This window comes from Peromyscus californicus, unplaced genomic scaffold, assembly GCF_007827085.1.
Source record: "Peromyscus californicus insignis strain IS unplaced genomic scaffold, ASM782708v3 Scaffold_16__1_contigs__length_79575227, whole genome shotgun sequence".
Taxonomy (NCBI): domain Eukaryota; kingdom Metazoa; phylum Chordata; class Mammalia; order Rodentia; family Cricetidae; genus Peromyscus; species Peromyscus californicus.
This window is the reverse complement of record NW_026294458.1, coordinates 41,716,540-41,788,628: the sequence shown is the minus strand read 5'-3', so window position 1 is coordinate 41,788,628 and position 72,089 is coordinate 41,716,540. Positions and strand designations below refer to the sequence as shown.

Sequence of the window (72,089 nt, the reverse complement as noted above, 5' to 3'; positions counted from 1 at the left end):
GTGCCTACACCACTGGCTACAGTGACTTTCCCCAGTGGCCCCCAACTGCCACCAATTCTCCTGGGCAAAGTATCATGAACCTTATCCCTACTTGTGGCTGAATTTTCACATTCTCAGTTTTTTGCAGACTCTATCAGACAATCAAGCTTCTGTGACTTCACAAGTAACATGTCTATGTCATGTCCATTAGACAGTTCCATGGCCCTTCTCCCATTGTTCAGCTCATACATTCTTTCCACTCCTCTTTCTGTGATGTTTTCTGAGTCTTGGAAGGGTTAGTATAGGCTTAAAGATGATATAAGGAGTAATTTAAAGATAATTGCTCGACAGTCATTTGTTCTCAGCTCCTTGAACAGCCATAAATTGTGGAAACCTTTGTACAAAAGCTATGAATTTACTGTGAAGTATGGACAGGGCAAGTGCAGAATATTCTTCCCACAAGGTATCCTTCTAGAAAGAATTGCATAAAGTATAAGTGAATGACTTGAAAGCAAAGATATAAAGGGAATGCCCTGGCATGTCCACAGTATTTCTGTGGCAAAGACAAAGGCCTGGCAGGAATATTCTTGGATCTTTACACATGACCAAAGATAAGACATAATACCAGGTATGTTCATTCTTTCAATGTATTTGCATTTGCTTAAGCTAATTCATATTTTCCTTGCTTTGGTAATAGAAACAAGTAGTGCTTTGTTTGCACAATGCTTGATCTCAAACACCTGAAGTTCCCTGGTTACCCACTTATTTTTGGTATTTTCCTTCTATCTGTGGACACAGACCTCTCTGACCAGGATAAATTGACAATGAGTCTGTGTCCTGATCAGTTATCGCAAAGAGAAACTTCTTTGATCAATTCTTAGTACATAAATTGCATGGGAATAAATTTAAATATTTAGGATGCAGTTTGACCATGTAACCATTTAACAAAACTAATGAGTTCACCAATAGTGTCTATGACCACTCACTGGCCTTTGAACAGATCCATAGTACTGGGCATGAACCCTCTCCAACAAGCAAGCCTCAGACCTAATCATAAAGCAGTTAGCTGTCGTAATCACAGCCTGGTCACTATTGCAACAGTAAATGCATCTTGTTTGGCAATTTGGTATTATAGCACGAAAGGTCCAAAGCTCAGAAAAACTATTTTTGCTTATTTCTAGCCACCAGCTGCCTGTATAATAAGTTCTGAGACTGTGAAAACTAGACAGCTGGGGAAAACTTCTGGCATGGTTTCCCTGTGTTCTGCAACCAGGTGTTTCTATCTATGCAGTTCAGTAGAACAACCAAGGGCCACAGCCATAACTGTGCAGCTTAGTGGAGCCTCTGGGGCTAACTTAGGAGTACACTTCCACAGCAAACAGCTATCCTAGCAACTATAACTACCAAGATTCATTGGCTCCCAGGCACTGAGCTGATTAAAGTAGGTGAAACACTGAGTTGAAACGAATTAACCTGTTTCTGCATATTGCTACTGTTTTTCTACCAAGAAAGATTTAACACTTTGAAGCTCAGGAGTTTTATGAAATTATATTGTGATTCTGAGATGTGCTTGATTAAGAAAACCCAAATTAAAACCAGTTAAGATCTTTTCTCCAGTTAAGATCATTAGTACCTAATTTGTTTAATTTGTTAAGATCCCTAAGCTAAACTACGTACTTATACATACAATCCACATATATATATATATATATATATATATATATATATATATATAATTACATAGAAATGCTATATATATACATATATTTTATACATCTTGTAAAACATTTTACATTCTGAATTTTATGATGTTTCCTCATGATTTGATTAAAGTTAAATTTTCTATAGGGCCAGAAATGTAGTTTTCCAAATATCATAAGACCTATTTATCTTGTTAGAGGAAATGTTTTTATTTAGCCTACTTAAAGCACTGTTCACTGGATATTCACATTCTAAAATGACTTGTTTTCTGGATAACCTGAATCTAGTCTACAAGGTGATGTGTTGAAACTGAATTCTCTGGTTTCCAAAGCTTTTCATCTGTGGTAATAATATACATTTAGAAACCTTGTATTAAGTAAATATCAAGTTTGGAAGTGGAAAATGGTCATTGTGCTCCAAATTATCTGGATTCTTTCTAAAAAAGAACAACTTTAACTCACACCCAGTATTTAAAAATGTTTTCAAAATTAAATTCTCCAAGAGAATTCATACTGATTTCTTCCATGCTATTAACATCTTTCTAATCACACTAATACATGCGGTATAAGGATGCAGTGTTATGTTCTGGAGTCTGTACTTGTGGATTTCCATAGTTTGTGCCTAATATTCTCCTCCTCCATAATCTCATCATTGAAACCATTCTATATCAAGTCAAGATGTCATTTTGACTTCTCCTGACAACAACTAGTTATCAGGTATCCTGTGGTGGTATTGTGTTCCCCAAAATATTGTGTACCTTAATAAACTTATCTAGGGTCAGAGAACAGAAAAGCCACAAGATACTTAGGCTAGAAAACGTTAGCACATGCCTTTAATCCTTGCACTCCAGAGGGAGAAATCCCTCTGTATCTCTGTGAGTTTAAGGCCACATTGGAAACAGCCAGGCATGGTGACTCACGCCTTTAATCCCAGAAAGCAGCCTTTAATCCCAGGGAGTGGTGGTAGAAAGCAGAAAGGTTTATAAGGCGTGAGGACCAGAAACTAGAAGCATTTGGCTGGTTAGGAGGCATTTGCCTGGTTAAGCATTTGCCTGGTTAAACATTTGGCTGGTTAAGCATCCAGGCTTCTAGCAGCAGTTCAGCTGAGAGCCATTGGGATGGGGACACAGAAGCTTCCAGTCTGAGGAAACAGGACCAACTGAGGAATTGGCAAGGTGAGATAGCTGTGGCTTGTTCTGTCTCTCTGATCATCCAGTGTTCACCCCAATAACTGGCTTCAGGTTTGATTTTATTAATAAGACTCTCTAAGATTCATGCTACATCATCCCATACCAAGTCAGTCATGTTTCTATCAGTCAGACAAATACCTAAAAAGAAAAAACAAAACAATTTACAAAGGGCCTTGAGAGATTGCTCAGTAGTTAAGAACATCTATGGTTCTTCCAAGGGACCTGAGCTAAGTTTCCTGCACCCATGTCAGAAGGCGGACAACTGTCTATAACTCTAGTTCCAGGGTTACCCAAAGCTCCTGTCATCCAGGGAACCTGTACTCATGTGCCCATACCCACACACAGACACACATGTGCACACAATTAAAAATAAATCTTAAAAATGAAAAACATACCAAAGAAAAACAAAGTTATTTTGTGTCCAATCCATAGCCAGCTAACCCAATTTGCTTTAGTGTAGTCAAGATGCAATGCATCATGGATAAAATATATAATTCAAAAGAAAGCTTCTTATACGGTAGCCAGGGAACAGAAAGAAGAAAAGAGGCCAGAAATCTCAATATTCCTTTCAAGGCCTTATGCAATGACCTCATTTCCTCTCACTGGATCTCCTAAATGTTTGCCAGTCTCGTCACATTACCAGAAATTAAACACCAAGTCTTTAGCAGGTGACTTTTGAGTGACAGTAAACATTCACATCACAAAAATATTTTTGTGGTCTTGAAATATTTTTTATTATTTTATTTTACAATATAATTTAATTCTACATATCAGCCACGGATTCCCTTGTTCTCCCCCCCCCCCCCGTCACCCTCCCCTTCCCCCAGTCTATCCCCCATTCCCATCTCCTCTAGGGCAAAGACTCCCCCGAGGATTGAGATCAACCTGGTAGACTCAGTCCAGGCAGGTCCAGTCCCCTCCTCCCAGGCTGAGCCAAGCGTCCCTGTATAAGCCCCAGGTTTCAAACAGCCAACTCATGCACTGAGCACAGGACCCTGTCCCACTGCCTGGATGCCTCCCAAACAGATCAAGCCAATCAACTGTCTCAACTATTCAGAGGGCTTGATCCAGTTGGGGGCCCCTCAGCCATTGGTTCATTGTTCATGTGTTTCCATTCATAGGAAATAGATATATTTCCTATACTATAATTTCCTGATTATTACATTACAGATTTTGGGGTTGAAAGACTATGGAGTAAATTTCCATTTTATTCACTATATATCAACAGTAAATACTATCAACTCTTCTCTCCTGTTACTGAGGATCCCTCTTTCTGTTGTTGAGGGATTGTGCTTTTTCAAGTATGATTGTGTGCCTGTTTTTTTCAATTTCAGCTTTTGAATGTTTACTAGTATCAAGGATACTACTTCCCTGGGGAAGAGTTGATGGTTCTGTGATGGAAAGGAAACTGTTTTTGCGGTGTTGTTTTGTTATGCTTTCTTCTAGAAGTCCAGATAATCATGAGCCCATTGACTTTCTCCTTACATAAATGTATCTGCACCAATGGGAACCTGATTTATGTAGTTAAGTTTTGAAGAATAGTCTAACTGCTTCAATCACAAAGCCATAAATTCCCATTGTATAGCTTCTGAGGTTTTCTTGTAGGGAAGGGATGCTGTTTTCAAAAGACTCAATGTTTTGCATTTAACAATTAACCATTAGTTGGCACAAATCTTGTGGACATAGTCATCTGATGTCTGACTGGATTTAAGACCTACTCCATAAATCCACAAGTTGGAATCCATACCTGACACTGATGGAATGACCAAAACCGGAAACCAGATAGACCAGAGACACAGGGTGAAACCATATACTATTTTATTGGTGAAATTATTAAAGCCACTCCACGTAGTTAAAAGGGAGGTTTATTTTGTGGGGTAACTTACAAATGAATGGATAGTTTACAGAGTCTGGGAAAGGTGTGGCGCAGTCTGGCGGTGTTCTCTGGAGAACTCTGCTCGGTCTACCTCCAGCGTCCAGGGTCCAGGAACCAAAAGAGCCCCTGCATCCAGAACTCAGGTCTTCAGCATCCTCTCTCAGCCCTGTCTTGTAGGTGTGACCATTACCGAAGCCTCAATGGGGGTTGGGACTTCCAGGTCAAAGCTGGAATGGCTACCCACTATACTATTGATCTAAAGAAAAGTAGCAATAAAATGACTCCTAATCATATCATGCTATACTCATAGGTCAGTCCCTTATTTATCCATCTTCAGAGAAGTTTTTGCCTGCAGCAAATGGGAACAAATAGAGAGACCCACAGCCAAGCATAACACAGATAGAGACAGACCTTGGAACACAAGGCTCTAAATGGGATGTTTCCATAAGATACCTCCCCTTGGAACTCAGAGAACTCCACTGGAAGAGGAGGTGAAAAGAGTGTAAGCCCCAGAGGGAATGAAGGACACCAGGAGAACAAGGCCTTCTAAATCAAATGAGCAAAACTCATATGAACTCACAGAGACTGAAGCAGCATGCACAGAGCCTACATTGGTCTGCACCAGGTCTCCTGCACATATTTTACAAGTTTCAATTTAGTATTTTTATAGGACCCCTGTATGTGAAAGACTGGGTCTCTGATTCTTGTGCCTTCTCTTGGGAGCTCTTTTCCTTCTGTTGGTTTGCCTTGTCCAACTTCAATGTGATAGTTTTTGTTTTATCATTATATTTTACTTTTTAAAAAAAAAATGGTTCTAAAGAAATAAAATAGTTTTGAAAGAAAAAAACTACCATTATTATTCAGTTGTTACAGCCTTGGCTCTCAGCACATTTACAAAGCACCTGGCCAGAGCAGGAGCTGTCTGTGAAGTCTCTTCCAGCCCTATACGCTTTTCCTGCCGTAGAATATCATTCTGTATGCTGTGAATGTGTGCTGCTCTGATTGGTTAATAAATAACATACTGATTGGCCAGTAACCAGGCAGGAAGTATAGGTGGGATAAGCAGACAAGGAGAATTCTGGGAAGAGGGAGGCTGAGTCAGGAGTCGCCAGCCAGACACAGAGGAAGCAAGATGACAAGGCAGAACTGAGAAACGGTACCAAGCCACGTGGCTAAAATTAGATAAGAATTATGGGTTAATTTAAGTGTAAGAGCTAGTCAATAATAAGCCTGAGCTAATGACCATACAGTTCATAATTTATATAAGCCTCTGTGTGTTTACTTGGGGACCAGCAGGTGAGAGATTTTGTCCTGACCACAGGCCAGACGGGACACAGGAAAACTTACAGCTAGCTACAAATGGCACAAAATGTGGGGAAAGAGTTTCCACCTAAAACCCGAGAAAGATTTTTTTAAAAAAATTCTAAAACGGAACTAAAAACAGCTTCCTAGTTGTATTTCTCATGCCAGCCACAGCCTGTGGGCTTGAGGTATTCTATGGTGGGTTTGCGGTGTGTGGGATTGACCTGCAGCTGGCAGAGTCCCGCCAAGATGCACAGAGGCATCTCCAAGCCACACATTATGCTGTGTGGTGGATTTAGCCTTTGCTAGTACAGACCAAAAAAAAGGAAATTTCTGGGCTACACACTGCTTTGATAGAAGCAGAGACACCCTGCCTCCCAGAGTCAGAGGACAGCATGGCTCCCAGAGCTGGCAGTGATTTATCTCCACCATGTTGAAAAGTTGAGATATGTGGAGTCAACAGTCAAGGCTGCCACTTCAGTACTAACCACTGCAGTTTAAAGCAATAGATTCACAATAGGGCAGATTCAGATGGAATAGGACTTTAAATGGTTTACAGTGTGTGTAAAAATGTACATAGGCTTGGAAGAGAGAAGAAAATGAATATAGACAGGTATATAAAGAAATAGTTTTAAAAAATAAAGTCTTTAGGAGACAATAAAGGTAATATAAAATATAAGCCACATGAAGATGGATATTACACAGAGAATCTGGATTATATATTCTTTGGGATTTTTAACTGCAGAGAGATATTTGATTGTAAAGGCTGCTGAGTTAAAACAATATGTATATTTTAAAGGTACCTTGACTTCAAAATTTGGATCTAAGAATATGCTGCTTTGGAAGGGAAGGTTTGCTTTTGTTTCCACAGGAAGCAAGAGGCTATGGATTTGTTCCAGGTTGAGCTACATCAGGTTTGATAAGCCAAGACCCCCTGAAAGGTGTCTGATGACCCAAGGCCCAGATCATCCAACATCCAAAACAGCTTCAAAGCAACTGGCTCAGAAAATACAGCCTCAAAGACTATTCCAGTCAGGACTTGACCATAATTCTTAATTTTCTCGGGATCCCCATACAAATATAGCACCCTCTATCAGCAGGAAATAGCCTATAAAACTATGCCCACATTCCCAAACAATGGATTATGGATGTTTGTCTTTGTTTAGGTTTTTGGTTAAAAATTGTTATTGGGCATGGTCAATCTCTTTCTAAAAAAAAGAAAGGGGGATATGATATAGAAGTATAGGATATAGATATGATAGGATAAAAGGGTGGATTATTGAATCTGCTTTTAAAGAGCAACAATTTGCTTAAAATATTTTACATTGCTATGGATTTTAGTTTATTGATACAAATTTAAAGTTAATTTTGTTATACTTTATGTATATTTCCACTATTCTTTAAGGTATTATGTTTGTACAGCTCATTTAAAATTGTAATGTACAATTAAGAAACACAGATTATTAGTCATCCATGAAAATCAAACTTATAGTCATATTAATTAAGTCATCTTTGTATACATAGATATATTTCAGATAGATAGGTAATCTTCAAACACTTCACAGACCTACAGAATATGGCACTTACAATGTTTTAAAAACTTAGACTTTCTGGAGAGTGAGACACATCTGCTCCTGGCAGCACCAATTTACTTCAAAGAGAAAGATGGGCATCAAAGACACTCTATAGGAAATTTATCTTCTTCTTGGCAAAAGTAGCCATTTGGGCAAGAAAATGTTCTTAACAAAATGTTGTATTGACTAGACATGCAGGACCATAGGAAGGTGACCGCTGAACTTCGTAAGACAAAATAGTCCTTCAGGTTTCTGCTTTGCAGAAGATACTGACTGACATTCTTCAGAACACAGAAAAAAATGACTGAGAGACTAGGCCTATGGGCTGAAAATGAATTCCCAAATGTTACAGAAGAACTTTGGGTGACTGTCCAGGTAGCCTGACATCATTGTCATTCTAGATTTTTGGAAGTTGCTTACAATGCTATTACTGTTTACTTAGGTAATAGTATATCCTTCTGAGGTCTTTGATGATGCTGAAGAATAGATCATTATAATTATGGTTTTCCTTAGTTACGATAAGAGATAAGGTAAATATGAAACCTTAGACTTACAAATATAGGATAAATAAAATATTTTCTTTGAATTTGCCAATTATAAGTGGACTGGCTATTGTAACTGTGATTCTTGCTTGATAACTGTTCTATGATATGTCATTTTACTGTGTTAAAGTTAAAACCTTCCTTTTGTTTAGACAAAAAAGGGGAAGTGATGGGAAAATGTCTTTCTGTATGCTGTGAAAATAGGTTGCTCTGATTGGTTAAGAAAAGTTGTTTGGCCTATAGCAAGGCAGCTTAGAGGCAGGCGGGAAATCCAAACAGATAGACAGAAAAAGAAAGGAGAGGCAATGAGTTGCCAGCCAGACACACAGGAAGCAATATGTGAAGGCAGAACTGAGAAAAGGTACCAAGCCACGTGGCTAAACATAGATAAGAATGATGGGTTAATTTAAGTGTAAGAGCTAGTCAGCAATAAGCCTAAACTATTGACCAAGCAGGTATAAATAATATAAGACTCTGTGTGTTCATTTGGGTCTGAGTGGCTACAGGACCACAGGCCAGAGGAGCCAAGTAGAAAAAGGAAAACTTCAGCTACAAATTGCTCTGTAATTCTCTTTTTCTGTTGGGTATTAATCCTGCATGTTTAACATTCTTGGTTTCTCTAGCACTTATCTGAATACAAATACCTTCATGTTGCCAACAAGCACTTAGGGTGATTCTATAACTTATTTTGAATAGTGTCACAATCAATATGGCTTTTAAATTGTGAATGGAAGACAAAATCATATGCTAGTGATAAAAGAAATGATCTTGAAAGGGGCAGTGATTAAAAAACTGTAAAGTAGATAGAAATAAGCCACACTAATTCTTCTTCCTCTTTGCTCTAGGCAATGTCAGAAGCACCAGATATATCACCTCTATTAATATACCTCCTGAATGGTAATTCTATCTATAGTCAAAGTCCTGAGATATGTTAGCATCACTCCTCTTTATAGAATATTAATACAACCTCTAGTCTCTGAGTTGCTTTGATTGACTTCTTGATTTTCCAAACTATTGCAACTATTTTCTTTAAACAGCTAACAAATACAGTTCTTGAGAGTGGACTTCATACAATTACTATGTAAAATGGAAAGCTTCTAAATACTTTAAAAAAAAAACAGAGTATTTGTACCACCTAAGCATTTGTACCACCAGCTGTGGAGTTGGACTTCCCATCTCAGTTAACCTAATCAAGATAATCTTTCAAACATATTTCTAAAGGATTATCTTCCAGGTGATTCTTGATATCACCAAGACTGCAATTTAAATTAACCATCACTAAGAGAAACCATGGAAAAATACACAAACCCATGGAAATTAAACAATACATTTTTAATGAAAAACTGGAATACTATAGAAATCCATAAGAAAATAATGTAAAATTCCTAGGATAGAATAAAAAATAAAACACAACTTTATTAGTTTCTTCCCTCACTGCTATGAAAAAAATATCAAACACGAAATGACTTACTGAAGATTGGGTTTGCTTTGGCTGGCAGTTGGAGAGGATAAGGCATGGTAGCAAGAGTGGGGACTGGCTGGCTACATTTTTTATCTGTCATCAGGAAGCAGATGATAAACAAGAAGTGAGTTTAGGTGAAAAAACCAAGGCCTTCCCCTCATGACTCACTTCCTTCAGGAAAGCTCTTCATCTTAAAGATTATATATACAACCTTCTCAAGCCACAAAGTGGTGGTCAATGTTCAGACACATGAGCCTATGGGGGTAGTTCACGTGCAAGTCATAATATTCCTTCCTACATTCTATAGGCTTCATGGTCATCTCTTGATGCAAAATGTATTCATTGTAATAGTAAAAAGTCTCCATTGTCTTTAATATCAACATTTTTCAAAGCCTCATCCAAATTTCTTCTGAGATTCCAGGACCAATATAATGTTTAATTACATACTTTCAACATACTGTGACAAAGAATGAATTATTCCAAAAGGGAGAAGTAGGGACAAAGTAGAAAAGATCAAACCAAAGTAGACTGAAACCCAGCAGGCAAACATAAAATCCTTCAGTTTAGTGTCAGGCACCTGAATTATGTGATAGAATCATATAGGTTTAATGGGCTTGAAAACCCTGTTGCTCCAGCTCCATTGCCTGAAAAACACACAGCCACTCTCTTAGATAAGTTTCATTCCATGTGTGCAGCTTTCTACAGTGGATGTCCGATGAGCCTGGAACTTCCAACATCCTCAGGTATAAATTGCTGCTCAATGTTCATCTTCAAAGTTTCCAAAGATGGCCTCTCAAGGTTCACTGCAGGGACTCTAGCTCTGCAACACATTATCCTGCCAAAACAACTCTTTGAAACTAATGGAGAAAGACCCTATGCCTTCATGAAATGTGAAGCCATGTGGATGACTCTGTCTATTGTGTTACCAATTCAAGGGTACTCCTAGTTCTCTTGGACCAAAGATGAATAAGCATCTGATGAATAAGCATCTTCAAAGCTGGCTTTGAAGAAAGGCATGACTAGACAATTGTTTTAGAGCAGGGGATTCTTTCAGTGGAATTTTTAGTTTAGGCTCTCTCTCTCTCTCTCTCTCTCTCTCTCTCTCTCTCTCTCTCTCTCTCTCTCTATCTGTATCTCTCTCTGTCTCTCTATCTATCTACATATATATATATATATATATATATATATATATATATATATATATATATATATGACTTTACCCTCAAGGTGTAGCCTTTATTACTACAACAAGTTTAAACACTCTCAATGCCTTTCCCAGTCACACTTTAAACTTCACATTCTTCCTGTATTACTGCTCTCTTAATACAGGACTGATTAAGAGCTGAGAGCAATAAGTCATTCCACAGCCTCAATATTAGACTGCCTTAAAATTTCCACTTAACAAGTTATTTTATTGTTTTAAGTCAGTCTCTCATAAGTTTTTAAGACATGAGCAGGATGCAAACAAGTTCTTGCTAGAATGCAGCATGAATGACCTCAGCACCATGCCTAACAGAATCCACTACCCACATCTGAAACCTCATGAAAAAAATGTAAGATTTTAAGAAGTGGAAACGTGTTGTAGAATAACATGGACCTTTCCCTCTTGAACTTGCAGAATCTATGACTACCTATACAAGATCTACAAAAGATGAGGCGGGAAGAGGGGATCATAGGATCCCACACTTTCCTGAGGATTTGTAAGCAGTAAATACTTGCAAGGGGAGGGAAAGACATTTTCTTCAGTAGTGTATCCACTGGTAAGGGGACCATGTAAATGTATACAACCCCTCACAAATGTTCCTGTAAGCAATTCCAACTCATTGGGTCACCAAAAGGGGGAGAAGGCATGAAAGTCAAACAGGTACCAGATAGGAAAAGGACATGGATCAGTCAGAGTGAGATGGTACTAGGGAGTAAATGTGATCAAAATACATCATCTCCTGATTCATACAGCATTGTAGCAAAAAAATATTTAAAATACATCCATAATTAGATCAAAATATTTCAAGATATTGGATGGGAAAATGAAAGTATTGTGGTAGATGCTAATAAGTAGCTTTTTATAATAAAGGAAAATGAAATGAAATTATATGTTCAACTAAGGAAAATAAGCTAAAATAGTAGTACAAAACTGATTACATGAAAAGATAGTCTTAGTTTAACTCACTGATATGGATTCTGCACTATGTTGGTGATTTAACAATGATTTCACTTTTCTAAAGGAGTATAAGAAAAAAGTTGGAAAAGATATATAAAAATGCTAAGATAAATTTTTAGGTAGCCATCAAAATGTTTTTAAATCTTAATAAATTTTCTGTTAATACATTTATGCTTTATGTGTTTCCTCATGCTTTGTTTTCCTATGAATATTTGAAAATGATTATTTTATAGTAAAAAAAATTTTTTTTGAGTAAGTCATATGCTCAGTGAACAGTAGATATTGGCATTATTTGTTCTGTCCATAAATTCACATTCACTGTTTTTTTTTCCAATATCAGATTCAGATAGGAGATTCACATGTACAGACCAGTACTGGCATGTTACATCACCCAAATTTTCCATCCCTATTTGAAAGTCAAATGGGTTCACTGTGTGAGGCAGTGTGTTATGCATGTGATAAATGATGGACTGCATCATTTCCCAAAATGTGGGTTGGGCATGGCCAATTGGAGCCATTTCATTTCATCCAGATGTGCTTTGATCCCTGGTCCTGGGCAGCAAGAACTGTATGAAGTGATAGTGTGGTTGAATAACGAGGTATATACTGAGTCAGTAAATTCTAGGTACACCTATGCCAGTGAAATTGAGACTTACTAGGAGAACAAAAAGGTGAGGAATGTGTGCTAAGTAATGAGAGACGGGAAGACAAGAAAATGTGCAGTGACTGGGATACTTTTTTAAATAAGCGATTAATCTTCTTTCCCTTTATTCTGTTCTGTTTAAGAAATACAGACTGGTGAGTACCCTTCCTTGCCCCAGACCCCATCCCTGGGCACCAGCCACTCCAGGGAAGACCTGCCCAACTTGGCCCCAGGTTCTGGCCACTGGGCAGGTTCCCTGCTAGCCTCACCGGGAAGGATCCCCTTCTCCAAGACCCCTGGCAGACCCTGCAGTCTCCACGCCCTGCCCCCACGCCCATCCGCCTGAGCCCCAAGCCTCTTCTTGAGACTTAGAGGCCGGCCCCCAGCTCCCATCTTGCTCCGGACTTCCCTTTTACAACACTGGTGAGTGCCCGTCCTTGCCCCAGACCCCATCCCTGGGCACCAGCCTCTCCAGGGAAGACCTGCCCAACTCGGCCCCAGGTTCTGGCCACCAGGCAGGTTCCCTGCTAGCCCCACCGGGAAGGATCCCCTTCTCCAAGACCCCTGGCAGACCCTACAGTCTCCACGCCCTGCCCCCACGCCCATCCGCCTGAGCCCCAAGCCTCTTCCTGAGACTCAGAGGCCGGCCCCCAGCTCCCATCTTGCTCCAGACTTCCCTTTTACAACACTGGTGAGTGCCAGTCCAGGGAAGACCTGCCCAACTTGGCCCCAGGTTTTGGAACACTGACTTCCCTTTTGGAACACTGGTCTGTCTGAACCAAGTGTGCGGATAAGGCCAAGAACGAACCACAAGGAGATGGGCAGACATCAAGGCAGAAACATATACAACAAAATGAATAGCAATACAGCATCACCAGGCCCTAGCCCTCCTCCAACACCTAGACCTGAACATCAGAAATTGGAAGAAGCAGAAGAAAACAGCCTTATGAATGACATCATGAAGAAGCTAGAGGCTTGTGTAGAGGAAAAGACAAAAAAATGTGAAGAACGCTGTAAACAACTAGAGGAAAGGGCAAACAAATTAGAAGAAATTAATAAAGTCCTGGAAGAAAACAATAAAATACTGAGAGAAAATCAAGAAAAATCAATGAAACAAATGAAGGAAACAGTCCAAGACCTGAAAAGGGAAATAGAAAAAATGAAGAAGACACAAACAGAGGGAATGCTGGAAATAGAAAATCTGAGAAAACGATTGGGAACTTCAGATGCAAGTATAATCAACAGAATGCAAGAGATGGAAGAGAGGATCTCTAGCGTTGAAGATACAGTAGAAGAAATACATTCATCAGTCAAAGAAAACACTAAAGCCAACAAAGTCATGAACCAAAATGTCCAAGAAATTTGGGACACCATGAAAAGACCAAACCTAAGAATAATAGGGGTCGAAGAAGGAGAAGAATACCAACTCAAGGGCACAGAAAATATATTCAACAAGATCATAGAAGAAAACTTTCCCAACTTAAAGAAGGAAATGCCTATGAAGATACAAGAAGCTTATAGAAAAAAAATAAAATAAAATAAAAAAAAAAATTTTGCCGGGCGGTGGTGGCGCACGCCTTTAATCCCAGCACTTGGGAGGCAGAGCCAGGTGGATCTCTGTGAGTTCGAGGCCAGCCTGGGCTACCAAGTGAGTTCCAGGAAAGGCGCAAAGCTACACAGAGAAACACTGTCTCCAAAAACCAAAAAAAAAAAAAAAAAAAAAAAAAGAAGCTTATAGAACACCAAACAGACTAGACCCCCAAAAAAAGTCCCCTCGCCACATAATAGTTAAACAACTAAACGTACAGAATAAAGAAAGAATATTAAGAGCAGCAAAGGAAAAAGGCCAAGTGACATATAAAGGCAAACCCATCAGAATAACACCCGATTTCTCAATGGAGACTTTGAAAGCCAGAAGAACCTGGACAGATGTAATGCAGACACTAAGAGACCATGGATGTCAACCTAGACTAATATACCCAGCAAAACTTTCAATCACCATAGATGGAGTGAACAAGACATTCCATGACAAAGCCAGATTTAAACAATACTTATCCACAAACCCAGCCCTACAGAAAGCACTAGAAGGAAAATTCCAATCTAAGGAAGTCAGATACACCCTCGAAAACACAGGCAACAGATAAAGCCACAGCAGTAAACCCCAACGTATAGAAGTACCCACACATCACCACCAAAAAATAACAGGAATGAACAATCACTGGTCATTAATTTCCCTCAATATCAATGGACTTAATTCACCTATAAAAAGACATAGGCTTACAGAATGGATACGAAAGCAGGACCCATCTTTCTGCTGCATACAAGAAACACATCTCAAATTCAAAGATAGACACTACCTAAAAATAAAAGGCTGGGAAAAGACTTTCCAATCAAACGGTCTTAAGAAACAAGCGGGTGTAGCCATCCTGATATCCAGCAAAATAGACTTCAAACTAAAATCAATCAAAAGAGATCAAGAAGGGCATTACATACTCATCACAGGAAAGATCCACCAAGATGAAGTCTCAATTCTGAATATTTATGCCCCAAACACAAGGGCACCCACATATGTAAAAGAAACATTACTAAAGCTTAAATCACATATAAAACCCCACACGTTAATAGTGGGAGACCTCAACACCCCACTTTCACCACTGGACAGATCTCCCAAATTGAAACTTAACAGAGAAATAAAGGACTTAACTGATGTCATGACTCAAATGGACTTAATCGATATATACAGAACATTCCATCCTAACAAAAAAGAATATACCTTCTTCTCAGCACCCCATGGAACCTTCTCTAAAATTGACCACATACTTGGCCACAAAACAAATCTAAACAGATACAAAACAATTGGAATAACCTCCTGTGTTCTATCAGACCACCATGGTCTAAAGTTGGATTTCAACAACAACAAAAACTACAGAAAACCTGCAATCTCATGGAAACTGAATAATACCCTACTGAATCACCAATGGGTTAAGGAAGAAATAAAGAAAGAAATTAAAGACTTCCTAGAGATCAATGAAAATGAAGACACCACATATCCAAATTTATGGGACACTATGAAAGCAGTACTAAGAGGGAAATTCATAGCACTAAATGCCCACATAAATAAGTTGGAGAAATCTCACACTAGAGACTTAACAGCATACCTGAAAGCTCTAGAACAAGAAGAAGCACAGTCTCCCAGGAAAAATAGACGCCAGGAAATTATCAAAGTGAGAGCTGAAATCAATAAAATAGAAACAAAGAGAACAATACAAAAAATTAATGAAACAAAGAGTTGGTTCTTTGAGAAAATCAACAAGATAGACAAGCCCTTATCCAAACTAACCAAAAGACAGAGAGAGAGCATCCAAATCAACAAAATCAGAAATGAAAAGGGGGACATAACAACAGACATTGAGGAAATCCAGAGAATCATCAGGTCATACTTCAAAAACCTCTATTCGACAAAACTGGAAAACCTAAAAGAAATGGATAACTTTCTGGATAGGTACCACATACCTAAGTTAAATCAAGACCAGATAAACTATTTAAATAGTCCAATAACCCCTAACGAAATAGAAACAGTCATTAAAAGTCTCCCAACCAAAAAAAGCCCAGGACCAGATGGTTTCAGCGCAGAATTCTACCAGATCTTCAAAGAAGAGTTAATACCAATACTCTCTAAATTGTTCCACACAATAGAAACAGAAGGAACATTACCAAACTCCTTCTACGAGGCTACAATTACCCTAATTCCTAAACCAAACAAGGATACAACAAAGAAAGAGAACTACAGACCGATCTCCCTCATGAACATTGATGCAAAAATACTCAATAAAATACTGGCAAACAGACTCCAAGAACACATCAAAGCAATTATCCACCATGATCAAGTAGGATTCATTCCAGGGATGCAAGGGTGGTTCAACATACGAAAGTCCGTCAATGTAATACACCATATAAACAAACTCAAAGAAAAAAACCATATGATCATCTCACTGGATGCAGAAAAGGCATTTGACAAAATCCAACACCCCTTCATGATAAAGGTATTGGAGCGATCAGGAATACAGGGAACATACCTAAACATAATAAAGGCAATTTACAGCAAGCCAACAGCCAACATCAAATTAAATGGAGAGAAACTCAAAGCAATTCCACTAAAATCAGGAACGAGGCAAGGCTGTCCACTCTCCCCATACTTATTCAATATAGTACTTGAAGTTCTAGCCAGAGCAATAAGACAACATAAGGAGATTAAGGGGATACAAATTGGAAAGGAAGAAGTCAAGCTTTCCCTATTTGCAGATGACATGATAGTATACTTGAGCGACCCCAAAGATTCCACCAAGGAACTGATACAGCTTATAAACACCTTCAGCAACATAGCAGGATACAAGATCAACTCAAAAAAATCAGTAGCCCTCCTATATACAATGGACAAAGAAGCGGAGAAGGAAATCAGAGATACATCACCCTTTACTATAGCCACAAACGACATAAAATACCTTGGGGTAACACTAACCAAGCAAGTGAAGGACCTATATGACAAGAACTTTAAGTCCCTGAAAAAAGAAATTGAAGAAGATGTCAGAAAATGGAAAGATCTCCCATGCTCATGGATAGGCAGGACTAACATAGTAAAAATGGCAATCTTACCAAAAGCAATCTACAGATTCAATGCAATCCCCATCAAAATACCAACACAATTCTTCACAGACCTGGAAAAAATAATACTCAACTTCATATGGAAAAACAAAAAACCCAGGATAGCCAAAGGAATCCTGTACAATAACACAACTTCTGGAGGCATCACGATCCCTGACTTCAAGCTCTACTATAGAGCTACAGTAATAAAAACAGCTTGGTACTGGCATAAAAACCGACATGTGGACCAATGGAATCGAATTGAAGACCCTGACATTAATCCGCACACCTATGAACATATAATTTTTGACAAAGAAGCCAAAAGCGCACAATGGAAAAAAGAAAGCATCTTCAACAAATGGTGCTGGCAAAACTGGATATCAACATGTAGAAGGCTGCAAATAGATCCATATCTATCACCGTGCACAAAACTTAAGTCCAAGTGGATCAAGGACCTCAACATAAATCCAGCTACTCTGAACCTGCTAGAAGAGAAAGTAGGAAGTAGTCTTGAACGCATTGGCATAGGAGACTACTTCCTAAATAGAACACCAGTAGCACAGACTCTGAGACAAACAATCAATCAATGGGACCTCTTGAAACTGAGAAGCTTTTGTAGAGCAAAGGATACGGTCAACAAGGCAAAGCGACAGCCTACAGAATGGGAAAAGATCTTCACCAACCCCACATCTGACAGAGGACTGATATCCAGAATATATAGGGAACTCAAGAAATTAGACATCAAAATGCCCAACAGTCCAATTAAGAAATGGGCTATAGAACTAAACAGAGAATTCTCAACAGAGGAAACTCAAATGGCCGAAAGACATTTAAGGAACTGCTCAACATCCCTAATCATCAGGGAAATGCAAATCAAAACAACTCTGAGATACCACCTTACGCCTGTCAGAATGGCTAAGATCAAAAACACTGAAGACACCTTATGCTGGAGAGGATGTGGAGCTAGGGGAACTCTCCTCCACTGCTGGTGGGAATGCAAGCTTGTACAACCACTTTGGAAATCAATATGGCGCTTTCTTAGAAAATTGGGAATCAATCTCCCCCAAGATCCAGCTATACCACTCTTGGGCATATACCCAAGAAATGCTCAACCACACCATAAGAGCACTTGTTCAGTTATGTTCATATCAGCATTGTTTGTAATAGCCAGAACATGGAAACAACCCAGATGCCCTTCAACTGAAGAATGGATAAACAAAATGTGGTACATATACACAATGGAATACTACTCAGCAGAGAAAAACAATGGCATCATGAGGTTTGCAGACAAATGGATGGATCTAGAAAAAATCATCCTGAGTGAGGTAACCCAGACTCAGAAAGACAAACATGGTATGTACTCACTCATAGCAGGATACTAGACATGAAACAAGGATGACTTGTCTGCTACTCACATCACCAGGGAGGCTACCTGGAAAACAGGACCCCAAGAAAGACACAGGGATCACCCAATGACAGAGAAATGGAATGAGATCTACATGAACAGCCTGGACATGAGTGGGGGTAATGAAAGGCGAGGGTTGAGGGAAAGAGAGCTTGGGGGAGCGGGAGATCCCAGCTGGATCAACAACAGAGAGGGAGAACAAGGAATAGGAGACCATGGTAAATAAAGACCACATGAGAATAGGAAGAAGCAAAGTGCTAGAGAGGCCCACAGAAATCCACAAAGATACCCACACAACAGACTGCTGGCAGAGGTCGAGAGACAGCCTGAACTGACCTACTCTGGTGATGGGATGGCCAAACACCCTAATTGTTGTGCTAGAAACCCCATCCAACTACTGAGGGATCTGGATGCAGAGATCCATGACTAGGCCCCGGGTGGATCTCTGGGAGTCCAATTAGCGAGAATGAGGAGGGTTTATATGAGCGAGAGTTGTTGAGACCAAGGTTGGATAAAGCACAGGGACAAATGGCCAAATGAATGGAAACACATGAACTATGAACCAATGGCTGAGGGGTCCCCACTGGATCAGGCCCTCTGAATGGATGAGACAGTTGATTGGCTTGATCTGTTTGGGAGGCACCCAGGCAGTGGGACCAGATCTTGTGCTCATTGCATGAGTTGGCTGTTTGAAACCTGGGGCCTATGCAGGATTGTTTGGCTCGGCCTGGGAGGAGGGGACTAGACCTACCTGGACTGAGTCTACCAGGTTGACCTCAGTCTGTGGGGAAGGCTTTGCCCTGGAGGAGATAGGAATGGGGGGGGGGGTGTTGAGGGGAAGGTGAGGGGGACGGGAGGGGGGAGAACAAGGGAATCCGTGGCTGATATGTAGAACTGAATTGTATTGCAAAATAAATTAATAAAAAAAAAAAAAAAGAAATGAAAGTTAGTAGTTAGACATTACAATAGAAGTTGTAGTCATATTAGATATGTTTTAAAAATTGAGCAGATATATTTTAGACAGGTCATCTTCAAACCCTTCAGAGATCTACAGAATATGGCATTTAAAATGTTTTAATAACTTAGAAAATTTTTCTTTTTTGTTATGATTATGAGACATGTCGGCTCCTGGCAGTACCAATCTACTTCAGAGAAAATATGGGCATTGAAGAAACTGCATATGGAGTTAACTTTCATTGTGGCAAAAGTTAGCCACTGGACAACAAAGTATCCTTGAATCAACTGCTGACAAAATGGACAGACAGGACATGAAACAAAGGACTACTGATTCTTGCCAAAACGAGTGTGGTTATGGCTTTATCAAAAGGCATCTTCTGAGGCCAGGACAATATGGCACCATCCCTGAAGTGGCCTTCGCAATTTGGAAAAGGTACAGTGCCCTTTTCTTCGAAGGCAGCTGAATAGGCAGTGGGCCGATGGCTTCTGATGTGCAATGGAACAGCAGCTGAAACAGTTATTCTTGAAGAGTAACTAAGCTCACGCCTCGCAATAGTAAACTGGCATTTGACAGAGGGATGTGGAGAAGAACGGGATGTTAAGATGAAGCCATATATACACAGCCAAGAATGGACAGCTGAATTAAAAAATCAACAACAATTTCCAGAATTTAAAATCCTGAATCATGACATGACACTAGTGGAATTCAGGTGTTTCTGGTACATGGACTGCTCTCACCCAATGTGAGGTTGAACTGTCGACCTTGTGTACATCCTACTTCACAAATGAGTCTGTCAGATATGCTAAGCCTATAGGCTGAAGATGATGCCCCAACACTGTGGAGAAACCTCAGGTGACTGTCCAGGCAGCTGGCTGTTTCTGTCAACTCACAAATTTTTTGGAAGTTGCTTGCATGCACTTTCTGTTTTTATTTTTGTTAGCTAATATTATTTCCTTCTTGGGTCTCTGAGGGAGTTGAAGATTAGTTAGTTATAGTTGAAGGTTAGTTAGTTATAGTTGAAGATTAATTAGGATAGAAAGTGAATTAGATACATTTTGGACTTAACAAAATAGGATAGATAATGAAATTATTTTCTCTGAATTTGTCAAATACAAATGGACTAGACATTGTTTAGACATTTATTACTTGTATATATTGTATATAGTCATTGTACTTTTGTATATAGTTTTTCTTTTGTTAGTTATAACCTTTTTCTTTTTTTTCCTTTTTATTAAAATAGAAAAGGGGAAAAAAAAAAAAAAAAAAAAAGAAACAACACAAATGGGGGGGGGCGTTGGGGGGAAGGTGAGGGGGACGGGAGGGGGGAGAACAAGGGAATCCGTGACCAATATGTAGAACTGAATTGTATTGCAAAATAAATTAAAATAAATTAAAAAAAAAAAAAAAAAGTGCACAATGGAAAAAAGAAAGCATCTTCAACAAATGGTGCTGGCAAAACTGGATATCAACATGTAGAAGGCTGCAAATAGATCCATATCTATCACCGTGCACAAAACTTAAGTCCAAGTGGATCAAGGACCTCAACATAAATCCAGCTACTCTGAACCTGCTAGAAGAGAAAGTAGGAAGTAGTCTTGAACGCATTGGCATAGGAGACTACTTCCTAAATAGAACACCAGTAGCACAGACTCTGAGACAAACAATCAATCAATGGGACCTCTTGAAACTGAGAAGCTTTTGTAGAGCAAAGGATACGGTCAACAAGGCAAAGCGACAGCCTACAGAATGGGAAAAGATCTTCACCAACCCCACATCTGACAGAGGACTGATATCCAGAATATATAAGGAATTCAAGAAATTAGACATCAAAATGCCCAACAGTCCAATTAAGAAATGGGCTATAGAACTAAACAGAGAATTCTCAACAGAGGAAACTCAAATGGCCGAAAGACATTTAAGGAACTGCTCAACATCCCTAATCATCAGGGAAATGCAAATCAAAACAACTCTGAGATACCACCTTACGCCTGTCAGAATGGCTAAGATCAAAAACACTGAAGACACCTTATGCTGGAGAGGATGTGGAGCTAGGGGAACTCTCCTCCACTGCTGGTGGGAATGCAAGCTTGTACAACCACTTTGGAAATCAATATGGCGCTTTCTTAGAAAATTGGGAATCAATCTCCCCCAAGATCCAGCTATACCACTCTTGGGCATATACCCAAGAAATGCTCAACCACACCATAAGAGCACTTGTTCAGTTATGTTCATATCAGCATTGTTTGTAATAGCCAGAACATGGAAACAACCCAGATGCCCTTCAACTGAAGAATGGATAAACAAAATGTGGTACATATACACAATGGAATACTACTCAGCAGAGAAAAACAATGGCATCATGAGGTTTGCAGACAAATGGATGGATCTAGAAAAAATCATCCTGAGTGAGGTAACCCAGACTCAGAAAGACAAACATGGTATGTACTCACTCATAGCAGGATACTAGACATGAAACAAGGATGAATTGTCTGCTACTCACATCACCAGGGAGGCTACCTGGAAAACAGGACCCCAAGAAAGACACAGGGATCACCCAATGACAGAGAAATGGAATGAGATCTACATGAACAGCCTGGACATGAGTGGGGGTAATGAAAGGCGAGGGTTGAGGGAAAGAGAGCTTGGGGGAGCGGGAGATCCCAGCTGGATCAACAACAGAGAGGGAGAACAAGGAATAGGAGACCATGGTAAATAAAGACCACATGAGAATAGGAAGAAGCAAAGTGCTAGAGAGGCCCACAGAAATCCACAAAGATACCCACACAACAGACTGCTGGCAGTGGTCGAGAGACAGCCCGAACTGACCTACTCTGGTGATGGGATGGCCAAACACCCTAATTGTTGTGCTAGAAACCTCATCCAACTACTGAGGGATCTGGATGCAGAGATCCATGACTAGGCCCCGGGTGGATCTCTGGGAGTCCAATTAGCGAGAATGAGGAGGGTTTATATGAGCGAGAATTGTTGAGACCAAGGTTGGATAAATCACAGGGACAAATAGCCAAATGAATGGAAACACATGAACTATGAACCAATGGCTGAGGGGTCCCCACTGGATCAGGCCCTCTGAATGGATGAGACAGTTGATTGGCTTGATCTGTTTGGGAGGCACCCAGGCAGTGGGACCAGATCTTGTGCTCATTGCATGAGTTGGCTGTTTGAAACCTGGGGCCTATGCAGGATTGTTTGGCTCAGCCTGGGAGGAGGGGACTAGACCTACCTGGACTGAGTCTACCAGGTTGACCTCAGTCTGTGGGGAAGGCTTTGCCCTGGAGGAGATGGGAATGGGGGGGGGGAAGGTGAGGGGGACGGGAGGGGGAGAACAAGGGAATCCGTGGCTGATATGTAGAACTGAATTGTATTGCAAAATAAATTAATAAAAAAAAAAAAAAAAGAAATACAGACAGGTGTAAGTTCAAGGAGTGGATGACTCCACGGACACAGCATCTTCCAGAAACAACAGTACTGGTGCACATGTGAGCTCACAGGGTGCTGCATGGCTGCAGGCAGAAGATCTGCACAGGCTCAAACCAGACAAAATCCCCAGACTGAGAAGGGGACGGGAACACCAAGTCCCACTCCTAACCGAGAATCTACTTGTAGTTAATACCTGCTGGAAAGAAAAAAAAATCAGTTCTCTCTCTTATGGAGTACATTTTTACATTACACATACTGTTTGATATTTTATGCATACATTTGTGAAATAAATTATAAAAATCAAGTCAGTTACAGATCTACAATATGATCTTCAAACAAACTTGGCCAAAAGTCCTTTGCTTTGACACCCATAACTCACAGGATATTGTTAAGTGCTACCAAGTGATTTGTATGATTTAAGGGATAATATCTCAGGGGAATGGTCTGCAGCACAAGGAAATTCCTTTAGGATTTTTTCAAACCCTTTAAGTGTGCTGTGTGAACATAAGTAGCACAGATCTTAGATCATCTCTGAATTATTTTTCTCTGAACACAACAAGATACTGACTAGCCATAAATTCTCAGACCTCCACCATAATGCCAGGGCTTCACTATGAAAAACTCCTAGGTATTGAAGGTAAGAGAGATATTCTAACACTTTTACTAAAGGATATTTTTATAATAAAAACAGACTTACTTCTCTGAAATTTTATCATTTTTATGCTCTAGATTTCAACTCCTCCATAATAGTCTTAGCTCTTCACATACCTGAATGGTATCTGAAAGAGGAATGAGGCCTAGAACAATAATTATTCTTACTTTCCAATAGGATAGCTTCAGCTTCTACAGGAAAGATCACAAAATAGTCTATAATCACACAGGTACATACATTGAAAGTTATTTCTGCTTCACTAAGTAGATGAGTTGTCTTTAGTTATTACAGCATGAAATTTCTCATGATTCCCTCTTGATTCTATGGTTAGGGAAAAACAAACCTGTTTTGACCATCAAGTTAGTATGAGTAGTCAATAAGTTCGAGTGAAACAGAGTTTTAAACCAAAATAAAATTTATTTGCTGAATTTACCTGAGAATTTATTTTTTTCTAAGTATTAAAAATGAAGTTTAATGACAAGTTCATTTTATTAGCTTATTTGCCAGAAAAAACTATATGTTTTGAGGGAAAAGGAAGAAATTTAAAAGACCATACCATTTTCTTATAAAAGTTGATTTTCAACTTTTCTTATAGATGCTTCTTAAGGCAATGATTATATGTGCAAAGTAGAGTTCACTCAAGATTATGACAAGAATATAATAACAAGGTTGGTGATCTCAGGATTTGTATCTAGGATTGGAATTACATCTACTTTCTCCCACTGCCTATTATATTTCCTTTCACAGAAGTATGTAACAACTAACCTCTAGAATGTTGATGAATTAGTCAGAAAAACTTTCAGATATATTTACAAAAATGAAGTAGTGAAGATTATGTACCAGATACGGGGGATTTAATTGAACAAGGGTGATATGTGAAATAATACAGAAAATGAAATTACTTAGGTCTATTAAACTAAATTAATTTTTTTACTAGTGTTGCTTCTGAAATGTCCCTTACAAAAAGAAGAAGAAGGAGAAGCAAAAAATATCTGAAAAAAAAACCACAACTTGAATAATGCCATAGGCAGAGTTATTGTTTAAGATAATAAACAAGACTGACAATTTAGGAACATTTATTACTTCAATGTAAAGTGATTTTATTGCCCCACAGGCCTTAGTCTCTTGTGATATTTTTGCCATCTCTAAAATATATTAATTTAACTTTCGTTTATTACTAATTGATGAATATTTTACTATTTACTTATTCTGACACAAATTCTCATGATTTCAGGCTTGCCTTCACTTACTACGTGACTAAGAATGAACTTGAACTTCTTATTCCCTACTTTCAGCTTTGAGGTGCTGCAATGACAGGGATAAAACACGATGGTGAGGCACGGAGGGTAAATTCACAGCTTCACGCACAGTAAACACTAATTCTATCAACAGAGATATATCACATACTTCTATGGTCCTTTTTAAAGATTCCTTCCTCTAAAACAACATATAATAACACCATTCTCATATTGCACGGTAATTGATTAAATGTACTTTAAGGAACTCAAAAAATGAATGATGGAGTTATTTTAGGACAATGGACAAAATGTAGGTACACTAGCATTCCCTGATATCTTTATACACAAGCAGAAAGATAAATCCTTTTCTACTTTAAGTACCCACCAGAATTATTAAAACATTCCTGTAAGTTTCAAAAATTGACTCTTTAGGAATAAAAGAAACCACAAAAGTACAGGAACTATATTCCAGAGACAGCAAGTGATGTTTGCAAAAGAAATTGTTCTGCTGTACAAATTAACTATTATTATTATTATTATTATTATTATTATTATTATTATTTGGAAAATGAAGAGCACACAGTTGCAATGTTTTTTCTTTTTTTTTGAATCACAGGTTTTTTTTTTTATTTTGCAATACAGTTCAGTTCTATATATCACCCCCGATTCCCTTGCTCTCCCCCCTCCCTCCCCCCTCCCTTTCCCCCAGCCCACCGCCTATTCCCACCTCCTCCAGGGCAAAGCCTCCCCCGCAGACTGAGATCAATCTGGTAGACTCAGTCCAGGCAGGTCCAGTCCCCTCCTCCCAGGCCAAGCCAAGCGACCCTGCATAGGCCCCAGGTTTCAAACAGCCAACTCATGCAATGAGCACAAGACCTAGTCCCACTGCCTGAATGCCTCCCAAACAGATCAAGCCAGACAACTCTCTCACCCATTCAGAGGGCCTGATCCAGTTGGTGACCCCTCAGCCATTGGTTCATAGTTCATGTGTTTCCATTCGTTTGGCTATTTATCCCTGTGCTTTATCCAACCTTGGTCTCAACAATTCTCGCTCATATAAACCATCCTCTTTCTTGCTAATTGGACTCCCAGAGCTCCACCAGGGGCCTAGCCATGGATCTGTGCATCCAGATCCCTCAGTCGTTGGATGGGGTTTCTAGCACGACAATTAGGGTGTTTGGCCATCCCATCACCAGAGTAGGTCAGTTTGGGCTGTCTCTCATTATTATTATTTGGAAAATGATGAGCACACACTTGCAATCTTATGCCTTTCTCACTTGTCAACAGAGTAGCTGAAGATGACTGAGAACAACTACTCCTTGACAACAGAGTTCATCCTGGTGGGATTCTCAGATCATCCAGACCTGAAGATCCTTCTATTCCTGGTGTTCTTTGCCATCTATCTGGTGACCATGGTGGGGAATCTCGGACTGGTGGCCTTGATCTACATGGAACGCCGTCTTCACATACCCATGTACATCTTTCTAGGCAACTTGGCTCTCATGGATTCCTGCTGCTCCTGTGCCATCACTCCCAAGATGCTAGAGAATTTCTTTTCTGTGGACAGAAGGATTTCTCTCTATGAATGCATGGCACAGTTCTATTTTCTCTGTCTGGCTGAAACTGCAGACTGCTTCCTTCTGGCAGCAATGGCCTATGATCGTTATGTGGCCATATGCAACCCACTACAGTACCACACCATGATGTCCAAGAAGCTCTGCCTTCAGATGACCACAGGAGCCTACATAGGAGGAAACCTGCATTCCATGATTCACATAGGATTCTTGTTCAGGTTAACTTTCTGTAGATCTCATGTGATCAAACACTTTTTTTGTGATGTTCTTCCATTATATAGACTCTCGTGTGGTGACCCCTATCTCAATGAATTGATGATTCTCATCTTTTCGGGATTAGTTAATGTCTTTTCCATTACTATAGTCCTGATATCTTATTTCTGTATCCTTTTTACTATATTCACTATGAAGTCCAAGGAGGGAAGAAGCAAGGCCTTATCTACTTGTGCTTCTCACTTTCTGTCTGTGTCAATTTTCTACGGTTCTCTTCTCTACATGTATATTCGACCAAGTTCATTTAATAAAGGAGATGAAGATATACCTGTTGCTGAGTGACGAGCACTCAGCACGTAGCCCTGTGTACAACCACTTTGCAAATCAATATGGCACTTTCTTAGAAAATTGGGAATCAATATCTCCCAAGACCTAGCTGTATCACTCTTGGGCATATATCCAAGGAATTCTCAATCATACCACAAGGGCACTTGCTCACCTATGTTCATACAAGCATTGTTTGTAATAGCCAGAACCTGGAAACAACCTAGATGCCCTTCAACTGAAGAATGGATAAATAAAATGTGGTACAAATACAAAATGGAATACTACTCAGCAGAGAAAAACAATGACATCATGAGGTTTGCAGGCAAATGGATAGATCTAGAAAAAATCATCCTGAGTGAGGTAACCAAGACTCAGAAAGAGAAACATGGATATGAACTCACTCATAGGAGAATACTAGATGTAAAACGAAGATGACTAGACTCCTACTCACAACTACAGGGAGGCTACCTAGAAAACAGGACACTAAGAAAGACACAGGGATTGCCCAATGAGAGAGAAATGGATGACATCTACATGAACAACCTGGACATGAGTGGGGGTAATGAAGGGCAAGTGTCGAGGGAAAGTGAGCTTAGGGGAGTGGGAGATCCCAGCTGGATCAAGAACAGAGAGGGAGAACAAGGAAAAAGAAACCATGATAAATGCAGACCCCATGGGAATAGGAAGAAGCAAAGTGCTAGAGAGGGCCACAGAAATCCACAAAGATACCTCCACAATGGCAATGGTCGAGAGAAAGCACTAACTGACCTACTCTGGTGATAGGATGGCCAAACACCCTAATTGTCATGCTAGAAACCTCATTCAATGACTGATCCATGACCAGGCCCCAGGTGGAGCGCCAGGAGTCCAATTGGTGAGAGAGAGGAGTGTTTGTATGAGCGAGAATTGTTGAGACCAAGATTGGAAAAAGCACAGGGACAATTAGCCAAACAAATGGAAACACATGAACCATAAACCAATAGCTGAGGAGAACCCAACGGGATCAGGCCCTCTGGATAAGTGAGACAGTTGATTAGCTGGATCTGTTTGGGAGGCATCCAGGCACTGGGACCAGGAACTGTCCTCGGTGCATGTGCTGGCCGTTTGGAACCTGCGGCTTATACAGGGACACTTGGCTCAGCCTGGGAGAAGGGGACTGGACTTGCCTAGACTGAATATACCAGGTTGAACTCAATCCCCAGGGGAGTCTTTGCCCTGGAGGAGATGGGAATGGGGGGTGGGGTGGGGGAAAGAAGAGGGGAGAACAAGGGAATCCGTGGCTGATATGTAAAAATAAATTAAATTATAAAATTAAAAAAAAAGAATAACAACTGACTTCTCAATGGAGACTCTAAGAGCCAAAAGGTACTGGACAGATTTTATGCAGATACTAGAGATTATGGATGCCAACCCAGACTATTATACCCAGCAAAACTCTCAATCAACAGACAGAGTAAACAAAATATTCCATGATAAAAACAGATTTAAACAATATCTCTCCACAAATCCAGCCCTATAGAAAGCACTTGAAGGAAAATTCCAACCTGAGGAAGTTAGATACACCCATGAAAACACAGGCAATAGATAGTCCCATACCAACAAATACCAAAGAAGGGAAACATACAACACTACCACCAAAAAATAACAGGAATTAACAATAACTCGTCATTAATATCCATCAATATCAATGGTCTCAATTCACCTATAAAAAGACACAGGCTAACAGAATGGATACAAAAACAAGATCAATCCATTTGCTGCATGCAAGAAACACACCTCAACTTCAAAGACAGACACCACCTCAGAATAAAAGGCTGGGAAAAGACATTACAATCAAATGGATTTAAGAAGCAAGCTTGTGTAGCTATCCTAATATCTAATAAAATAGACTTCAAACTAAAATCAGTTGAAAGAGATCAGGAAGGACACTACATATTTATCACAGGGAAAATACGACAAGATGAAGTCTCAATTATGAATATTTATGCCCCAAATACGAGGGCACTGACATTCATAAAAGAAACATTACTAAAGCTTAAATTGCACATCAAAACCCATATACTAGTAGTGGGAGACTTCAACACCCCACTCTCACCAATGGACAGGTCTGCCAGACAGAAACTTAACAGAGAACTAAGGGAACTAACAGACATTATGACTCAAACAGACTTAATAGATATCTACAGAACATTCCACCCTAACACAAAAGAATATAGCTTCTTTTCAGCACCCCATGGAACTTTCTCCAAAATCGACCACATGCTTGGTCACAAAGCAAATCTCAACAGATACAAAAAAAAAAAAATTGAAATAACCTCCTGTGTCTTATCAGACCACCATGGCTTAAAGTTAGACTTCAACAATAACAAAAATTATAGAAAGCATACAATCTCATGGAAACTGAATAATGCCCAATTGAATCACCAATGGGTCAAGGAAGAAATAAAAAGAAATTAAAGATTTCCTAGAAGTCAATGAAAATGAATGTACAACATCCCCAAACTTATGGGACACCATGAGACCAGTGCTAAGAGGAAAATTCATAGCTGTAAATGCCCACATAAAGAAGTTGGAGAAATCTAACACTAGTGACTTAACAACACAACTGAAAACTCTAGAACAAGAAGAAACAAACTCACTCAGGAGAAACAGACACCAGGAAATAGTCAAAATGAGGGCTGAAATCAATAAACTAGAAACAAAGAGAACAATACAAAGAATCAATGAAACAAAGAGTTGGTTCTTTGAGAAAATCAACAAGATAGATAAGCAGATAAGACCTTATCCAAATTAACCAAAAAGCAGAGAGAGAGCATCCAAATTAACAAAATCAGAAATAAAGAGGGGGATATAACAACAAGACAGTGAGGAAATCAAGAGAACCATCATGTCATACTTCAAAAACCTGTACTCCACAAAATTGGAAAATCTGAAAGAAATGGACGATTTTCTGGATAGGTACCCCATACCTAAGTTAAATCAAGACCAGATAAACTATTTAATTTTTTTTTAATTTTTTTTTTTTTTTTTTTTTTTTTTTTTTGGTTTTTCGAGACAGGGTTTCTCTGTGTAGTTTCCGCCTCTCTGGAACTCACTTGGTAGCCCAGGCCGGCCTCAAACTCACAGAGATCTGCCTGGCTCTGCCTCCCGAGTGCTGGGATTAAAGGTGTGCGCCACCACTGCCCGGCTCAGATAAACTATTTAAATAGACCAATAACACCTAAGGAAATAGAAATGGTCGTTAAAAGTCTCCCAACCAAAAAAAGGCCAGGACCAGATGGTTTCAGCAAAGAATTCTACCAGATTTTCAAAGAGCTAATACCAATACTATTCAAATTGTTCCACACCATAGAAACAGAAGGAACATTACCAAATTCTTTTTTATAAGGCTACAGTTACACTGATACTCAAACCACACAAAGATCCAACAAAGAAAGAGCACTACCGACTAATCTCCCTCATGAAAATTGATGCAAAAATTCAATAAAATACTGGCTAACCAAATCCAGGAACACATCAAAACAATTATCCATCAAGACCAAGTAGGCTTCATCCCAGGGATGCAAGGATGGTTCATTATATGAAAATCTGTCAATGTAATAAACCAATAAACTGAAAGGAAAAACCACACGATCATCTCATTAGATGCTGAAAAAGAATTTGACAAAATCCAACACCCCTTCATGATAAAGGTCTTGGAGAGATCAGGAATACAAAGAACATACCTAAACATAATAAAGGCAATTTAGAGCAAACTGACAGCCAACATCAAATTAAATGGAGAGAAACTCAAAGTGATTCCACTAAAATCAGGAACAAGACAAGGCTGTCCACTCTCCCCATACTTATTCAATATAGTACTTGAAGTTCTAGCTAGAGCAATAAGACAACAAATGAAGATCAAGGGGATACACATTGGAAAGGAAGAATTCAAACTTTCCTTATTTGCAGATGATATGATAGTATACATAAGTGACCCCAAAAATTCTATCAGGGAATTCCTACAGCTAATAAACTCCTTCAGTAAAGTGGAAGGATACAAGATTAACTCAAAAAAATCAGTTGCTCTCCTATATACAAATGAAAAAGGGGCTGAGAAAGAATTCAGAGAAGCATCACCCTTTACAGTAGCCACAAATAATATAAAATACCTTGGGGTAACTCTAACTAAGCAAGTGAAAGACCTTTATGATTAGAACTTTAAGTCTCTGAAGAAAGAAATTGAAGAAGATATCAGAAAATGGAAAGATCTCCCATGGTCATGGATAGGTAGAATCAACACAGTAAAAATGGCAATCTTACCAAAAGCAATATACAGATTCAATGCAATCCCCATCAAAATCCCAACACAATTCTTCACAGACTTGGAAAGAACAATACTTAAATTTATATGGAAAAACAAAAAACCTAGGATAGCTAAAAGAATCCTGTATAATAAAGCAACATCTGGAGGCATAATGATCCCTAATCTCAAGCTCTACTATAGAACTATAGTAATAAAAACAGCTTGGTACTGGCATAGAAACTGACATGTGGACCAATGGAATCAAATTGAAGAACCTGACATTAATCCACACACCTATGAACATATGGTTTTTGACAAAGAAGACAAAACTGTACCATAGAAAAATGAAAGCATCTTCAACAAATGGTATGGCCAACAAATGTTGACATAACTGGATGTCAACATGCAGAAGATTGCAAATAGATCCATATCTGTCACCATGCACAAAACTCAAGTCCAAGTGGATCAAAGACCTCAACATAAATCTACCTACACTGAACTTGATAGAAGAGAAAGTAGGAAGTAGTCTGGAACGAATTGGCAAAGGAGACCACTTCCTGAATATAACACCAGTACCACAGGCACTGAGAGAAACAATTAATAAAAAGGACCTCCTGAAACTGAGAAGCTTTTGTAGAGCAAAGGACATGGTCAATAACACCAAACAACAGCCTACAGAATGGGAAAAGATCTGCACCAACCCCACATCTGACAAAGGGCTGATCTCCAAAATATATAAAGAACTCAAAAAGCTAGACATCAAAATACTGGACAATCCAATTAAGAAATGGGCTACCGAGGTTGACAGAGAATTCTCCTCAAATGGCTGAAAGACATTTAAGGAATTGCTCAACATCCCTAGTCATCAGGGAAATGCAAATCAAAACAACTCTGAGATACCATCTTACACCTGTTAGAAAGGCTAAGATCAAAAACACTGAAGACAACTCATGTTGGAGAGGATGTGGAGCAAGGGGAACACTCTTCCACTGTTGGTGGGAATGGAAACTTGTACAGCCACTCTGGAAATCAGTATGGTGGTTTCTCAGAAAATTGGGAATAAGTCTTCCTCAAGACCCAGTTATACCACTCTTGAGCATATACCCAAAGAATGGTCAATCTTACCACAAGAACACATGCTCAACTATGTTCATATCAGCATTATTCATAATAGCAAGAACCTGGAAAAAAACTAGATGCCCCTCAACTGAAGAAAGGATAAAGAAAATATGGTACATATACACAATGGAGTACTACTCAGCATTAAAAAGCAATGATATCATGAAATGTGCAGGCAAATGGATGGATCTAGAAAACATCATCTTGAGTGAGGTAACCCAGACTCAGAAGGACAAACATAGTGTGTACTCACTCATAAGTGGATACTAAATGAGAGGGAAGAGATGGCCAAACCCACAACTCCAGAGAGGCTAGCTAACAGGAAAAGACGCTTGGAGGGACACATGGATGACCCTAGAAGGAGAAGTGGATGAGATCTACATGAAAAGACTGGGTGTTGGGGGGTGGCTGAGGGCGTGGAGTGGGGAATGAGAACATAGGGAAATGGGAGGGTCAAGAAAAAACAGAAACAGAGTGAGAGGTCAGGGAGGAAGACACCATGATAGATGAGGACATCAGGGGAATAGGAAGAGGCAGGGTGCTGGGGAGGCTCTTAGGAATCCAAAAGGGTGACCCCACCTTGATCTGCTGGCAGTGGTCCAGAGGGTGCCTGGACTGGTCTATTCTGGTGACCAACTGTGGGAGCCCATTCTCGGGTTCCTCGTGGGTTTACCCAGCAGGTCCGCATAGAGGATGATTAGACCACGGGCCTAAGTGCAGGTGTCTGAGATGGTCTGCACTTGGCTGTGCTGGGGGAGGAGGTCTTTTGCTCCACCCCTTGGTGTCTCTATAAAAACCCTGGGGCAGAGACAGTCGGGGCCCGTTGGAATAGGTTCCAGGCCCTCTCGAGGCTATCCTTTATTTTCTATCTGTTTCTCTCCACAATATTCTCCACAATAAATCCTTCTATCTAATATTTCCTGCTGCTCGCACTCAAGAAAACTCTGGGGAACTGTGGGGGTGGTTGGGTAAACGGCCCACAACCAACCTAGCAATTAACCTAACTGTCATCATAGAGCCTTTGTCCAGTGACACATGGAGGCAGAAACAGAGATCCAGGCAGGCACCAAGCTGAGTTCCGGGAATCCAAATGATGAGAGAGAAGAGAGATACTGCAGGTGAGGGACGTCGAGATCATGATTGGAGGATGTGTAGAGATGACGGACCACACTAGTGGAAGCCCATGACTGTAGACTGGTGGCTGTGGAGCCTCTATGGGACTAGACTAGACTCTCTGGACATGGAAGATGGTTGTTTGGCTCAAACTGTTTGGGGTCCCCCAGCATCACGATTGGGATCTGTCCCTGGTCTATGGGCAGGCTTCTGGGAATCGGGTGCCCATGGTAGGACACCTTGCACAGTCTTGGTGCAGTGGGAAGGGGCTTGGACCTGCCTAGGCTCAGTGAGCTGGGCTCTGCTGACTCCCCATGGAAGACCTGTGTAGATGTAACCAACAGTCTTATTAAATAAGAAACACAGAGCCGATTCAGAGAAGAAAGCCAAGAGGTCAGAGCTAAGAGCCTCACCCTTCCTGATTCAGGGATCCTCTTCAGCCAAGAGAGCTCTCCTCTCCGAAAGGGACCTACTTCCTGTGTGTATGTCTTTATATACTCTAGCTGTTCTGCCTTCTCATTGGTTGTAAACCCAAACATGTGACTGCCTCATCACTGCCTGTATGTACCACCCTCCAGGTCCTTAAAGGCGTGCGCCACCACCACCGCCATGCACTTGCTATGGCTCTAATAGCTCTGACCCCCAGGCAACTTTATTTCTTAACATACAATTAAAATCACATTTCAGTACAAGTAAAATACCACCACAAACCTGGATTTGGGGGATGTGGGGATGCATGGTGGTTGGGGAAAGAGGAGTGGTGGGTGGGAGGAGAGAGGAGGGGGTTCTGCGGATAGCATGAGGATTGAGTAGAAAATTTCTTAATAAAGAAAAATAAAATAAAATAAAGAAATGGAAAAAATATGAAAGAGAAAAATTACTAAAAACATATACATAACATATAATTTACCATTTTAGGCTATGCAACTGTGTAGTTCCACAGCGTTAGGTGCATTTACTTTGTGCAACTAACACCATTACTCATCTGAAGAATTATTCCATCTTCTCAAACAGAAAATGGATGTTCATTAAACCAAATCTCTCTGGTCCCAGTTCCCTACACAATCACCACTTTAGAGTCTCTTTCTCTGGATGTGTCTACTGAAGGTATCTCACTTAAGGAAAATTACAGAATGTATCCATTTTCTCTGCCTTCCTTCACATAGCATTGAAATTTACTTATGGTGTAACAGGTCAATAATACATTCCTTGATAATAATAGCTAATATTCCATTTATGTATACACATATTATATCCATTCATCTGCTCATGCACATCTAGATTCTTGCCACCTTTTGGATACTGCTGCTTTCAATATTGTAGCAATAATAGTCTTTTGAACATTATCCTTAGCTACTACAAATACAGCCATTGAATTTGTTTGAAAATGATGATATAATTTATAATTTTCACTCCCCTCCTCTCTTCCACATACAATCCCCCATAGTCATGCCCAGCTCTGTAACAGACCACCTGATGTGGTCTCTCACTCTTTTCCCTCATTGCCAGGGGACTAAGTAGATCCTGGTGGAACACCCTACTTTGCTCCCTCCTGGTGACCCTGTGACTCTTGATCCCCTTCTAACACATTCCCATTCCTAACTATCAGCTCCCAATATCTACAAATATATTTTACCCCAATCCTCCAGTGGTCACACCTAGCAAGATCCCAGAAGAAAACCCAAACTGAGTGATATCTGAAAATGAAAAATTTAGGAACTCAGTCATGAACTTCCAGGGCAAGTCTCACCAACAGAATGCAGAGTACAAGAGAAGCAAGAGAGAATCTCAGGAATTGAAGAACATTAGAAATGGATATCTCAAAGAAAATGTTAAATCTTAAAAACTCTGGCACAAAAGATCCAGGTGGTAATGCACAGCCACCACACTCTCCTAAGAACTAGAGAGGGCAACCGAAACCACAGAACAAAATACCCACTCAGGAGAAAAGACAATATGTAATCACCTTGAATTAAAATATTACCAAATCCATATATATATATATAAATTATAGCCAGGACAATGTGTCTCCAGTAGAACCCAGCAACCCTACCACAGCAGGCTCTGTATATTGCAATAGAGCTGAAGCAAAAGAGAAAAACCTTAAAATAGTCTTTATGAATAGGATAGAGATGCTCCAAAAGGAAATTAATAAATATCTTTAAAAGTCTATGAAAACACAAATAGTAGAAGGAAATTAACAAACTATTCAAGGCCTAAAAATGAAAATAGAATCAATACAGAAAACCAAAACTGAGAGAAATCTGGAAATGAAATACTTAGGAACTCAAACAGGAACCTCAGCGGCAACACCAACAGAATACAAGACAAGGAAGAGAGAAACTCAGGCACTGAAGACACAACACAAGAAATGGACACATCATTCAAAGAAAATGTTAAATTTAAAAATCTAAACTAAAGAAGGAGATACCTATCAAGGTACAAGAGTATACAGAGCACCAAATAGACTGGACTGGAAAAGAAAGTCCCCTCAGCACATAATAATCAAAACACTATACGCAGAACGAAGAAAGAATATTAAAAGCTGCAAGGAGAAAGGCCAAGTATCATATAAAGGCAGACCTATTCAAATAACACCAGACTTCTCAATGGAGACTCTAAAACTCAGAAGGTCTTAGAAAGATGTTCTGCAGACACTAAGAGACCAACTGTACTGGCTGATTTTGTGTGTCAATTTGACACAAGCTAGAGTTATCAGAGAGGAAGGAGCATTACTTGAAAAAATGCTTCCATGAGATCCAGCTGTAAGGCATTTTCTCAGTTAGTGTTCAATCTCAGCCTATGGTGAGTGGTGCATCCTTGGGCTGGTGGTCCTGGCTTCTGTAAGAAATCAGGCTGAGCAAGCCAGGGGAAGCAAGTGAGAACACAGCATACTCCATGGCCTCTGCATCAGTCCCTGCCTCCAGGATCCTGCCTTACTTGATTTACAGTCCAAAATTCCTCAAGTGATGAACAGCAATGTGAAAATGTAAGCCAAAACAATCCTTTCCTCCCCAACTTGATTTTGGTTACAGTTTTTCATCACAGCAATAGTACCCTAACTATTTCCATGGTATAGACTACTATAAGTCTATAACCAAGGTATAGATATTATGTTCAGCCAAACTTTCAATCACAATAGATGGAGAAAAAAGGACATTCCATGACAAAAACAAAATAAATCAATATCTATCTAAATATCCAGCCCTACAGAAGGCACTAGATGGAGAACTCCAACCTAAAGAAGTTAAGCACACCCAAGAAAACACAGGAATAAATATTATTAGACCAGCAAATCAGAAGAGGAGAAACACACACAACAACAAATAACAAATAACAGGAATCAGCAAACACAGCTCATTGATATCTTTCAACACCAATGGTCTCAATTCCATGATAAAAAGATGTAGACTAACAGAACATTAGCAAAAACAGAATCCAATAAACACACCTTAACATCAGGGAGATACATCACCTCAGGGTAAAAGGATGGAAATAGATATTCATAGCAAATGGACCTGAGAAGCAAGCTGGTTTAGCAAGTTTATTGTGACACAAAATAGAATTCAAACTAAAACAGTCAGAAGAGATGGAGAAGGACATACACACATACTCAGCAAAGGAAAATTCCACCAAGAGGAAGTTGCAACTCTTAACATCTATGCACCAAAAACAAGGGAACCCAGGTTCATTTAAAAAAAAACTACTACATCTTAAATTGCACAGTGATAATGGGCAACTTCAATACCCCATTCTCAGCAATATGCAAGTCATCCAAACAAAAACCAAACAAAGAATTGCAGGACATAATAGATATTATAAAGTAAAATGAATCTAATACTTATTTACAGAACATTTCATGCAAACACAAAAAAATATACCTTCTTAACAGCTCATGTACCTTCTCCAAAATTGACCATATCCTTTAACACAAAGCAAATCTCAACAAATACAAGAAAACTGAAATAACATCCTGCATCCTATCAGACCTCCACAATTAAAGCTGTATATCAGCAACAACAGAAAGCTTACAAAAACATGGAAAATAACAACTCATTATTGAAAGAAAAATAGGTCAAGGTGGAAATTAAGCAAAAAATTAAAGATTTTCTAGTATTGGATGAAAATGAATACATCGCATAGCCAAACTTCAGGAACACAATGAAGGTGGTTCTAAGAGGTAAGTTCATAGAATGAGTGAGGACATTAAAAGAAAATGGAGTGATTAAACACTAGCAATTTAAACAGCAAACTTGAAAGCTCAAGGACAAAAAGAAGAAATCATACCCAAAATGAAGAGACAGCAGAAAATGAAATAATCAGACTAAGTGCTGAAATCAATAACACACAAACACACACAGAGATACACACAGAGACACACAGAAGACAAGAATCAATGAAACTAAGAGTCTTTGAAAAAATCAATGAGATCATACACCCTTATCCAAATTAACTAAAAGGCAGATATAGATTATCCAAATGAAGAAAATTAGAGATGAAAGGGGGGACATAACAGACACCAGAGAATAACAGGACATAACAGGAAATTCAGAGAATCATTAGGACATATTTAAAAACCCTGTACTGCACAAATTGTAAAATTTAAAAGAAATTGATAATTTTCTCAATACATATCACTTACGTGAGTAAAATACAGAGGAGGTAAGCAATTTAAATAGACATATAATCCTTGTGAAATAGAAGCAGTAATTAAAATTCTGCCTGGTGGAGGTGGGAAAGTCCAAGGCCAGACAGTTTTAGCACAGAATTCCATCAGGCATTCAAAGAAGAATTATTGCCAAAACTTGTCAAATCCACAAAATAGATACAGAAGGAACATTGCTAAATTCATTTTATGAGGCCAAAGTTACCCTGACAGCCATTCCATATAAAGACCTAACAAAGAACGAGAATTACAGTCCAATATCCCTTATGAACACAGATGCAAAAATTCACAATAAAATATTTGAAAATTGAATCCAAGAACACATCAAAAAGAGTATCCACCATGATCAAGTAGCCTTCATCCCAGAGATTCAGGGATGGTTCAGCATACATAAATTAAAAATGGAATCCACCATATAAACAAATTGAAACACAAAAACCACATGGTGATCTCCTCAGATTCAGAAAAGACCTTTGACAAAATCCAACACTACTTTATGATTAAAGTTCTGGACACCTTGAGATACAAGGGACATAGCTCACCATAATATAGGCAGATTACAAAAAGCCTACAGCCAACATCAACTTAAATGAAGAGAAACTCAAATTCACTCTAAAACTCAATTCCACTAAAATCTGTAATAGACCTATACCTATTCAATATAGTTAGTACTTAAGTCTTAGCTACAGCAATTAGACAACAGAGGGAGATCGAGAATATGCAAATGGGAAAGGAAGAAATCAAAGTATCTTTATTTGCAAATTATATGATAGTATACATAGGTGAGCCTAAAATTCCTATCAGTAAATTTCTACAGCTGATAAAACACTTACAGCATAATAGAGTCCCCACCTGGATCAGGCCTGTGGATAAGTGAGACAGTTGATTAACTTGAATGGTTTGGGAGGCCCCCAGGCAGTGAGACCAGGACCTGTCCTTAGTGCATGAGCTGGCTGTTTGAAACCTAGGGCCTATGCAGGGACACTTTGCTTAGCCTGAGCAAAGGGAGGAGGGGACTGGACCTGCCTCCATTGAATCTAGCAGGCTGAGCTGAATCCCCAGGGGGGAGGCTGGAGGAGGGAAGACAGGGGAATCTGTGGCTAATATGCAAAATTAAATTAAATTATAAAATAAATTTTTAAAAGATGGGAAAAAAAGAAACCAAATAACTCAGTTTAAAAAGTGGGGAGGGTCGGGCAGTGGTGGCGCAGGCCTTTAATCCCAGCACTCGGGAGGCAGAGCCAGGCGGATCTCTTTGAGTTCGAGGCCAGCCTGGGCTACCAAGTGAGTTCCAGGAAAAGCACAAAGCTACACAGAGAAATCCTGTCTCGAAAAACCAAAAAAAAAAAAAAAAAAAAAAAAAAAAAAAAAAAAGTGGGGAGGAATATAGGTCTACACAGAGAATTCTTTTTTTAAACAATGCTGAGAAACACTTAAAGAAATGTTAAACATTGTTAGTCCATCAGGGAAATGCAAATCGAAACTACTTTGATTATCATCTTATACCCATCAGAATGGCTAAGATCAATAAAACAAATGACAGTTTATGCTGGCAAGGATGTGGTATAAGGAGAACACTCACACATTGCTGTTAGGGGTGCAAACTTTTACAGCCACTATAGAAATCAGTGTTGCAGTTCCTCAGGAAGATGGGTATATGCCCAAGAATAGTATAGCTGGATTTTTAAATGCAGAGAGATATTTGATTGTAAAGGCTGCTGAGTTAAAACGATATGTATATTTTAAAGGTATCTTGACTCCAACATTTGGATCTAAGGATACGTTGCTTTGGAAGGGAAGCTCTGCTTTTGTTTCCACAGGAAGCAAGAGGCTATGGATTTGTTCCAGATTAAGCAACATCAGGTTTGATCAGCCAAGACCCTCTGAAAGGTCTCTGATGACCCCAGGGCCCAGATCATCCAACATCCAAAATCAGCTTCAAAGCAACTGGCTCAGAGATACAGCCTCACAGATTATTCACAGACTTGACCATAATTCTTAATTTTCTCAGGATCCCCATATAAATACAGCACCATCTATAGGCAGGAAATAACCTATAAAACTATGCCCACATTCCCAAACAATGGATTATGGATGTTTGTTTTTGTTTAGGTTTTTGGTTAAAAATTGTTATTGGTCATGGTCAATCTCTTTCTAAAAAAAGAAAGGGGGATATGATATAGAAATAAAAGATATAGACATGATAGGTTAAAAGGGTAGATTATTTAATCTACTTTTAAAGAGCAACAACTTGCTTAAAATATTTTGCATTACTATGGATTTTAGTTTATTGATTAAAATTTAAAGTTAATTTTCTTATACTGTATGTATATTTCCACTATTCTTTAAGGTATTATGTTTGTGCAGCTCATTTAAAATTGTAATGTATAATAAAGAAATACAGATTAATTATTAGTCATCCATGATAATCAAACTTATAGTCATATTAATTAAGTTGTCTATGTATACATAGATATATTTCAGATAGATAGGTAATCTTCAAACACTTCACAGACCTACAGAATATGGCACTTAACAATGTTTTAAAACTTAGACTTTCTGGAGAGTGAGACACATCTGCTCCTGGCAGCACCAATTTACTTCAAAGAGAAAGATGGGCATCAAAGACACTCTATATGAAATTCATCTTCTTCTTGGCAAAAGTAGCCATTTGGGCAAGAATCTGTTCTTGCCTGGACTGCTTGACAAAATGTTATATTGACTAGACATGCAGGACCATAGGAAGGTGACCATTGAACTTCTCAAACGAAATGGTCCTTCAGGTTCCTGGTTTGCAGAAGAAGCTGCCTGACATTCTACAGAACACAGAAAAAAGTGACAGAGACTAGACCTATGGGCTGAAGATGGATGCCCAAATGTTAGAGAAGAACTTTGGAGGATTGTCCAGGTAGCCAGCTCTGTCATTCTAGATTTTTGGAAGTTGCTTACAATGTTCTTACTGTTTACTTAGGTAATAGTATATCCTTCTGAGGTCTTTTGAGGATGTTGAAGAATAGATTGTTATAATTACGGTTTACCTTGGTTATGATAAGATATAAGGTAAATATGAAAACTTAGACTTACAAATAGAGGATAAATAAAATATTTTCTTTCAATTTGCCAATTATAAGTGGATTGGATATTGTAACTCTGATTCTTGCTTGATAACTGTTCTATGATATGTCATTTTACTATGTTAAAGTTAAAACCTACCTTTTGTTTAGACAAAAAAGGAGAAGTGATGGGGAAATGTCTTTCTATATGCTGTGAAAATAGGTTGCTCTGATTGGTTGATAAGTAAAGTTGTTTGGCCTATAGCAAAAGCAGCTTCGAGGCAGGTGGGAAATTCAAACAGATAGACAGAGAAAGAAAACAGAGGCAATGAGTCACCAGCCAGACACAGAAGAAGCAAGATGTGAAAGCAGAACTGAGAAAAGGTACCAAGCCACGTGGCTAAACATAGATAAGAATGATGCGTTATTTTGGTGTAAGACTTAGTGAGCAATAAGCCTAAGCTAATGGCCAAAAAGTTATAAATGTGTGTTCATTTGGGTCTGTGTGGCTGCAGGACCATGGGGCCATAGGAGCCAGGTGGGAGATTGAAAACTTCAAATTTCTCTGTAATTCTCTTTCTCTGTTGGGTATCAATCCTGAATGTTTAACATTCTTGGTTTCCCTAGCACTTATCTGAATACAAACACCTTCATGTTCCCAACAAGCACTTAGGCTGATTCTATAACTTGATTATTGTGAATAGTGTCACAATCAATATGGCTGTTCAAATGGTGAATGGAAGACAAAATCATATACTAGTGATAGAAGAAATAATCTTGGAAAGGATCAATGATTAACAAATGGAAAAGTAGACAGAAATAAGCTACACTAATTCTTCCTCTTTGCTCTAGGCAGTGTCTGCAGCACCAAAAACATCCATCCCCTCTCTTAGTACACCTCCTGCATGGTAATTCTATCTAGAGTCAAAGTCCTGAGATATGTTAGCATCACTCCTCTTTATAGAATATTAATACAACCTCTAGTCTCTGAGTTGCTTTGATTGACTACTTGGTTTTCCAACCTATTGCAACTATTTCTTTAAACAGCTAACAAATACAGTTTTTGAGAGTGGATTTCATACAATTACTATGTAAAAAGTAAAGCTTCTAAATACTATTTAAAAAACAGAGTAAACACCCCAAAGATTTGTACCACCAACAATGGAGTTGGTCTTTGCATCTCAGTTAACCTGATCAAGATAAACTTCCAAACATATTTCTAAAGGATTGTCTTACAGGTGATTCTTGATATCATCAACACTGCAATTTAAATTAACCATCACTAAGAGAAAACATGGAAAAATACACAAACCCATGGAAATTAAACAATACATTTTTAATGAAAAACTGGAATACTATAGAAATCCATAAGAAAATAATGTAAAATTCCTAGAGTAGAATAAAAAATAAAACACAACTTTATTAGTTTCTTTCCTCACTGCGCTGAAAAAATATCAAACATGAAATAACCTGCTGAAGATTGGGTTTGCTTTGGCTGGCAGTTGGAGAGGATAAGGCATGGTAGCAAGAGTAGGAACCGGCTGGTTACATTTTTGTCTGTCATCAGGAAGCAAATGGTAAACAAGAAGTGAGTCCAGGTGATAAAAAACCAAGGCCTTCCCATCGTGACTCACTTCCTTCAGCAAAGCTCTTCATCTTAAAGATTACACAACATTCTCAAGCCACAAAGTGGTGGTCAATGTTCAGACACATGAACCTATGGGGGTAGTTCACATGCAAGTCATAATATTCCTTCCTGCTTTCTATAGGCTTCATGGTCATCTCTTGATGCAAAATGTGTTCATTGTAATAGTAAAAAGTCTCCATTGTCTATAATCTCAACACTTTTCATAAGCCTAATATCCAAATTTCTTCTGAGATTCCAGGACCAATATAATTTTTTAATTACTTACTTTCAACATACTGTGACAAAGAATAAATTATTGCAAAAGGGAGAAGTAGGGACAAAGTAGAAAAGATCAAACCAAAGTAGACTGAAACCCAGCAGGCAAACATAAAATTCTTCAGTTCAGTGTCAGGCACCTGAATTATGTGATAGAATCATGTAGGCTTCAGTGGGCTTGATGCTCACTGTTGCTCCAGCTCTACTGCCTGCCGAACACACAGCCTCTGTCTAGGTAAGCTTCATTCCATGTGTGCTGCTTTCTACAGTGGATGTCCCATGATCCTGGAACTTCCAACATCCTCAGGTATAAATTGCTGCTCAGTGCTCATCTTCAAAGTTTCCAAAAATGGCCTCTCAAGGTTCACTGCAGGGACTCTGGCTCTGCAACACATTGTCTGGCCAAAACAACTCTCTGAACCTAATGGAGAAAGACCCTATGCAGTCATAAAATTTGAATCTTTCCTGCTTGCAAATCACCACCATGTGGATGACTCTGTGTATTGTGGTACCATTTCAAGGGTACTCCTGGTTCTCTTGGACCAAAGATGAATAAGCATCTGTGTGCTGGCTTTGAAGAAAGACATGCCTAGACAATTGTTTTAGAGCAGGGATTCTTCAGTGGTATTTTCAGTTTAGGCTCTCTCTCTCTCTCTCTCTCTCTCTCTCTCTCTCTCTCTCTCTCTCTCTCTCTCTCATATATATATATATATGTATATATATATATACATATATATATATATATATATATAACTTTACCCTCAAGGTGTAGCCTTTATTACTACAACAAGTTTAAACACTCTCAATGCCTTTCCCAGTCACATATCAAACTTCACATTCTTCCTGTATTACTGCTCTCTTAATATAGGACTGAATAAGAGTCATGAGCAATAAGTCATTCCACAGCCTCAATATTAGACTCCCTTAAAATTTCCACTAAAAAAGTTATTTTATTGTTTTAAGTCAGTCTCTCATAAGTTCTTAAGACATGAGCAGGATGCAAACAAGTTCTTTCTAGAATGCAGTACGAATGACCTCAGCACAATGCCTAACAGAATGCACTCCCCACATCTGAAACCTCATGAGCTAATATGAAAAAAATGTAAGAGATATAAGAAGTGGAACCGTGTTGTAGAATAACATGGACCTTTCCCTCTTGAACTTGCAGAATCTATCATTACCTATACAAGATCTACAAAAGATTGGGCGGGGGAAAAGGGGTTTATTGGAACCCTCACTTTCCTGAGGATTTGTAAGCAGTAAATACTTGCAAGGGGAGGGAAAGACAATTTCTTCAGTAGTGTGTCCACTGGTAAGGGGACCATGTAAATGTATGCAACCCCTCACAAATGTTCCTGTAAGCAATCCCAGCTCATTGGGTCATCAAAGGGGGAGAAGGCACGAAAGTCAAACAGGTACCAGATTGAAAAGGACATGGATCAGTCAGTGAGATGGTATTGGGGAGCAAATGTGATCAAAATACATCATCTCCTGATTCACACTTCATTGTCGGAAAAATATTTAAAATATTTCCATAATTAGATTAAAATATTTCAAGATATTGGGTGGGAAAATGAAAGTAGTATGGTGGATGCTAATAAGTAATATATTATAATAAAGGAAAATGAAATGAAATTATATGTTCAACTAAGGAAAATAAGCTAAAATAGTAGTACAAAGATGGTTACATGAAAAGATAGTCTTAGTTTAACTCACTGATATGGATTCTGCACTATATTGGTGAATTAATGATTTCACTTTTCTAAAGGAGTATAAGAAAAAAGTTGGAAAAGATATATATAAATGCTAAGAGTAGTTTTTAGGTAACCATCAAAATGTTTTTCAATCTTAATTTTTCTGTTAATACATTCATGCTTTATGTGTTTTCTCTTGTTTTCCTATGAATAATGGAAAATGATGATTTCATAGTAAAAAATTTTCTTTTTGAAAAATGTATATGCCCAATGAACAGTAGATATTGGCATTATTTGTTCTGTCCATAAATTCACATTCACTGTTTTTTTTTTCCAATATCAGATTCAGATAGGAGATTCACATGTACAGACCAGTACTGGCATGCTACATCACCCAAACTTTCCATCCTTCTTTGATAGTCAGGTGGGTTCACTTGTTTGAGGCAGTGTGTTATGCACATGATAAATGATGGACTGCATCATTTCCCAAAATGTGGGTTGGGCATGGCCAATTGGAGCCATTTCATTTCATCTAGATGTGCTTTGATCCCTGGTGCTGGGCAGCAAGAACTGTATGAAGTGATAGTGTGGTTGAATAACAAGGTATATACTGAGTCAGTAAATTCTAGGTACACCTACGCCATTGAAAGTGATACTTTCTAGAAGAACAAAGGTGAGGAATGTGGGCTAAGTAATGAGAGACGGGAAGACAAGAAAATGTGCAGTGACTGGGATACTTTTTTAAATAAGCTATTAATCTTCTTTCCCTTTATTCTGTTCTGTTTAATAAATACAGACAGGTGTAAGTTCAAGGAGTGGATGACTCCACTGACACAGCATCTTCCAGAAACAACAGGATTGGTGCACATGTGAGCTCACAGGGTATTGCATGGCTGCAGGCAGAAGATCTGCACAGGCTCAAACCAGACAAAATCCCCAGACTGAGAAGGGGACGGGAACACCAAGTCCCACTCCTAATCGAGAATCTACTTGTAGTTAATACCTGCTGGGAAGAAAAAAAAAAATCAGTTCTCTCTAATGGAGTACATTTTTACATTACACATACTGTTTGATATTTTATGCATACATTTGTGAAATAAATTATAAAAATCAAGTCAGTTACAGATCTACATTACTATCTTCAAACAAACTTGGCCAAAAAGTCCTTTGCTTTGAGACCCATAACTCACAGGATATTGTTAAGTGCTACCAAGTGGTTTGTAGGGTTTAAGGGATAATATCTCAGGGGAATGGTCTGCAGCACAAGGAAACTCCTTTAGGATTTTTTCAAACCCTTTAACTGTGCTGTGTGGTGGACATAAGTAGCACAGATCTTAGATCATCTCTGAATTTTTTTTCTCTGAAAACAACAAGATACTGACTTAGCCATAAATTCTCAGACCTCCACCATAATGCCAGGGCTTCAACTATGAAAAACTCCTAGGTATTCAAGGTAAGAAAGATATTCTAACACTTTTACTAAAGGTTTTTTTTTTATAATAAAAAGACGTACTTCTTTGAAATTTTATCATTTTTATGCTCTAGATTTCAACCTCTCAATAATAGTCTTAGCTCTTCACATACCTGAATTGTATCTGAAAGAAGAATGAGGCATAGAACAATAATTAATCTGACTTTCCAATAAAAAATCACAAAAATAGTCTATAATAACACAGGCACATACGTTTAAAGTTATTTCTGCTTCACTTAACTAGATGAGTTGTCTTTAATTATTACAACAATGAAATTTCTCAATTCCCTCTTGGTGTATTGGTTAGGGAAAAATAAACCTATTTTGACCATCAAGTTAGAATGAGTAGTCAATAAGTTCGAGTGAAACAGAATCTTAAAGCAAAACAAAATTTATTTTCGGAACTTCTGTGAGAATTTATTTTTCTAAGTATTAAAAATGAAGTTTAATGATAAGTTCATTTTATTTAGCTTATTTGCCAGAAAAAAAAAAAAAAACTATATGTTTCGAGGAAAAGGGAAGAAATTTAAAGGAACATACCTATTTCTTATGAAAGTAGATTTTTCAACTTTCCTTTTAGACTCTTTTTAAGGCAATGATTATATGCACAAAGTAGAGTTCACTCAAGATTATGATAAGAATACAATAACAAGGTCTCCGATCCCAGGATTTGTATCTAGGATTGGAATTACATCTGCTTTCTCCCACTGCCTATTATATTTCATTTCACAGATGTATGTAAAAACTAACCTCTAGAATGTTAATAATTTAGTCAGAAAAAATTCAGGTATATTTTCAAAACTAAAATAGTGAAGATTATGTACCAGATACGGGGGATTTAATTGAACAAGGGTGATATGTGAAATAATACAGAAAATGAAATTACTTAGGTCTATTAAACTAAATTAATCTTTTTGCTAGTGTTGCTTGTGAAAGGTAACTTACCAAAGAAAAAGGAGAAGCAGAAAATATCTGGGAAAAAAAACACAACTTGAATAATGCCATAGGCAGAGTTATTGTTTAAGATAATAAACAAGACTGATAATTTAGGAATATTTATTGCTTCAATCTAAGTTGATTTTATTGCCCCACAGGCCTTAGTCTCTTGTGATATTTTTGCCATCTCTAATATATATTAATTTAACATTGGTTTATTTCTTATTGATGAATATTTTACTATTTACTTATTCTGACACAAATTCTCATGCATTCAGGCTAGACTTCACTTACTACATGGCCAAGAATGACCTTGAACTTCTGATTCCCTACTTCCAGGTCTGAGGTGCTGCAATGACAGGCATACAACATGATGCCTTATTAGTGAGGCATTGAGGGTAAATCCACAGCTTCATGCACAGTAAACACTAATTCTATCAACTGAGCTATATCACACACTTCCATGATCCTTTTTAAAGATTCTTTCCTCTAAAACAACAGAAAATAACACCATTCTCATATTGCATGGTAATTGTTATAAATGTATTTTAAGGAACTCAAAAAATGAACAATGGAATTATTTTACAACAATGGACAAAATCTAGGTACACTAGCATTGCCTGGTATCTTTATACACAAGCAGAAAGATAATCATTTTCTACTTTAAGAACTCACCAGGATAAATAAAGCATTCCTGTAAATTTCAAAAATTGACTCTTTAGGAATACAAAACACAAAAGTACAGGAGCTATATTACAGAGACAGCAAGTGATGTTTGTAGAAGTAATTATTTTCCTGTACAAATTTGTTGTTTTTATTATTATTATTATTATTATTATTATTATTTGGAAAATGAAGAGCACACAGTTGCAATCTTATGCTTTTCTCACTTGTCAACAGAGTAGCTGAAGATGACTGAGAACAACTACTCCTTGACAACAGAGTTCATCCTGGTGGGATTCTCAGATCACCCAGACCTGAAGATCCTTCTATTCCTGGTGTTCTTTGCCATCTACCTGGTCACCATGGTGGGGAATCTCGGACTGGTGGCCTTGATCTACATGGAACGCCGTCTTCACACACCCATGTACATCTTTCTAGGCAATCTGGCTCTCATGGATTCCTGCTGCTCCTGTGCCATCACTCCCAAAATGCTAGAGAATTTCTTTTCTGTGGACAGAAGCATTTCTCTCTATGAATGCATGGCACAGTTCTATTTTCTCTGTCTGGCTGAAACTGCAGACTGCTTCCTTCTGGCAGCAATGGCCTATGATCGTTATGTGGCCATATGCAACCCACTACAGTACCACACCATGATGTCCAAGAAGCTCTGCCTTCAGATGACCACAGGAGCCTACATAGGAGGAAACCTGCATTCCATGATTCACATAGGATTCTTGTTCAGGTTAACTTTCTGTAGATCTCATGTGATCAAACACTTTTTTTGTGATGTTCTTCCATTATATAGACTCTCATGTGCTGACCCCTATATCAATGAATTGATGATACTCATCTTTTCAGGATCAGTTCAAGTCTTTTCCATTACTATAGTCCTGATATCTTATTTCTGTATACTTTTTACTATATTCACAATGAAGTCCAAAGAGGGAAGAAGCAAGGCCTTATCTACTTGTGCTTCTCACTTTCTGTCTGTGTCAATTTTCTACGGTTCTCTTCTCTACATGTATATTCGACCAAATTCATTTAATAAAGGAGATGAAGACATACCTGTTGCTATTTTTTATACTCTAGTAATTCCTTTATTAAACCCTTTTATTTATAGTTTGAGGAATAAGGAAGTAATAAGTGTGATTAAAAGAAGCATGAAGAAGAGATGATTTTGTAACATTTTGAAACAAGTGTCTTCTCCCTCGGAGAATTTATTTTGTATAGATATTACAATTCTACACAACTATTTACAGGGAAAGTAGAAAACGACACAAAGAATAAATGTTAACTTATTTAAATGTTAATTTGATTCAAACATTAGACAGTTTGAATGAATCAAATTATTTTGAATATAAATATTCTGCTAAAATTTACTTCTAATATCTAAGGAACTGGGACCAATTTGAACTGTTAGGATTGTTCATGAATGTGACAGTTTTCAAAATATCCAACAAAATTAAAGGATAAAATTTAGTATACATAAGGTAATCTTCACTGTTATCAAATTCTTGATCCCAAAACATAATCAGCACAAATCTCAGGAAAATCAAGTTCCCCAATATGAATCCTTTTTTCAATAACACCATTGTTGGGCATTAACTTCATATTTGCATGTGATTTTTTTATCTGACTTTAGATATTTAAGATACTATGTATGAACATTCATTTATACAGAGTGTGGTCTCTCAGTAAGAGCATTTCATATTTGGTATGTACAATTTTACTCTCAATCTATGAAGTAGACTATTTGTATTCTGGAGGATTGCTAACATGTAGCTTAAAATGATGCTCTTGATGATAAAATTCCTAAGAAACTTATTTTTATGTGATTCTTTATTTGTTCATCAATATAGCATTCCATTTATTTCACATAATCATTAACAAAAGTTTTCTGCTGTGATCACTGATTTTTTTGTTTCTGTGATTAAGACAACAAAAACTGGCACTGAAAATTGGTTTGTTCATAGCATATGTACAAGACAGTGATATCACGTTCAAGTAATTTGTAAGGTAGGAAATTAGTGGGTTGATATAAACCACAGTATTTAGTTTCAAACAATTTTGCAAATATAAAACAAAATAGCTTCCTGTAAACATCGTGTCTGCCAAACATTATGTGAGGCTTTTCATACATCCAAAGACCAAGTAATTAGTTTTTTTTTTTTTTTGGTGTTTTTCTAGAATAAAAACTTATACTTGGAAATATTGAATAGCTTGTTCAAGCTCATCCCAGCAAGCACAATACATCTGGGATCTGAGTTAATACCATGCTTCCCCCATGTGCTTGTATCTCAGCAAATGGAGGTTATATACCTCTAATATTTAGTTATTACATAGGGTCAGAATTTAACTGTACCTTAAAAGTGAAAAAAGATCATATTTTCAATGAAACAGAAGTTAGAGTAGAGTCTATGTTTGTGGAAATGAGTGTGACAGTGTAGTGGGTAGCCATTCCAGCTTTGACCTGGAAGCTGCAACCCCCATTGAGGCTCCGGTAACAGTCACACCTACAAGGTGGGGCTAAGAGAGGAAGCTGAAGACCTGGGTTCCAGATGCGCGGGCTCTCTTAGTTCCTGGACCCTGGACACTGGAGGTACACAGAGCAGAGTTCTCCAGAAAACACCACCTTACTGTGCCATGCCTTTCCCAGACTCTGTAAACTTTCCATTCACTTGTAAGTTACCCCACAAAATGAACCTCCCTCTTAATGACGTGAAATGGCCTTAATAATTTCACCAATATGACAGTGGGAGACAGATTTGGGAAAACTGGAATAAGGCTAACAAAGGATCAAACACTGGAGAGGTTTGGGACATGGGGTAGAAGTAGATCAGGTTACTGAGATCCTTCAGTGGTGCCCTCTTCTAAATCAATTAGAAGCATCAGTTATGGAGTCTTCCTAGAAACAGGGTAAGATGATTGTATCTCTCAAGGAATTGATCTGCAAGTGGATTTAATTGGAAAGAAATTGGAATGAGACAAACTTTAAGAATTCCCTTATTGGGAGATGAGAGTGGAACTTGACAGCAGTCAAACAAAGGAGAGGAATACCTCCAAGATACATAGCATGTTAGAGAAAAGTAAAGCAAATTTTGCCATTGTAGAACAATGAGATGGAGTCTCTGTCTATTCCTATCTAAGCCTGCCAACATTGTATTCCCAACTCAGTGCCCTGCATATTTGAACACGTAAGTATGTCATTTACTTAGGGCCAATGATCCATGAGGTAATTTCAGAAGTTTCTCTGAAATGGCCTTATTCCATTTTTAAAGAGATTCACAGAAAATTAATCTTAAGGGCTGGACACATGGATCCATGGCTACAAGCACTTTTTGTTCCATCAGTTCAGATTCCAGCCCCCACAGAAAGTGACTCACCAATGCCTATAACTCCAGCTTCAACAAATCTGATGGCCCCTTCTATGTGTGTCTGCACACACATAGACACAGACATACACACATTTTTAAAACTTTTAAAAAGGAATCTTACTTTCTTTGTATGTTGTGGGGTATGAGTGAGAACCTACTACAGCCTATTTCCACTTTGTCATCAAAATTGACAAGGACATAGGCATATTTATGATCTTGAAACTCATGTTCTTGCTTAGTTAGGATAAAATGCAATAGGTTTCCTTAAGACATTTCACATCATACTTTACTGTGGTAGACCCCTGCCACCCAATACAGTTCACTGCATGTCACTCTGGTCCTCATTCCCATTTGTGTTCTGTGGGGACCCACCCTCACCCTTTTTCCCCAGGGTACTCTTGAGAACTGAGGAAAAAGAGATTTATATAGAAATATACAGGGGAGAGAGAGACAGATAGAAACACAGGATAGCCACTGGAGGGCCTGTATCCTTATCCATCAGCCCCTTCTGTCTCTTCTAAAGGGCTATTTAAGGGAATGACAAGGGTTGCAGCCAAAGACCTCCCCCTAGCACAGCCAAGTGCAGACACTTCCAAACACCTGGTAACCACACAAGTTGTCAATCCATTCCCTTATGCAGCCCTACTGAGTAAAGTAAGCTCAGATTTCACTAGGAAACATCTGCCAGCTCCCACAGTGTCCTTCAGCTTCCAAGATTCTTTTTCTACTTCCATAACATCTATATTCTATTACCCTAGTTACATACTTTCCTTAAAATATGCTTTTCTCTCTCATGGACATTTCAGTGGTTTCATTGTGAAACCTCAGTAAACCTTCCCCCTCCTCCCCCTTTCCCCGCTCTATCCCCTACAGACAAAGAGAAGCTAAAACCAGGATTCCTAAGCATAGATAAGAACTTAGACCACTTTCAAGTTCCCAGGTGGTGATATCAGCTACAGGGACTTAAAAAAAACAGAGAATCAGGATATTCACCCACCTGGTAGGGGCTAATTGGTCATAAAACATCCCAAACTTCCCAAACCCCGGAGACAGCTCAGCTTGTAAAACTCCTAAACACGGTTACTGAATAAACGAGAGATAAAGATATCATGAAAGGCTGAAAGAAGGGAAACTGATATGAACAAAAGGAAGGGAGACGGATTGTGGGAAATGAATTAGGGGTCTGTGCCTTTAAGAACTAGCCTCACAAAGAAAGGGGAGAGCTCCTTCCAGCCTCACTGCTGCAAGTGAGAGTTTTGGAAGGAGCCTCACTGCCAAGGCTTGTAAATTTAGAATAAACCTTGCTTTTGCATTCTGTACCTAAAGTCTCAGGTGTCCTCTTTGGGGATGCAATCTGGGCACAGCATCACAACCTGTACTTACATTGACCTGCACAAATACATATATATTAGAAGCTAGGATCCACAGAAGAGAGAGACTGTGGGCTGGGGAGATGGCTCAGTAAGAATGCTTGCACAAACCTAAGGACTGAGTAGGAATTACTACACTCACACGAAGACCTGAGCATGGATGCGTACATGTTCCTATAACACAGTGCTTGTAGGCAAGTGGCAAGAACAAGTGGGACTCTGGGGCTTGTTAGTTGCCAGCTTAGTACCAGCTGCAGTAACAGACCCTTTCTTAAGGGAATATGGTGAAGAGAGATGATCAGGACACCTGATGTCCTCCAGTGGCTTCTGGCAGAGAGTATACTGTATATACACATGTGCATATATCATCATATACAAATGCGCCCATATATACCCAGAGTCCTGAGAGAGAGAGAGACATACAGGCAGACAGACAGACAGACAGACAGACAGAGACAGAAACAGAGAAATAGGGACAGACACAGAAAGAGAGACAAAGGGAAGGGCAGAACATGTGATGTTTTTATTTCTGATCCTAAGTTACAGCTTATGATATTTTCTAGTCATGAATTTTCTGAAAATTTCTTGTTTTTCTTTAGCTCACTAAAGTTCTACTGGGTATATGTAAAACAATGTCATTATCCTCTCATCTGCTGGTGAACATCTAGGCTGATTCCACTTCCTTGATATTATGAATAGAGCAGCAAATAAACATGATTGTGCAAGTATCTCTGTGGTAGCATGGGTAGTCATCTAGGCAAATGCCCAGGAGTGCTGTAGCTGGACCATATGATAGTTCTATGAACACTATTGGCAAAAATCCCCACATTATTTTTCATGGTGGGTGAACCAGTTTACACTACCATAGAGAAAACAGCTTCCTCATTTACCAATTCTTTAACAGGATTTGTTGTCTCTTGACATCTTTTCTTTTTGTCACTTGACTTCTTAATGATAGCCATTCTGACTGAATTGAGGTGTAATCTCAAAATGACTTTAATTTGTATTTCTCTTATGTGTGAAGATATTGAATACTATTTTAAATTTATTGACTATTGTATATCCTTTTTCCTTTTCTTTTTTTTTTGTTTATTTTGTTTTGTTTGTGAAAACAGATTTCCTCTGTGTAGCCTTGGCTGTCCTGGAACTTACTGTTTAGACCAGGCTGGCCTTGAACTCACAGAGACTCTCCTGCCACTGCTTCCCAAGTGCTGGATTGAAAGGTGGGCACCACCACTGCCCAGCTATGTCTTCTTTTGAAGACTGTCTGTCCATTCATTAGCCAGCTGTATGTAACAACTATCCTCTAGAATGCTGATAAATTAGTCAGAAAAACTTTCAGATATATTTACAAAACTAAAGTAGTGAAGATTATCTACCAGATATGGGGGATTTAACTGAACAAGGGTGATATGTGAAATAACACAGAAAATGAAATTACTTAGGTCTATTAAACTAAATTAATTTTTTTGCTAGTGTTGCTTTTAAAATATCCCTTACCAAAAGAAGAAGGAGAAGCAGAAATTATCTGGGAAAAAAAACACAACTTGAATAATGCCATAGGCAGAGTTATTGTTTAAGATAATAAACAAGACTGATAATTTAGGAATATTTATTGCTTCAATCTAAGGTGATTTTATTGCCCCACAGGCCTTAGTCTCTTGTGATATTTTTGCCATCTCTAATATATATTAATTTAACATTGGTTTATTTCTTATTGATGAATATTTTACTATTTACTTATTCTGACACAAATTCTTATGCATTCAGACTAGTCTTCACTTACTATGTGACTAAGAATGACCTTGAACTTTCGATTCCCTACTTCCAGCTCTGAGGTGCTACAATAACAGGCATAAAACACGATGCCTTATTGGTAAGGCATTGGGGGTAAAGCCACAGCTTCATGCACAGTAAACATTATTCTATCAACTGAGCGATATCACATACTTTATGACCCTTTTAAAAGATTTCATCCTCTAAAACAAGATATAATAGCACCATTCTCATATTGCATGGTAATTGATATAAATGTATTTTAAGGAACTCAAAAATGAACAATGCAAATACTTTAGGACAATGGACAAAATCTATGTATACTAACATTGCCTGATATCTTTATACACAAGCAGAAAGGTAAATCCTTTTCTACTTTAAGTACCTACCCACCAGGATTATTAAAGAATTCCTGTGAGTTCAAAAATTGACTCTTTAGGAATAAAAGAAACCACAAATGTACAGGAGCTATATTACAGAGACAGCAGGTGATGTTTGCAAAAGAAATTATTCTGCTGTACAAATTTGTTACTATTATTATTATTATTATTATTATTATTATTATTATTGGAAAATGATGCACACACAGTTGCAATCTTATGCTTTTCTCACTTGTCAACAGAGTAGCTGAAGATGACTGAGAACAACTACTCCTTGACAACAGAGTTCATCCTGGTGGGATTCTCAGATCACCCAGACCTGAAGATCCTTCTATTCCTGGTGTTCTTTGCCATCTACCTGGTCACCATGGTGGGGAATCTCGGACTGGTGGCCTTGATCTACATGGAACGCCGTCTTCACACACCCATGTACATCTTTCTAGGCAATCTGGCTCTCATGGATTCCTGCTGCTCCTGTGCCATCACTCCCAAAATGCTAGAGAATTTCTTTTCTGTGGACAGAAGCATTTCTCTCTATGAATGCATGGCACAGTTCTATTTTCTCTGTCTGGCTGAAACTGCAGACTGCTTCCTTCTGGCAGCAATGGCCTATGATCGTTATGTGGCCATATGCAACCCACTACAGTACCACACCATGATGTCCAAGAAGCTCTGCCTTCAGATGACCACAGGAGCCTACATAGCAGGAAACCTGCATTCCATGATACACATAGGGTTCTTGTTCAGGTTAACTTTCTGTAGATCTCATGTGATCAAACACTTTTTTTGTGATGTTCTTCCATTATATAGACTCTCGTGCATTGACCCCTATCTCAATGAATTGATGATACTCATCTTTTCTGGTTCAATTCAAACGTTTACCATTTCTGTAGTCCTAATATCTTATTTCTATATCCTCTTTACTATATTCACAATGAAGTCCAAAGAGGGAAGAAGCAAGGCCTTATCTACTTGTGCTTCTCACTTTCTGTCTGTGTCAATTTTCTATGGTTCTCTTCTCTACATGTATATTCGACCAAGTTCACTTAATAAAGGAGATGAAGATATAGCTGTTGCTATTTTTTATACTCTAGTAATTCCTTTATTAAACCCTTTTATTTATAGTTTGAGGAATAAGGAAGTCATAAATGTGATTAAAAGAAGCATGAAGAAGAGATGATTTTGTAACATTTTGAAACAAGTATCTTCTCCCTTGGAGAATTTATTTTAATATAGATATTACAATTCTACAAAACTATATGTACAGGGAAAGTAGAAAATGACACAAAGAATAAATGTTAATTAATTCAAAAGTTAATTTCATTCAAACATTAGAGAGTTTGAATGAATCAAATTATTTTGAAAATAAATATTCTGCTAAAATTTACTTCTAATATCTAAGGAACTGGGACCAATTTGAACTGTTAGGATTGTTCATGAATGTGACAGTTTTCAAAATATCCAACAAAATTAAAGGATAAAACTTAGTATGTATAAGATAATCTTCATTGTTATCCAATTCTTGATCCCAAAACATAATCAGCACAAATCTCAGGAAAATTTCAAGTTCCTCAATATGAATCCTTTTTTCAATGACACCATTGTTGGGCATTAACTTCATATTTGTATGTGATTTTTTTATCTGACTTTAGATATTTAAGATACTATGCATGAACCTTCATTTATACAGAGTGTGGTCTCTCAGTAAGAGCATTTCATATTTGGTATGTACAATTTTACTCTCATTCTATGAAGTAGACTATTTGTATTCTGGGGAACTGCTAACATGTGGTTTAAAATGATGCTCTTGATGATAAAATTCCTAAGAAACTTATTTTTATGTGATTCTTTATTTGTTCTTCAATATGGGCTTCCATTTATTTAACATAATCATTAACAAAAGTTTTTTGCTGTAATCACTGATTTTTTGTTTCTGTGATTAAGACACCAAAAACTGGCATCAAAAATTGGTATGTTCATAGCATATGTACAAGACAGTCATATCATGTTCAAGTCATTTGTAACGTAGGAAATTAGTGGGTTGATGTAATTCACAGTAGTTATCAAACAATTTTGCAAATATAAAACAAAATAGATTCCTGTAAACATCATATCTGCCAGGCATTATGTGAAGCTTTTCATATAGTCAAAGACCAAGTAATTAGTTATGTTTTGGTGTTTTTCTGGAATAAAAACTTATACTTGGAAATATTGAATAGCTTGTTCCAGCTCATTCAAGCAAGCACAATACATCTGGGATCTGAGTTAATACTATGTTTTCACCATGGGCTTGTGTCTCAGCAAACGGAGGTCATATACCTCTTGTTTAGTTATTACATAACGTCAGAATTAAGCTGTACCTTAAAAGTGAAAAAAGATCACATTTTCAATGTACAGTCTGTGCTTATGGAAATGAGTGTGACAGTGGGAGGAGGATTGGGGGAAACTGGATAACACTAACAAAGTACCGAACACTGGAGAGGTTTGGGATACAGGGTAGAAGTGGGTCAGGTTATTGAGATCCTTCAGTGGTGCCCTCTGGATCTAAACTCAATTAGAAGCATCAGTTATGGAGTTTTCCTAGAAACAGGGTAAGATGATTGTATCTCTCAAGGAATTGATCTGACAGTGGATTTAATTGGAAAGAAATTGGAATGAGACAAACTTTAAGAATTCCCTTATTGGGTGATGAGAGTGGAATTTGAAAGCAGTCAAACAAAGGAGAGGAATATCTCCAAGATAAATAGCATGTTATAGAAAAGTAAATCAAATTTTGCCATTGTAGAACAATGAAATGAAGTCTCCTGCCTATTCCTGTCTAAGCCTGCCAACATTGTATTCCCAAATCAGTGCCCTGCATATTTGAGCACGTATGTATATCATTTACTTAGGGCCAGTGATCCATGAGATATTTCAGAAGTTTCTCAGAAATGGGCTTATTCCATTTTTATGGAGACCCACAGAAAATTAATCTTAAGGGCTGGACACATGGATCCATGGCTACGAGCAATTATTGTTCCATCAGTTCAGATTCCAGCCCCCACAGAAAATGACTCACCAATGCCTATAACTCCAGCTTCAACAAATCTGATGGCCCCTTCTATGTGTGTCTGCACACACATAGACAGAGACATACACACATTTTTTTTAAATATTAAAGAAGGAATCTTACTTTCTCTGTTTATCACGGGGTATGATTGAGAACCTGCTACAGCCTATTTCCACTTTGTATCAAAATTGACAAGGATAAAGGTGTATTTATGATCTTGAAAATCATGTTCTTACTTAATTAGCATAAAATGTAATAGGTTTCCTTAAGACATTTCACATCATACTTTACTGTGGTAGACCCCTGCCACCCACATGCAGTTCACTGCATGTGAGTCACTCTGGTCCTCATTCCCATTTGTGTCCTGTGGGGACCCACCCCTACCCTTTACCCCAGGGTACTCTTGAGAAGTGAGGGATAAGAGATTTATATACAAATATACAGGAAAGAAAGAGACAGATAGAAACACAGGATAGCCACTGGAGGGCCTGTATCCTTATCTATCAGCCCCTTCTGGCTCTTCTAAAAGACCTTTTAAAGGAATGACAAGGGGTGCAGCCAAAGACCTCCCCCTAGCACAGCCAAGTGCAGAACCTTCCAACCACCCGGTAACCACACACATGGTCAATCCATCCCCTTATGCAGCCCTGCTGAGTAAAGCAAGCTCAGATTTCACTAGAAAACCTCTGTCAGTTCCCACAATGACCTTCAATTTCCAGGATTCTTTTTCTTTTCTTTTTTTTTTTTTTTTTGCCTCAAAGGACACCCATCCCAGGATTCTTTTTCTACTTCCATAATATCTATATTTCATTACCCTCACTACATACTTTCCTTAAAATATGCTTTTCTCTCTTATGGACATTTTAGTGGTTTCATAAACTATTCTTACATTAACTTGCACAAATACACATATATTAGAAGATAGGATCCACAGAAGAGAGAGACTGTGGGCTGGGGAGATGGCTCAGTAAGAATGCTTGCACAAACCTAAGGACTGAGTAGGAATCACCACACTCACACGAAGACCTGAGCATGGATGCGTACATGTTCCTATAACACAGTGCTTGTAGGCAAGTGGCAAGAGCAAGTGGGACTCTGGGGCTTGTTGGTTGCCAACCTAGTTCCAGTTGCAGTGACAGACCCTTTCTTAAGGGAATATGGTGAAGAGAGATGATCAGGACACCTGATGTCCTCCAGTGGCTTCTGACAGAGAGTACACTGTATATACCCATGTGCATATAACATATATATATGAGGAGAGAGAGAGAGAGAGAGAGAGAGAGAGAGAGAGAGAGAGAAATACAAACAGAGACAGAAACAGAAATAGAGAAACAGAGACAGAAATAGGAAGAGAGACAAAGGGAAGAGCAGAACATGTGATGTTTGTCTTTCTGATCCTAAGTTACAGCTTAAGATATTTTCTAATCATCAATTTTCTGAAAATTTCTTAATTTTGTTTCTGTAGCTCACTAGAGCTCTACTGGCTATATGTAAAACAATGTCATTATCCTGTCATCTGCTGGTGAACATCTACGCTGATTCCACTTCTTTGAGATTATGAATAGAGCAGCAAGTGAATATAGGTGTGCAAGTATCTCTGTGGTAGCTTAGGTAGTCATCGAGGCAGATGCCCTGAAGTGCTGTAGCTGGGCCATATGATAGTACTATGACCAGTATTGGCAAAAATCTTCACATTATCTTTCATGGTGGCTGAACCAGTTCTCTACCATAGAGAAAATAGCTTCCTCATTTACCAATTCATTAACAGGATTTGATGTCCCTTGATTTCTTTTTTCTTTTCTTTTTTTTTGTCATTTGATTTCTTAATGATAGCCATTTTGGGTTTTTTTTTTTTTTTTTTTGGTCACTTGATTTCTTAATGATAGCCAATCTGACTGAATTGAGAAATAATCTCAAAATGACTTTAATTTGTATTTCTCTAATGTGGAAAGATATTGAATATTTTTTAAATGTTTATTGGCCATTGTATATCCTTTTACCTTTTTGTTGTTTTTGTTTTGTTTTGTTTTGATTTTGGAGACAGATTTCCTCTGTGTATCCATGACTGTCCTAGACCTTACAGTGTAGACCAGGCTGGCCTTGTACTCACAGAGACTTTCCTGTCACTGACTCCCAAGTGCTGGGATGAAATGTGGGCACCACCACTGCCCAGCTGTGTCTTCTTTTGAAGACTATCTATCCATTCATTAGCCAACATGTTCTTGGAAGTTTTGTTTTCTTGGGCTTTAATGCTAGCAGCGTCGCATATAATCCATCTGAACACTTTCTCCTTTTGTGGAGAATGTACACCATACTGATATTTCCTATGGCTGTGAAGAAAATGTTTAATTTCATAAGGTCCAATGTGTAAATGTTTGGGCCTTTTCTTATATTATTGGGTTCTAATCAGAAAGAACATTATTCCCTTTTAATAACATTTAATTGGCATACATTTGTCTAATATGGTATAGGGTTTCATATGGACATTTTCATACAAGTGTAAAAGGCACATTGAAAATATTCTACTCCATTTCTGCCCTCCCTTTTCTGCCTGTGTCCCTGTGGTTAGTTCTCTTTGATCCTTAGTTTCATTTCCATCTTCCTGTCATGTGCACATACCTGATCGTATTAACTTAGTCCTTGGTACATACCTTAGACTCAGAAGGACAAACATAGTATGTACTCACTCATAAGTGGATACTAAATGGGAGGAAAGGGATGGCCAGACTGCAACTCACAACTCCAGAGAGGCTAGCTAACAGGAAAAGACCCTAGGAGGGACACGTGGATGACCCTGTGAAAGAGAAGTGGATGAGATCTACATGAGAAGACTGGGTGTTGGGTGGTGGCAGAGGGTGAGGAGTGGGGGATGAGAACATAGGGAAATGGGAGTGTCAAGCTGGAACAGGGACAGAGTGGGAGGACAGGGAGGAAGATACCATGATAGATGAGGACATCATGGGAATAGAAAGAGGCAGGGTACTGGGGAGGCTCTCAGGAATCCACAAGGTTGACCCCACCTTGTTCTGCTGCCAGTGGTCCAGAGGGTGCCTGGACTGGTCTACTCTGGTGACCAGCCTAGCAAAAACCTAACTGTCATCATAGAGCCTTTTTCCAGAGACAGATGGAAGCAGATACAGAGATCCATGACCAGGCACCAGGCTGAGTTGCAGGAATCCAAATGATGAGGGAGAAGAGAGATACTGCAGGTGAGGGTCGTTGAGATCATGGTGGGAGGATGTGCAGAGATGACGGACCATGCTAGTTGAAGCCCATGAACTGTAGACTGGTGGATGTGGAGCCCCCATGGGACTGGACTAGGCCCTCTGGACATGGAAGACAGGTGTTTGGCTTGAATTGTTTGAGGGACCCCCAGGCATGGGGATTGGGATCTGTCCCCGGGCTCTGGACAGGCTTCTGGGAATCCGGTGCCTGTGGTATGACACCTTGCACAGCCTTGATACAGTGGGAAGGGGCATGTCCTGCCTAGGCTCAGTGTGCTGGGCTCTGCTGACTCCCCATGGGAGATCTCAATTTGGGAGATGTGGGGATGCAGGGTGGCTTGGGAAAGAGGAGTGGGGGGTGGGAGCAGGGAGGAGGGGGTTCTGTGGATAGCATGAGGAGTGAGTAGAGAATTTCTTAATAAAGAAAAATAAAATAATATAAAGAAATGGAAAAATATGAAAGAGAAAAATTACTAAAAACATATACATAACATATAATTTACCATTTTAGGCTATGCAACTGTGTAGTTCCACAGTGTTAGGTGCATTTACTTTGTGCAACTATCACCATTACTCATCTGAAGAATTATTCCATCTTCTCAAACAGAAAATGGATGCTCATTAAACCAGATCTATCTGGTCTCAGTTCCCTACACAATCACCACTGTAGAGTCTCTTTCTCTGGATGTGTCTACTGAAGGTATCTCACTTAAGTAAAATTACAGAATGTATCCATTTTCTCTGCCTTCCTTCATTTAGCATTGAAATTTACCTATGTTGTAACAGGTCAATAATCCATTCCTTGATGAGAATAGCTAATATTCCATTTATGTATACACATATTATATCCATTCATCTGCCCATGCACATCTAGATTCTTGCCACCTTTTGGATATGAATTTGTTTGAGAATGATATGATTTATAATTTTCACTCCCCTCCTCTCTTCAATATACAATCCACCATAGTCATCCCCAGCTCTGTAACAGACCACCTGATGTGGTCTCTCACTCTCTTCCCTCATTGCCAGGGGACTAAGCAGATCCTGGTGGAATACCTTATTGCTCCCTCCTGGTGACCCTGTGACTCTTGATCCCCTTCTAACACATTCCCATTCCTAACTATCAGCTCCCAATACCTAGAATCATATTTTACCCAAATCCCACAGTGGTCACACCTAGCAAGATCCCAGAAGAAAACCCAAACTGTGAGAAATCTGAAAATGAAAAATTTAAGGACACAAACATGTACTTCCAGGGCAAGTCTCACCAACAGAACACAGAGTACTAGAGATGGAAGAGAGAATCTCAGGAATTGAAGAACAGTAGAAATGGATAGCTAATTCAAAGAAAATGTTAAATCTTAAAAACTCTGGCACAAAATATCCAGGTGGCAACACACAGCCACCACACTCTCCTAAAAACCAGAGAGGGCAACCAAAACCATAGAAGAAAATGCCCACTCATGAAGACAAGACAATATATCATTATTGGTGAAATTATTAAGGCCACTCCATGTAGTTAAAAGGAGATTTATTTAATAGCGTAACTTACAAATGAAGGGATAGGTAGGTTGCGGGGTCTGGGGAAGGTGTATCACAGTACAACAGTGTTCTCTGGAGCTCTGCTTGGCCCACCTCCACCGTCCAGGGTACCGGAACTGAGAGTGCGCCGACCGATCCAGACTCCAGTTTCCAGGCACCTCCCTTGGCCCTGCCTTGTAGGCATGACAGTTGCCGAAGTCTCAATGGGGGTTGGAACTTCCAGATCAAAGCTGGAATGGCTACCCACTACATCTCCCCCTTTTTGTCTAAATAAAAAAGCTCTAACCTAATACAAGACTATATACAAAGGAATGGTTATCAAATATTGTCCAGGAATAATGAGGGATAATGACCTAGATAAGATGGAACTACAATCAATGCAAACAATATCAAGCAAGAAACACATACTAAAATCCAGAGAAGTATAGAGCATAGGTAAATCGCATGTTACAAAGATCATTCCAAAAGGTGTCCTATCCTAAAGAACCTGAATTTAATACTTAATATGCTCTATCTAAGATATTATATATACTAAGTTGTAACTATAACTGCTAGTCTTCAATCCCATCAAAGACCTGAGAAGGAATATAAATGGTACCTGAGAAATGGTAGATGGATGCAAGCAACTTTCGGGAATCTTGCAAGAGTAGACCAAGACAGCTAGCAGCCTGCACAGTCACCTAATGTTTCTCAGCATTGTTGGTGCATTCAAATTGGCTACAGGCCTAGAGTATCTGACAGACCATTTTCAGAAGCAGGAATTCTGAAAGACCATCTTACCCTGTCTTGGCAGAATACAGTGGTCGCTTTCTTTGTGTCCCGCTTGTCCAGAAAGGACAGCATTGCATTCGTACTGTCAGCCGTCGAGGCAAGGGCAGTTCTTTGCCCAGTGGGCCATTTTGTGCCAAGAAGACAAACTTCCAAATGGAAATGTCTTAGAAGCCCAACATTCTCTAGGGGTCAAATTGGTGCAGCCAGGAGCAATTGTGTCCCACGTCAAGAGAATTCTAAGTTGTTTAAATGCCATATTCTCTAGGTCTATGAAGTGTTTGAAGATTACCTGTCCATCTGACCTATGTATCTGTAAATCTGGATAACCTAACTAGCATAACTATAGAGATGACAAGCATAGATGACTATAAATCTATAAGTCTTATCTACTGAAATAACCTAAGGACTAAGGCTTCACGAAAACAAGGTAAACAGTCTATAAGCAAATGTATGGTAAAGAACAATGACTTCAAAATTGTGACAAACACAAGATATTTATAACAGAGGTAGGCGTATATAGTGCGATATGCAATATGACAATAATCTTAAATATATATCAATATTTATAACAGAGGTAGGAGTATATAGTGCAATATGCAATATGACAATAACCTTAAATATATATCAATATACTGCATATCCTAAACAGAAGTAGAACACACATAAAGTATGACAGATATAAATTTACATTTGCATCAATATACTAATATTTCAAATAAGAGAAGAAATATATGTACATTATAACGAATATAGTTCTGTATTTGTATCAATATACAAATTATCTTAAACAGGAATATAAAAATAGTTTACATTTGTATCAACATATAAGAATCCATAATAGTGCAAGTTACAGTGCAAATTATCTAAGGCTGCTATTTTACTAAATTTGTTTACTAGTACATACAATAATCTACCATAATATCTTATGCCTATCCATTCCATTTCTTCTTTTCCCTTTTTTCTTTTTTTTTTAGAATACTGAGTTTAATATTTTCTTCCGCCCCCAACCCTATAACCATCATCCATAACCCTGAGAATTACAAAACCTAAGGAAGAAGGGGTGTCATTTTCTTAGAATTGATTCCTGCTGTTTAGGGGGTGATGTTATCTCTGTTGGGTACTGTGAGAAAGCTCAGATAGTTAAATCTCAGTTAGACTAACTGTAGGTTCTGCAGCAAGTCTTAGAGTAATGGGTAAGATTGTCTGAAATTCTGGCAAGAAGTGTAGTATGATGATGATTACCATGGTAACATTCTGGATTGAGTAGAGTTGTTGTTGGGGCCCCATCTTCCTTCTGGAGACTTCAGAGATTGCTATTGGAAAAACTTATTTGTTATCAAAATGGAAGGTTTGGATTTAAAGAGGACATAGCATGTAAGAAAGGATTCTGAGAAATCAAGAGTAAGCATGGAGAGAATTAGAATCTAGAAGGCAATGGTCCCTTTTTATTGGTTTCCTTCTGTCTCACACCAGAGGGCTCTTCTGATGTGGGACTGAAGAATCTCTCAAACTTTTCTTTTAGCAATATGCTTGGGTTTAGAGAAGGAGTGAGCCAATTCCATCTCCAAAGCCAGCTTGGCTTATAATTGAATTGGAACCACAACTTTTCTAGATTGATAGAGATATAGATGTTAGACAGTGAGATTTTACCGTGTGTAGATTGGTACCAATAGATTTTTTTCTTTCTGCTGTAAACATCCGGATATCCAAGGCCTTATGATTTTTGGAAGATGGGTATTTCCATTATCCTGGAAAGACAAAAACAGAACCTTACCCCAACCTTTGATTGTTAAATTTTTCTTACAACTGGTGGATGATCTTTTACTTCTCCTCATCAAGGGGTTTTTCCTGTTCGAATCAAATTTTTATTAATTTTGTTGGTATCCATAGCTTTTCTTCTCCTGCAGAAACAAAGGCAAAACCCCTTCCCCAACGTAGAACATATCCAGGTTTCCATTCTGAGGTCAGCACATCCTTGAAATAAACCGGTTGGTTTAGCTCAGGAGTTTTGTCTGTCGTCCAATGTCTCTCTGCAGCTGTTGTTCCTTTCTCATCAGTATTGAGAAAATTCAAGGTTAATAAAGCACTATGCAATCTATTTCTAGGAGTCATTGTTACCTGTTGCTGTTTATTTAGTATATCCTTTAAAGTTTGATTGGATCTTTCTATGACTGCTTGGCCTGTGGGATTGTGTCTTCCACAATTTGTCTTCCAAATTCTGAAAAATGAAATACATCCATCTGCCAAATTTCATTTCTTTGTGTACCTTTTGGATTGCTCCCTGCAGGTAATGGAATTTTGTTATAGATGGAACAAGTAGGACATTTTTTCACAATATCCTTAGCCTGTTGCCAAGTGATGGAGAAAACCTTCTTCAAACCTTTGCTATTTACATGGTATTTCTTATGAAATTCTGAGGCTTCTAGCACATTACCTATTAGTAACTGTTCAATCTCATCATTACCTTGTGCTAGAGGTCCTGGCAGACCTGTATATATATATGGGATGTTCCCTTTTTCTGATGATTTCCTGCAATTGTATGAATAACAAAGTTAATTCTGTATTATCAGGAATAAATTCAGCAGTTTCAATATGTAAAACAACTCTCTCTGCATATTGAGAGTCAGTGACTATATTGAGGGGTTCTGTGAAGTCCATCAGTACCATAAGAATGGCATATAGTTCTGCCTTTTGTACAGAGCTGTATGGACTTTGTACCACTTTACTTAAGTCTCCTGATTTATATCCTGCTTTCCCTGATTTATTTGCATCAGTATAGAATGTGAGGACTCCAGGAATTGGCTTTTGTCGTACAATGTGAGGAAGGACACATTCAGTCTTTTTTATGAATTCTATTCTCTTGCTTTTGGGATAGTGGTTGTTAATCTCTCCCAAAAAGTTACTGCAGGTTCTCTGCCAGTATTCATTATCTTTCCATAGTGATGAAATTTCCTCATTAGTTAAAGGTACTACAATTTCTGCTGGGTCCATTCCTGTCAACTGGCGAAGTCTTAGTTTACCTTTTTGAATCAAATCAGAAATCTTTTCTATATAAGTCTTTAATTTCTTATTTGGTTTACGTGGTAGGAATATCCATTCCAATATAATATCTTCCCTCTGCATCAAAATACCTGTTGGGGAATGTCTGGAGGGGAATATGACAAGAATGCATTTAAGTTCTGGATCCACATGATCCACATGTGCTTCTCGAATTGTCTTTTCTACTAGAGCCAATTCCTTCTCAGCTTCAGCTGATAATTCTCTTGGACTATTTAATTCTTTGTCCCCTTCTAGAGTATTAGCCAAATTTTGTAGTCCATCTTTGGGTATTCCCATAATACCCAGTAAGTTGGAAATGCTTCCTAATAACTTTTGAAAATCATTAAGAGTCTTCAATCGATCTCTCCTTAGTTGTACCTTTTGGGGTCTAATTTTTTGTAGCTCTATCTTATATCCTAAGTAATTAATAGAATCTCCCCCTTTGTATTTTTTTTAGGAGCAATTTGCAGTCCCCAGCGAGGCAAATTTTTTTTTACTTCTTCAAACATGCTTTCTAATGTATCTAACTTTGGATCAGCTAATAGGATATCATCCATATAGTGATAAATTATGGATTGTGGAAACTTTACACGATTTATCTCCAATGGTTTCTGCACAAAGTATTGGCACAATGTAGGGCTGTTTAACATTCTCTGTGGAAGGACCTTCCATTGATATCTCTTGACTGGCTGAGAATTGTTATAATTAGGTACTGTGAAGGCAAATTTTTCTCTATCATTTACTTGTAAGGGTATGGTAAAGAAACAGTCTTTTAAGTCAATAACTATTGCTGTGGGATGTTCTGTATGGCAAATGTGTCGCGGAGTCTGGGGAAGGTGTATCACAGTCCAGCGGTGTTCTCTGGAGCTCTGCTTGGCCCACCTCCACCATCCAGGGTACTGGAACCTAGAGTGCGCTCACCAATCCAGACTCCAGTTTCCAGGCACCTCCCTTGGCCCTGCCTTGTAGGCATGACAGTTTCCGAAGTCTCAATGGGGATTGGAACTTCCAGATCAAAGCTGGAATCGCTACCCACTACATATCATCACCTAGAATTAAAATATTCCCAAACCAAAACATCTATATCAATTATAGCCAGGACAATGTGTCTCCAGTAGAACCCAGCAACCCTACCACAGCAGACTCTGTATATTGCAATAGAGCTGAAGCAAAAGAAAGGTACCTTAAAATAGTCTTTATGAATAGGATAGAGATGCTCCAAAAGGAAATTAATAAATATCTTTAAAAGTCTATGAAAACACAAACAGTAGAAGGAAATTAACAAACTATTCAAGGCCTAAAAATGAAAATAGAATCAATACAGAAAACCAAAACTGAGAGAAACCTGGAAATGAAATACTTAGGAACTCAAACAGGAACCTCAGCGGCAACACCAACAGAATACAAGACAAGGAAGAGAGAAACTCAGGCACTGAAGACACAACACAAGAAAAGGACACATCATTCAAAGAAAATGTTAAATCTAAAAATCTAAACTAAAGAAGGAGATACCTATCAAGGTACAAGAGTATACAGAGCACCAAATAGACTGGACTGGAAAAGAAAGTCCCCTCAGCACATAATAATCAAAACACTATATGCAGAACGAAGAAAGAATATTAAAAGCTGCAAGGAAAAAGGCCAAGTAACATATAAAGGCAGACCTATTCAAATAACACCAGACTTCTCAATGGAGACTCTAAAACTCAGAAGGTCTTAGAAAGATGTTCTGCAGACACTAAGAGACCAACTGTACTGGCTGATTTTGTGTGTCAATTTGACACAAGCTAGAGTTATCAGAGAGGAAGGAGCATTACTTGAAAAAAATGCTTCCATGAGATCCAGCTGTAAAGCATTTTCTCAGTTAGTGTTCAATCTCAGTTAGCCTATGGTGGGTGGTGCCATCCTTGGGCTGCTGGTCCTGGGTTCTGTAAGAAATCAGGTTGAGCAAGCCAGGGGAAGCAAGTGAGAACTCAGCATCCTCCATGGCCTCTGCATCAGTTCCTGCCTCCAGGATCCTGCCTTACTTGATTTACTGTCCAAAATTCCTCAAGTGATGAACAGCAATGTGGAAGTGTAAGCCAAAACAATCCTTTCCTCCCCAACTTGTTTTTTGGTCACAGTTTTTCATCACAGCAATAGTACCCTAACTATTTCCGTGGTATAGACTACTATAAGTCTATAACGAAGGTATAGATACTATGTTCAGCCAAACTTTCAATCACAATAGATGGCAAAAAAGGACATTCCATGACAAAAACAAAATAAATCAATATCTATCTAAATATCCAGCCCTACAGAAGGCACTAGATGGAGAACTCCAACCTAAAGAAGTTAAGCACACCCAAGAAAACACAGGAATAAATAGTATTAGACCAGCAAATCAAAAGTGGAGAAACACACACAACAACAAATAACAAATAACAGGAATCAACAAACACAGCTCATTGATATCTTTCAACACCAATGGTCTCAATTCCATGATAAAATGATGTAGACTAACAGAATGGGAGCAAAAACAGGATCCAATAAACACACCTTAACATCAAGGAGATACATCACCTCAGGGTAAAAGGATGGAAATAGATATTCATAGCAAATGGACCTGAGAAGCAAGCTGGTATAGCAAGTTTATTGTGACACAAAATAGAATTCAAACTAAAACAGTCAGAAGAGATGGAGAAGGACATACACACATACTCAGAAAGGAAAATTCCACCAAGAGGAAGTTGCAACTCTTAACATCTATGCACCAAAAACAAGGGAACCCAGGTTCATTTTTTAAAAAAAACTACTACATCTTAAATTACACAGTGATAATGGGCAACTTCAATACCCCATTCTCAGCAATACACAGGTCATCCAGAAAAAAACTAAACAGAGAATTACTGGACATAATAGATGTTATAAAGTAAAATGAACCTAATACTTATTTACAGAACATTTAAGGCAAACATAAAAAAAAATACCTTCTTAACAGCTCATGTACCTTCTCCAAAATTGACCATATACTTTGACACAAAGCAAATCTAATAGAAATTGATAATTTTCTCAATACACATCACTTAAAGGAGTTAAATAAAGAGCAGGTAAGCAATTTAAACAGATATATAATCCTTGTGAAATAGAAGCAGTAATTAAAATTCTGCCTGGTGGAGGTGGGAAAACCCAAGGCCAGACAGTTTTAGCACAGAATTCCTTCAGGCATTCAAAGAAGAACTATTGCCAATACTTGTCAAATCCACAAAATAGAAACAGAAGGAACATTGCCAAATCCATTTTATAAGGCCACAGTTACCCTGATAGCAAATCCATATACAGATCCAACAAAGAACGAGAATTACAGTCCAATATCCCTTATGAACACAGATGCAAAAATTCACAATAAAACATTTGAAAATTGAATCTAAGAATACATCAAAAAGAGTATCCACCATGATTAAGTAGCCTTCATCCCAGAGATTCAGGGATGGTTCAGCATACATAAATTAAAAATGGAATCCACCATATAAACAAATTGAAACACAAAACCACATGGTGATCTCCTCAGATTCAGAAAAGACCTTTGACAAAATCCAACACTACTTTATGATTAAAGTTCTGGACACCTTGAGATACAAGGGACATAGCTCACCATAATATAGGCAGTTTACAAAAAGCCTACAGCCAACATCAACTTAAATGAAGAGAAACTCAAATTCACTCTAAAACTCAATTCCAATAAAATCTGTAATAGACCTATACCTATTCAATATAGTTAGTACTTAAGTCTTAGCTACAGCAATTAGACAACAGAGGGAGATTGAGAATATGCAAATGGGAAAGGAAGAAATCAAAGTATCTTTATTTGCAAATTATATGATAGTATACATAGGTGAGCCTAAAATTCCTATCAGTAAATTTCTACAGCTGATAAAACACTTACAGCATAATAGCAGGACACAAAATTAACTCACAAAAATAAGGAGCCCCTCCCCATGTACAAATGACAAATGGATTGAGAAAAAAATCATGGAAATACACCCTTCATAATATCATCAAATAATGTAAAATATATTGGGGTATCTTTAACCAAGCAAGTCAAAATTTTGTATGACAATAACTCCAGGACACTGAAGAAAAACAATGAAAATGTCAGATGATGGGAAGAACTCTCATGGTCACAAATCAGTAGGAACAATATAGTAAAAACAGCCATCCTACCAAAAGCATTCTACACATTCAATACAATCCTCATCAAAATTCCAACACAGTTCTAGACAGCACTGGAAAAAAAATTAGCTTCATACGGAAACACACACACACACACACACACACACACACAAAAAAAAAAAAAAAAAAAAACAAAACCGATAACTAAAACAATCCTGAGTAATAAAGACCTGCTGGCATTCTTACCTGCCCAACTAACAAGTTGTACTATAGAGATATAGTAATAAAAATAGAATGGTATTGGCACAAAAACAGACACATTAATCACTCGATTCTAGTAGAAGACTCACATAAACTCATACACCCATGGATGCCTGAATTTTTATGGAGGCCAGAAATATACGATGAAAAAAAGAAAGCATCTTCAACAAATGGTGCTGGTCAAGCTAGATGTCAGCATGTAGAATAATGCAGATATATCATTATCTATCACAGAACCCAATTCCAAGTAGATCAAAGACCTCAATATAAAACCAATACAATGGACGTGACAGAAAGTGAGATAAACCTTGGACTCATTGGCTCAGGAGAAGACATTTTGAACAGAATGTTGTAAGTACAGGCACAAAGACCAAAAATTAATAAATGGGACCTCATGAAACTGAAGAGCTTCTATACGGCAAAGAACACTGTCCTTCCAGCAAAGCAGCAACCTACAATATGGGAAAATATTTTTACCAGCTACACATTTGATAGAAAGATAATATCCAAAGTAAATAAAGAATTCAAAAAATTATATATAGTAGCATGAATCTTAAAAGGTCTTTTTAATAAAAAACCAACCCAGAGCCTGGTATTGGGGTAATGCTGAAAGATCAGAGAAACATAACAAGCCACAGCCAACCTCACCTCACCAATTTCTCAGCTGATCTCATTTCCTCAAGCTGGAAGCCTCTGTGTCCTCATCTGAATGGATCTTAGCTGAATTGCTGCTCAAAAGCTAAAAGCTTAAAAGGGCTCTAGTTCCTGGTCCTCATGCTTTATATACCTTTCTGCTTCCTGCCAACACTTCCTGGGATTAAAGCCAAGTGTCACCATGCCTGGCTGTTTCCAGTGTGGCTATGAACTCAGAGATCCAGATGGATGTGTGCTCCAGAATGCTAGGATTAAAGGTGTGTGCTACCGCTGCCTAAACCTATGTTTAATATAGTGGTTCTTCTGTTCTCTAACCCCCAGATAAGTTTATTGGGGTGCACTATATATATATCAACCACAACATATCAAGAAACCATAGAAGAATACTAGATGTAAAACAAAGGATTACTAGACTGCTACTCACAACTCCAGGAAGGCTACCTAGAAAACAGGACCCTAAGAAAGACACAGGGATTGCCCAATGACAGAAAAAAGGATTACATCTGCATGAACAAACTGGACCTGAGGGGGAGTAATGAAGGGCAAGGGTCAAGGGAAAGAGAGCTTAGGGGAGCAGGAGATCCCAGCTGGATCAAGAACAGAGAGGGAGAACAAGGAAAAAGAGATCATGATAAATGAAGACCCCATGGGAACAGGAAGAAGAAAAGTGCTGGAGAGGTCCCCAGAAATCCACAAAGATACGTCCACAATAGACTACT

The 72,089-nt window shown here is 38.4% G+C and overlaps 3 protein-coding genes across 3 annotated transcripts; all 3 read left to right on the top strand.

Annotated features, from left to right (window-relative positions):
* The first annotated feature begins 26,059 nt into the window (after positions 1–26,059).
* LOC128111434 (olfactory receptor Olfr180-like) lies at positions 26,060–26,890 on the top strand. Its single transcript, XM_052739708.1, has one exon. It carries the CDS (start codon positions 26,060–26,062, stop codon positions 26,888–26,890), a length of 831 nt encoding a protein of 276 aa, XP_052595668.1.
* A 21,136-nt stretch (positions 26,891–48,026) lies between these two features.
* LOC128111529 (olfactory receptor 5K3-like) lies at positions 48,027–48,953 on the top strand. Its single transcript, XM_052739776.1, has one exon. It carries the CDS (start codon positions 48,027–48,029, stop codon positions 48,951–48,953), a length of 927 nt encoding a protein of 308 aa, XP_052595736.1.
* A 5,978-nt stretch (positions 48,954–54,931) lies between these two features.
* LOC128111528 (olfactory receptor 5K3-like) lies at positions 54,932–55,858 on the top strand. The gene has a single exon (XM_052739775.1). It carries the CDS (start codon positions 54,932–54,934, stop codon positions 55,856–55,858), a length of 927 nt encoding a protein of 308 aa, XP_052595735.1.
* Positions 55,859–72,089: the final 16,231 nt, after the last annotated feature.

Excerpts from the sequence above, each read along its gene's own strand:
- LOC128111528 (XM_052739775.1), top strand. The coding sequence starts at position 54,932 with ATGACTGAGAACAACTACTCCTTGACAACAGAGTTCATCCTGGTGGGA.
- LOC128111434 (XM_052739708.1), top strand. The coding sequence starts at position 26,060 with ATGACTGAGAACAACTACTCCTTGACAACAGAGTTCATCCTGGTGGGA.
- LOC128111529 (XM_052739776.1), top strand. The coding sequence starts at position 48,027 with ATGACTGAGAACAACTACTCCTTGACAACAGAGTTCATCCTGGTGGGA.